This window comes from Cololabis saira, chromosome 18 (assembly GCF_033807715.1).
Source record: "Cololabis saira isolate AMF1-May2022 chromosome 18, fColSai1.1, whole genome shotgun sequence".
Taxonomy (NCBI): domain Eukaryota; kingdom Metazoa; phylum Chordata; class Actinopteri; order Beloniformes; family Belonidae; genus Cololabis; species Cololabis saira.
In genome coordinates, this window is record NC_084604.1 from 36,814,682 (window position 1) to 36,886,770 (window position 72,089).

Sequence of the window (72,089 nt, forward strand, 5' to 3'; positions counted from 1 at the left end):
TCATAACATGTTTATAACACAAAGGGGGGGGTCTTTTCAGTTATTTTCAGTTATTTACTAATTCATAAAATTTTCATAACATGTTTATAACACAATTGGGGGGGTCTTTTCAGTTATTTACTAATTTATAATATTTTCATAACATGTTTATAACACAAAGGGGGGGGTCTTTTCAGTTATTTTCAGTTATTTACTAATTTATAAAATTTTCATAACATGTTTATAACATAAAGGGGGGGGGTCTTTTCAGTTATTTTCAGTTATTTACTAATTCATAAAATTTTCATAACATGTTTATAACACAAAGGGGGGGGGGTCTTTTCAGTTATTTTCAGTCATTTACTAATTCATAAAATTTTCATAACATGTTTATAACACAATTGGGGGGGTCTTTTCAGTTATTTACTAATTTATAATATTTTCATAACATGTTTATAACACAAAGGGGGGGTCTTTTCAGTTATTTTCAGTTATTTACTAATTTATAAAATTTTCATAACATGTTTATAACACAAAGGGGGGGGTCTTTTCAGTTATTTTCAGTTATTTACTAATTTATAAAATTTTCATAACATGTTTATAACACAATTGGGGGGGTCTTTTCAGTTATTTACTTATTTATAATATTTTCATAACATGTTTATAACACAAAGGGGGGGGTCTTTTCAGTTATTTTCAGTTATTTACTAATTCATAAAATTTTCATAACATGTTTATAACACAAAGGGGGGGGTCTTTTCAGTTATTTTCAGTTATTTACTAATTTATAAAATTTTCATAACATGTTTATAACACAAAGGGGGGGTCTTTTCAGTTTTTTCAGTTATTTACTAATTCATAAAATTTTCATAACATGTTTATAACACAAAGGGGGGGGGGTCTTTTCAGTTATTTTCAGTTATTTACTAATTCATAAAATTTTCATAACATGTTTATAACACAATTGGGGGGGTCTTTTCAGTTATTTACTAATTTATAATATTTTCATAACATATTTATAACACAAAGGGGGGGGTCTTTTCAGTTATTTTCAGTTATTTACTAATTTATAAAATTTTCATAATATGTTTATAACACAAAGGGGGGGGTCTTTTCAGTTATTTTCATTTATTTACTAATTCATGAAATTTTCATAACATGTTTATAACACAAAGGGGGGGGGGTCTTTTCAGTTATTTACTAATTTATAAAATTTTCATAACATGTTTATAACACAAAGGGGGGGGTCTTTTCAGTTATTTTCAGTTATTTACTAATTCATAAAATTTTCATAACATGTTTATAACACAAAGGGGGGGGTCTTTTCAGTTATTTTCAGTTATTTACTAATTCATAAAATTTTCATAACATGTTTATAACACAAAGGGGGGGGGTCTTTTCAGTTATTTACTAATTTATAAAATTTTCATAACATGTTTATAACACAATTGGGGGGGTCTTTTCAGTTATTTACTAATTTATAATATTTTCATAACATGTTTATAACACAAAGGGGGGGGTCTTTTCAGTTATTTTCAGTTATTTACTAATTCATAAAATTTTCATAACATGTTTATAACACAAAGGGGGGGTTTTTTCAGTTATTTTCAGTTATTTACTAATTTATAAAGTTTTCATAACATGTTTATAACACAAAGGGGGGGGGTCTTTTCAGTTATTTTCAGTTATTTACTAATTCATAAAATTTTCATAACATGTTTATAACACAAAGGGGGGGGTCTTTTCAGTTATTTTCAGTTATTTACTAATTTATAAAATTTTCATAACATGTTTATAACACAAAGGGGGGGTCTTTTCAGTTATTTTCAGTTATTTACTAATTCATAAAATTTTCATAACATGTTTATAACACAAAGGGGGCGGTCTTTTCAGTTATTTTCAGTTATTTACTAATTCATAAAATTTTCATAACATGTTTATAACACAAAGGGGGGGGTCTTTTCAGTTTTTTCAGTTATTTACTAATTTATAAAGTTTTCATAACATGTTTATAACACAAAGGGGGGGTCTTTTCAGTTATTTTCAGTTATTTACTAATTTATAAAGTTTTCATAACATGTTTATAACACAAAGGGGGGGGTCTTTTCAGTTATTTTAAGTTATTTACTAATTTATAAAATTTTCATAACATGTTTATAACACAAAGGGGGGGGGGTCTTTTCAGTTATTTACTAATTCATAAAATTTTCATAACATGTTTATAACACAAAGGGGGGGGTCTTTTCAGTTTTTTCAGTTATTTACTAATTTATAAAGTTTTCATAACATGTTTATAACACAAAGGGGGGGTCTTTTCAGTTATTTTCAGTTATTTACTAATTTATAAAGTTTTCATAACATGTTTATAACACAAAGGGGGGGGGTCTTTTCAGTTATTTTAAGTTATTTACTAATTTATAAAATTTTCATAACATGTTTATAACACAAAGGGGGGGGGTCTTTTCAGTTATTTACTAATTTATAATATTTTCATAACATGTTTATAACACAAAGGGGGGGGTCTTTTCAGTTATTTTCAGTTATTTACTAATTCATAAAATTTTCATAACATGTTTATAACACAAAGGGGGGGGTCTTTTCAGTTATTTTCAGTTATTTACTAATTCATAAAATTTCCATAACATGTTTATAACACAAAGGGGGGTGGTCTTTTCAGTTATTTTCAGTTATTTACTAATTTATAAAATTTTCATAACATGTTTATAACACAAAGGGGGGGGGTCTTTTCAGTTTTCAGTTATTTACTAATTCATAAAATTTTCACAACATGTTTATAACACAAAGGGGGGGTCTTTTCAGTTATTTTCAGTTATTTACCAATTTATAAAATTTTCACAACATGTTTATAACACAAAGGGGGGGTCTTTTCAGTTATTTTCAGTTATTTACTAATTTATAAAATTTTCATAACATGTTTATAACACAAAGGGGGGGGGGTCTTTTCAGTTATTTTCAGTTATTTACTAATTTATAAAATTTTCACAACATGTTTATAACACAAAGGGGGGGGGGTCTTTTCAGTTATTTTCAGTTATTTACTTATTTATAAAATTTTCATAACATGTTTATAACACAATTGGGGGGGTCTTTTCAGTTATTTACTTATTTATAATATTTTCATAACATGTTTATAACACAAAGGTCAGTTATTTTCAGTTATTTACTAATTCATAAAATTTTCATAACATGTTTATAACACAAAGGGGGGGGTCTTTTCAGTTATTTTCAGTTATTTACTAATTTATAAAATTTTCATAACATGTTTATAACACAAAGGGGGGGGTCTTTTCAGTTATTTACTAATTTATAATATTTTCATAACATGTTTATAACACAAAGGGGTGGGTCTTTTCAGTTATTTTCAGTTATTTACTAATTTATAAAATTTTTATAACATGTTTATAACACAAAGGGGGGGGGTCTTTTCAGTTATTTTCAGTTATTTACTAATTTATAAAATTTTCATAACATGTTTATAACACAAAGGGGGGGGGGTCTTTTCAGTTATTTTAAGTTATTTACTAATTCATAAAATTTTCATAACATGTTTATAACACAAAGGGGGGGGGTCTTTTCAGTTATTTACTAATTCATAAAATTTTCATAACATGTTTATAACACAATTGGGGGGGTCTTTTCAGTTATTTACTAATTTATAATATTTTCATAACATGTTTATAACACAAAGGGGGGGGTCTTTTCAGTTATTTTCAGTTATTTACTAATTCAAAAAAATTTCACAACATGTTTATAACACAAAGGGGGGGGTCTTTTCAGTTATTTTAAGTTATTTACTAATTTATAAAATTTTCATAACATGTTTATAACACAAAGGGGGGGGGGTCTTTTCAGTTATTTACTAATTCATAAAATTTTCATAACATGTTTATAACACAAAGGGGGGGGTCTTTTCAGTTATTTTCAGTCATTTACTAATTCATAAAATTTTCATAACATGTTTATAACACAATTGGGGGGGTCTTTTCAGTTATTTACTAATTTATAATATTTTCATAACATGTTTATAACACAAAGGGGGGGGTCTTTTCAGTTATTTTCAGTTATTTACTAATTCATAAAATTTTCATAACATGTTTATAACACAAAGGGGGGGTCTTTTCAGTTATTTTCAGTTATTTACTAATTTAAAAAATTTTCATAACATGTTTATAACACAAAGGGGGGGGTCTTTTCAGTTATTTTCAGTTATTTACTAATTCATAAAATTTCCATAACATGTTTATAACACAAAGGGGGGGGGGTCTTTTCAGTTATTTTCAGTTATTTACTAATTTATAAAATTTTCATAACATGTTTATAACACAAAGGGGGGGGGGTCTTTTCAGTTTTCAGTTATTTACTAATTCATAAAATTTTCACAACATGTTTATAACACAAAGGGGGGGTCTTTTCAGTTATTTTCAGTTATTTACCAATTTATAAAATTTTCACAACATGTTTATAACACAAAGGGGGGGTCTTTTCAGTTATTTTCAGTTATTTACTAATTTATAAAATTTTCATAACATGTTTATAACACAAAGGGGGGGGTCTTTTCAGTTATTTTTAGTTATTTACTAATTTATAAAATTTTCACAACATGTTTATAACACAAAGGGGGGGGGGGGTCTTTTCAGTTATTTTCAGTTATTTACTTATTTATAAAATTTTCATAACATGTTTATAACACAAAGCGGGGGGTCTTTTCAGTTATTTTCAGTTATTTACTAATTCATAAAATTTTCATAACATGTTTATAACACAAAGGGGGGGGTCTTTTCAGTTATTTTCAGTTATTTACTAATTCATAAAATTTTCATAACATGTTTATAACACAATTGGGGGGGTCTTTTCATTTATTTTCAGTTATTTACTAATTCATAAAATTTTCATAACATGTTTATAACACAAAGGGGGGGGTCTTTTCAGTTATTTTCAGTTATTTACTAATTCATAAAATTTTCATAACATGTTTATAACACAAAGGGGGGGGTCTTTTCAGTTATTTTTAGTTATTTACTAATTTATAAAATTTTCACAACATGTTTATAACACAAAGGGGGGGGGGGTCTTTTCAGTTATTTTCAGTTATTTACTTATTTATAAAATTTTCATAACATGTTTATAACACAAAGGGGGGGGGTCTTTTCAGTTATTTTCAGTTATTTACTAATTTATAAAATTTTCATAACATGTTTATAACACAAAGGGGGGGGGTCTTTTCAGTTATTTTCAGTTATTTACTAATTTATAAAATTTTCATAACATGTTTATAACACAAAGGGGGGGGTCTTTTTAGTTTTCAGTTATTTACTAATTCATAAAATTTTCATAACATGTTTATAACACAAAGGGGGGGTCTTTTCAGTTATTTACTAATTCATAAAATTTTCATAACATGTTTATAACACAAAGGGGGGGGGTCTTTTCAGTTATTTTCAGTTATTTACTAATTTATAAAATTTTCATAACATGTTTATAACACAAAGGGGGGGGGTCTTTTCAGTTATTTTCAGTTATTTACTAATTTATAAAATTTTCATAACATGTTTATAACACAAAGGGGGGGGTCTTTTCAGTTATTTTCAGTTATTTACTAATTTATAAAATTGTCATAACATGTTTATAACACAAAGGGGGGGGTCTTTTCAGTTATTTTCAGTTATTTACTAATTCATAAAATTTTCATAACATGTTTATAACACAAAGGGGGGGGTCTTTTCAGTTATTTTCAGTTATTTACTAATTCATAAAATTTTCACAACATGTTTATAACACAATTGGGGGGTCTTTTCAGTTATTTTCAGTTATTTACTAATTTATAAAATTTTCATAACATGTTTATAACACAAAGGGGGGGGTCTTTTCAGTTATTTTCAGTTATTTACTAATTTATAATATTTTCATAACATGTTTATAACACAAAGGAGGGGTCTTTTCAGTTATTTTCAGTTATTTACTAATTTATAAAATTTTCACAACATGTTTATAACACAAAGGGGGGGTCTTTTCAGTTATTTTCAGCATTTACTAATTTATAAAATTTTCACAACATGTTTATAACACAAAGGGGGGGTCTTTTCAGTTATTTACTAATTTATAATATTTTCATAACATGTTTATAACACAAAGGGGGGGGGGGTCTTTTCAGTTATTTTTAGTTATTTACTAATTTATAAAATTTTCATAACATGTTTATAACACAGAGGGGGGGTCTTTTCAGTTATTTTCAGTTATTTACTAATTTATAAAATTTTCATAACATGTTTATAACACGAAGGGGGGGGTCTTTTCAGTTATTTTCAGTTATTTACTAATTTATAATATTTTCATAACATGTTTATAACACAAAGGGGGGGGTCTTTTCAGTTATTTACTAATTTATAATATTTTCATAACATGTTTATAACACAAAGGGGGGGGGTCTTTTCAGTTATTTACTAATTAATAATATTTTCATAACATGTTTAAAACACAAAGGGGGGGTCTTTTCAGTTATTGACTAATTTATAATATTTTTATAACATGTTTATAACACAAAGGGAGGGTCTTTTCAGTTATTGACTAATTTATAATATTTTTATAAAATGTTTATAACACAAAGGGGGTTTTTTCAGTTATTTACTAATTTATAACACATTTATTACATGTTTATAACACAAAGTGGTGGTAGGTTCAGTTATATACTAATTTATAACACATTTGATACATGTTTATAACACAAAGGGGGGATAGGTTCAGTTATTTACTAATATATAACATGTTTATAACTAGGGGTGTAACAATATATCGTGCCACGAAATTTCGCGATACAAAAACGTCACAATACGTGTCGTGGAGATGACAAACTGTATCGCGATATTGGGTTATTAATATTAATCTATTGTGTTGACTAGAAACGCGCATCCGACCGCGACCGCAGCCGCGACCGCACCTCGACCCGCGGACAGAAATCTTACTCCGCTCAGAAAAAACTAGTCCCGTTTTGTGGTCCTGTTTTGAGCTCTGAACTTTTACTTATGTAAGGCTGGTGTAGAGTTAAGCCTTACCTTATTAAATTAAACCTTTTTCGGGTCTTGAGTAGGATAAACACGGGGACAACTTCTGCTGAGCTCCAGTGTACTTTAATGTCCGCTCAACAGCGTAGGATTTTAGAACATCAACACAGCACCTAGTGTTGTATCACTCCGCCCAATCTAAAACAGACTAATCACTACAGATAAACTGACTAGTGTCATTATAGTCCCTGATTTACATCAGAATATAAAGAATATATTTATAAAATAATGAACCCTGAATTACCAAAATAAACTTCTTAACAAAAATAAATCTCCTCTTACACTTATAAGGTGAGCATGAATCAATCTTTTTTATGATGTAAAATTGTATGTATTTATTGACTTTTATTTATTTATTTAATTTTAGTTGTTAAATTAGAAAGAAAAAAATGAAATCATACATGAGAGAAACTATTCAGTTTGTGGCAAAATATTTATACTGAAGATCATAATGCAAACCTGACATTTACTTTTAGTTCAGTTTGTGGAAAATGGTTGGCCTGGCTTTCTCTTTAAAACTTAAACAGTTATAAAGCATTACAAACTGTAACAATAGAGCACACGCACAGCATTGTTTTGTATTTTGTGTCTTTCAAATAAAAGACAATTTTTTCCAGTCATATGTTCCTCATTCAAGGTTGTTAAAAAAATACTGCTATAATATCGTATCGTATCGTTATCGTGACCTCAATATCGTGTATCGTACCGTATCGTGAGATTAGTGTATCGTTACACCCCTATTTATAACACATGTATTACATGTTTATAACACAAAGGGGGCGTAGGTTCAGTTATTTACTAGTTTATAACGTGTTTATAACACATTTATTACATAACACATTTGTTACATGTTTATAACACAAAGGGGAGGGTAGGTTCAGTTATTTACTAATGTATAACATGTTTATAACACATTTATAACATGTTTACATGATATGCAGCAGCACCAACACCAACCTGCGTGAAGCTGGCCCCCCACCCCACGCAAAATTCAGTGAAAATATTTTCAACCGTTTGTGCTGCGTTAGTGCTGGTTTGTGCAGAAAGAAATGTCGTTTGTGCTGCTTTAGTTTTGAAGATAACTTACTTTTCAAAGGTCATTCAAAGGTCACGCAGCCCCCCGACTTTGTCCAAAATAGGTGAAGCGGTGCAGGGAGCGTCGTTCTCGTGAATGAAATGAGGACATTTCATTTATGAATAAGGAAGAATGTAAGAGGAGATCTATTTTTGTTTTAGCTGAACACAATTTCAAGGAGTTTCGCTACTGTGCTTTGGTTTTTGATATACAGTAGCCTATACCATAATTTTTAAAGATCCAAAAAAATTCACGCAACCCCCGAAATGGTTTCTTTTATTTTTTTGTCAAATGTGCAACATTCCATCAGACAGAAAACCGGACAAATAATTAATCATAGATAGAAAGCTTTTGTATTGTTTTAAGAACTGTGTTGTGGTCTCATGATGAATTCATAGACAACGTCATCATCGAGCTTTTGCTCTGTTTATCAACTCAATGTTCAATAAAGTTTTTTGTATACATTTCAACAATGTTTGTATCTTTTTTTTGCGGGAAAAACTTGCGTTTGTACCGTAAACCATCGGGAGGTCTTTGTTCTTTAGCTCTAAAATATTAAAATAGTTTTTAAATGGTTCTCAAAACCTGCGGTGACGTCATTGTGTCATAAACCGGTTATATCTTCAAAACTAAAGCAGCCCAAACGATTTTTTTCTCTGCACAAACCAGCACTAACGCAGCACAAACAAACTAGACCATTTTGGTTAATTTTGGACAAAGTTGTGGGGCTGCGTGACGTCATCGAGTCATAATTAACCCGTTATATCTTCAAAACTAAAGCAACACAAACGAAATTTCTTTCTGCACAAACCAGCACTAACGCAGCACAAACAAACTAGACCATTTTGGTTTATTTTGGAGAAAGTCGGGGGGCTGCGTGAACTTTGAATGACCTTTGAAAAATAACATATCTTCAAAACTAAAGCAGCACAAACAAAATTTCTTTCTGCACAAACCAGCACTAACGCAGCACAAACGATTGAGAATATTTTCACTGAATTTTGCATGGGTTGGGGGGCCAGCTTCACGCAGGTCGCCCAGGCCATCAGGCTAAGGATTTAACACCTCCAAAGCAAAAATACAATACGTTAGAAGACGGATTTAATTCCTGGGGGTCTTTAGTGTCTCAAAAGGGGGTGCACATCTCTCCAGAACGCTGTTCCTCCATCCTCCACCACCCCACACCTTTGATTGTGGGGGACATGTTGTCCTTTTTAAGATTGAGGACGTAATACTTGACTACACCTTCACCACCCAATAGTTGCATGACATGGTGACACAACTAGGCGTTAGGAACCGAACGGCACAATTAGATTGGGCCGAGGCTGCAGAACAGATGTTTATTCTGCTGACACAATTGCTGTCATTGGCAGCTGTCCTCTCCGCCCCAGATTACTCGTCTCCGTTTTATTTAGATCTTTCTGTAACAGGATCATCAGGTGATCAAGTGATCCTGTTTCAGAAAAAGGGGGAGTAAGGTTGGTAATCATGTATGACATGGAAACACGACCCTACATGCACACAGCATGTAGCAGCTACGGTGAAATTAATCAAAAAAAATTTAAAAAATGAAGAACTACAGGACAAAAATATGCCGTAGTTTCGTGTGAGCTAATGCTTTTTACTTTTTGTTACCTAGAAATGTCACTTTTCCACAAAGGAAGTGTTAATCGAGTGGACAATCCTAAGTACCCCCTGAACGCATAAAGGATTTAACAGAGTAATTTGCATGTCTGGATTGTTTAAGTGGGTGTACATACAGTGCCCAAAGGGAAGGAAATCAGTAATGTTTGTAAAGAAACAATTATTGCTCCACACCTATCTGTATAAAATCATAAGATAATGTATTGAATCATCTGGAGTTGAGTATTGTGTAGTAGGTGAGATCATGCAGGCGTTTGGGAAACGCTGGATGGGACATGCAATTATGAAGACTAAATTCGCAAAAATCTGTGCACAGACCAAAATGACATCGGTGAACACGGGCCATGGACTGACCCGTACGAACTACAGACTGGACGACTTTTTCTAGGGCCGCAGAATGCGCCCTACTTGAAGGAGACTGACGAATACCAATTTGGTCAGAAAGCTCACTTCTCCGAACTGCAAAGTTTGGTATCTGCTTACTCCAAACAGGTCAGGGACGGACGGGCGGATGGACACGGACCCCACAGACAGAGGGGGTTCCCCTGTGAGTCATCAAGAGACAGTGGTCGGAGCCGAGGTGGACAGGACGCAGAACAGACCTCCCACGTCATCCGACTCCACAGGAAAGGTGACACGTGGTGTCACTAGTCGCAGTGGGCCACACCGGACCCCCACGAAGATCAGAACCCCAGATCCGGCTGGATTTGGCGCAGCAGCAGTCATAAGACCTGAGCTTCAAGAAAGGGGCAGAATAATCCCCTGGGCGGGTCCACCGGGTGATCAGAGTAGTCTACCTCTGACCCTGAAGAAAGAAGAAAGAAGACAGAAGAAAGAAGATACATAGGGTGATCTCTGATTAGAGATCAAAAGGGGGATTGTTGAATAAAAAATAATTCAAAACCAAGTTGAATATGTAAACTGCATGTGCTGATTAACTAAATGTGTCTGTGTTGAAACTAAGGTGCATTCTTCTGACTTTTCACTGAAAGAACCAGTTTCTGTAACAGGCACGAGATAAGAGAGGCCCCCAGCAATAAACTTTGGGCTGCTCGCCCCTTTCTGTTGAACTGTAATAAAACTTGGTCTGACACACAGAGCAGGCAGATCTGGCAGGACGATTGGTGAAGCAGGCTGCAAGAGCTCTGCTCTGCTGAATCTCCCTCATGAGACCCTCTTTAATTATATCCCAGTCTTGTGTCTTTATTTAACTTATCCAGCTCAATCAACAAACCTGGGGTGATTAATTCGATCACAACATTGGTTTAAAAGCATTCTTTCCAAAGCAACGTTTTTAAATCAACCTGATCAAAAACAGCTCAAAATATCCCCCCACTCTCAATAGTAAAAGCTAAATCTAAAGCAGCATATTTTATAGATAACATCAAATGATCAGTTATCTTCAAAATGTAAAGATTTTATCATTCATTTTGAGGTTGTTTTGTTCGAAGGACAACGAACGCCTTTCATCATAAAGTTCTGTACTTAATTTTGTTTCTATCTAATTATGTGAAAGCAAGAGTTTCTGTATTTTTCATTACTTTTACCTTAACAAGTCATCCTCATCTGCAGGTGTCCAGGTTTTCCTGGTACAGCGTTCAACTTTGAGCTGCATGTCTCTACAAAACAGACTGAACTTTGTTGTTTTCGTCTGCGACTTTGCCACTAGGTGGCACTAAACCTTACACAGGAGCTCTCTTATAAATCCATTTACACAGGGCCGGCCCAAGCCTCTATGGGGCCCTAAGCAACATTTGATTTTGGGGCCCTTTATTACTGCCAATAATACTGATTATTGATCATTCACAGTCACACACCCACTATAAACTTATTTCCCTGTCATTAAAAATACACTTATAAAACTAGATGTAATAACTTTTTGTTGTAGTTAGATTGTAATCCACAGTGATTAAGACCATGGAAGCAGACAACAGACTTGCAGAAAATCTTTCAACTGCCCCTACTGGCCACACAGAGAAGCAACAGGTCAAAGGTCAAAGGTCACAGTTGCAGCAGTGCTGTTTCCATCATCCTATCGTCAGCCTTTACAGCATTTACTGTAAACACGTTATCTACTTTATTTTTGGTTTTAAATAAACTGCAACAACAATTAAGTGCAACAACAAAGTACTACAAAAGCTAGAACTATAATTAAAATCACTCAACTTAGAGCAGGAGTCGGCAACCCGCGGCTCCAGAGCTGCATGCAGCTCTTTAGCGCCGCCCTAGTGGCTCCCTGGAGATTTTTCAACAATGTTTGACCTTTTTTTTCATTTTTTCTTCTCTTCTTCTCTTTTTTTCTTCTTTTTTCTATTTTTTCTTCTTTTCTTTTTTCCTTTTTTTCTCTTTTTTTCTTCATTTTTACTTTCCTTTTTAATCTCAACATTTCGACTTTTTTCCCGAGATTGTAGACCTACTTCAACATTAATCTCGACTTTTTTCCAGAAATTTTGACTTTTTCTCGACATTTCGACTTTTTTCTCAACATTTCAACTTTTTTCACGAAATTTTGATTATTTCCTCGAAATTTCGACTTTTTTCTCAACATTTTGACTTTTTTCTCAAGATTGTACTTCAACATTAATCTTGACATTTCAACTTTTTTCTCGACATTTCGACTTTTTTCTCGACATTTCAACTTTTTTCTCGACATTTCGACTTTTTTCTCTGAGTGCATAAATAAAAAAAATCTTCTCCCAGTTATAACTAATATAGAAACATGCAGCATGTGTTCCTTCATTCCAAGGCTGATACAAGACTTTTCATTTTTTTCGGCTACAGACATATTTGTTTTTTATGATTTTGGTCCAATATGGCTCTTTAACATTTTGGGTTGCCGACCCCTGACTTAGATAAACAGTATCTCGTCAATAGAGGCAGTAGTCAATATGCCAGCAGTTGTCTACTCTAGTCTGTTAACATAATATTGTTTACTATCATCACTAAATTAGCGTAATTTAGTGATGAGTGGTATATTTACGAAGTTACAAAGTTGACAGAGAAGGTAACCCATGTGCGATAGCGATAATCGGGGGACTTGGTGGCACCTTCTTCCTGTGACAAATGTACATCCTACTGGCATTTAACATCAACCTAAAAAGTAAAAAATGATGCAGTCAAAAGAAAAATGCAGGCACTGAAATAAGCAGTATTGTATGACAGCAGATAAGTGAATCATCAGCGTGAAAGAGCACAGTTGCATCAGAAGGGTCACGACCCAGGTTGTCAATATACCTAACAATTCTTTCACAGGCTCCTTAAGAAGGTTTGAAAGAAGTCTTTTGCTGTTAAGAGCTACTTAACTGATCTGGGAAACCGGGCCAATGACTGTCAGTCCTAGAATCCAGGGAGATTATCAGTGTCTCCCATTTTCTAATAATTGCTCCCACAGTTGATTTCTTCACACCAAGCTGTTAACTATTGCAGATTCAGTCTTCCCAGCCTGGTGCAGGTCTGAGTCCTGGTCCTGGTCTAGTCCTGGTCCTGATGCAGGGCTACAATCTTGTTTTGTCACGTCCGTTGACAGCTCTTTGGTCTTGGCCATAGTGGAGTTTGGAGTGGGACTGTTCAAGGTTGTGGACAGCAGGGATGGGCGGTCTGGACTAAAAAATGTATCACCATAATTTCTGGCATTTATCCCGATAACGATAAAAAAATACCAATACAAAAACGTCAACGGCAATTTATCTTTCTTTCTTTCTTTCTTTCTTTCTTTCTTGCTCATTTCTTTTTCTTTCTTTCTTTCTTTCTTTCTTTCTTTCTTTCTTTCTTTCTTTCTTTCTTTCTTTCTTTCTTTCTTTCTTTCTTTCTTTCTTTCAGGCTCATTTCTTTTTCTTTCTTTCTTTCTTTCTTTCTTTCTTTCTTTCTTTCTTTCTTTCTTTCTTTCTTTCTTTCTGGCTCATTTCTTTTTCTTTCTTTCTTTCTTTCTTTCTTTCTTTCTTTCTTTCTTTCTTTCTTTCTTTCTTTCTTTCTTTCTTTCTGGCTCATTTCTTTCTTTTTCTTTCTTTCTTTCTGGCTCATTTCTTTCTTTCTTTCTTTCTTTCTTTCAGGCTCATTTCTTTCTTTTTCTTTCTTTCTTTCTTTCTTTCTTTCTTTCAGGCTCATTTCTTTCTTTCTTTCTTTCTTTCAGGCTCATTTCTTTCTTTTTCTTTCTTTCTTTCTTTCTCTCTTTCTTTCTTTCAGGCTCATATATTTCCTTCCTTCCTTCCTTCCTTCCTTCCTTCCTTCCTTCCTTCCTTCCTTCCTTCCTTCCTTCCTTCCTTCCTTCCTTCCTTCCTTCCTTCCTCCCTCCCTCCCTCCCTCCCTCCCTCCCTCCCTCCCTTCCTTCCTTCCTTCCTTCCTTCCTTCCTTCCTTCCTTCCTTCCTTCCTTCCTTCCTTCCTTCCTTCCTTCCTTCCTTCCTTCCTTCCTTCCTTCACGTATGTTGTGCGTGGATCTAACACAGAACCATAAATCAGTTTTACACAAAAACATCATCAACGGGAATTTATCGTTTTTACTGTGAGATACAAATTCTTACCGTGGGGAATTTTTTTGACGGTTTATCGTGAACGGTAAAATATCGCCCATCCCTAGTGGACAGGTGTCTTTTAAACTGATAACCAGTTAAAACAGGCGCCATTAATACAGGTAGAGAGTGGAGGACAGAGCAGCCTCTTAAAGGGGACCTATTCTGAAAACAAAGTTTTTTCTTGCTTTAACATATATAAAGTGGTCTCCCCTCAGCCTGCCAACTCAGAGAAGGAGGAAACAACCAGATTCTGCAGTGTCTGTACAGCCGCCCGGATGATCCGTCCAGTGTGATGTGGATCTACGAGCCAATAAGATTCTGCTCCCGTCGTTACGTAACGAAAATGCGATTTACATCGGTGGCCTCCGTGTGTGAAACCACGCCCACAACTAACTCCGCCGGCCGGAGCTTCCTCCATTTTTCCGTAGCGGTGTATCACGTCATTCAGGCAGCCAATCAGCACAGAGCCTCATTATCATAGCCCCGCCCACTCAGAATCCTGCATAGATAATGAGGTTAGAGAATGGGAAGATAAAGACATGGATCAGAGGCTGAATTTCTAATTTATTTAGCAAACACAATCAAAATCTTGTTTTTAAGACATTCAAGGCCTGTTTAAAATAGGTATTAGATGCCATAATAGGTTCCCTTTAAAGAAGAAGTTACAGGTCTGTGAAAGACAGAAATCCTGCTTGTTTGTAGGTGACCAAATACTTATTTTACCAGGAATTTACCAATTAATTCAGTAAAAATCCTACAATGTGATTTCCTAGATTCTTTCCCCATATTCTGTCTCTCATCGTTGAAGTGAACCTATGAAGAAAATTATAGGCCTCTGTCATGTTTTGAAGTGGGAGAACTCGCACAATTGGTGGCTGACTAAATACTTTGGGTCAAAAACAAAGATCTGTGAATATGCTTTCTCTCATGCATCTGTGATCAGTGGCGTCGCCTGGCCTGGGCATCCGGGGCTTCAGCCCCAGACGTTTTTTCTTTAGCCCCGGATAATTCAACTTCAGAAGAAAAAATCATAACTGTACATTACGAGTCACTAAAGAAGTTGTAGTTTTCCATTATCAGTGAATGCAACAGGGGATGACGTCGAGACACCAAGACCAATCAGAGAGATGGATTGTGTCCGTATTGAACTAATACGGGACGCGGTTTGTCCCGTATTTTCATTAACGCCCCATACACACGTCTGTCACACACACATCAACACTAAATTTAACAATAATGAACAAAATAAACCACAGGAAACATTAAGGCCAGCAAAATCTTAGTTGCGGGACAACAGGACCTGCTGCGTCTGTGCCAGATCTTTCTATGTGTGTGCCAGACAGCCGGGAGGACTCGGGCTTCACCTCCAGGTAGGGGTTTGGAATTGGGAATTAAAAGTTCCGTATTGAACCAATACGGACATATATTATGCCAGGCCCGGTTCTACGATGGTGCATAAGCAAGCATTGCATCCTCAGTTTGTGTTTGCGTGCTCAGTTGAAAAGACGAAAAGAAAACTGACAAATTCGCCCGCGTTAAGCCTGATTTATGGTTCCGCGTTAAATCGACGGCGTAGGGTACGCGGCGACGCGCACCGCACCTTCGCGTCCCCGCTTACTATACGCCGTAAGCTCTGCTTTGGTGCAACGCAGAACCATAAATCAGCCAGTGTCCGTCACGCATCTGCGTCCAGCAGTTTGCTGCACCAGCGAGACACTGCTCTCTGATTATGGCTCACAGTTTATTAAAACCCCAAATAAAAAATATATTAGAGAATATTTTATGAAATCAATAATTCAAAAATTCCATCATCAAAATTATAACAAAGGTTCAGCATATCTTGCTTTGCATGTAATAAGACTAGGTAATATATTAGTTTCACCTTTTAAGTTGAATTATTGAAATAAATTAACTTTTACATCATATTCTAGTTGAATTATTGAAATAAGTTAACTTTTACACCATATTATAGTTGAATTGGCTGTAGACAAGACGCAATAAGGCTCAAGAAAGCATTGAGCTTTTTTCCCCAGGTAGATCCCATAGGCTTCCCTATAAGGGTCTGGGCTCAGCCCCCAATGTTCTCAGTCCCAAGAAACGCCCCTGTCTGTGATCATCTATGTTGCTGAGATTTTGCCAACATTCGTCACACTGGGTGACGTAGGCTGACGTTAAAACGCAGTTCACCGACACAGACGAGCCTTTCTATGACATTAATGGATCCCAACACAGCGTAACGTCACGTTAGACCAGGGGTCAGCAACCCGCGGCTCTAGAGCCGCATGCAGCTCTTTAGCGCCGCCCTAGTGGCTCCTGGAGCTTTTTCAAAAATGTTTGACCTTTTTTTTCCTTTTTTTTTCTCTTTCTCTTTTTCTTTTTTTCTTTTCCTTTTTAATCTCGACATTTTTCTCGACATTTCGACTTTTTCTCGAAATTTTGACTTTTTTCACGAAATTTTAACTATTTCCTCGACTTTTCTACTTTTTTCTCAACATTTCGACTTTTTTTTTTCAACATTTCGACTTTTTTCTCGACATTTTGACTCTTTTTCTCAAGTGTATAATGAAAAAATAATCTTCCCCCAGTTATAACTAATATAGAAACATGCAGCATGTGTTGTCTTCATTCTAAGGCTTATACAAGACTTTTCATTTTTTGCGGCTCCAGACATATTAGTTTTTTGTGTTTTTGGTCCAATATGGCTCTTTCAACATTTTGGGTTGCCGACCCCTGCGTTAGACAGCTCATTATATCGTTGGAGACTCGCTCTAAAACTAACGCTGTTGTCTGTTGAAGTCTGGTTGAAGTAATGTAGCAAGAAAAACTGTTCTCATCCCACCGTGGGATGATAAAGAAGTGATGCCCTTATGTGGATTGTGATTGGCTAAAGCAGTGTTTCCCAGCCCAGGTGATGAACGTTAATTAGAAACAGGTGTGCTGAAGTAGGGTAGCATCTAAGGCCACGTTTACACATATTTACAATTATTTACAAAAACGGATTATTTACAAAAACGGATATTTCCCCCTCTACCTATTGAAGAGTACCATCATTTACACAAACCCACATAAATACGCTGTTAAGGTGCTATGAGCATCCAAACCTACAGGGGGCAGTGTAACGAGAAGATAAAGTCATGCTAGCCAATCAGAATCCTGGAAAAAACATCAACAAATGACACAAGTAACTTCCAAGATGGCGCGAGAGTCCTTCGTTTGAAGTGACAGAGAAGTGGAGTTACTTTTAAGCAAGTAAAATACTGTAATAAGTTAATATTGACGGTGGCCAAACAAATTGTAAAAACAGGTCACACACATGACGTTTCTGTGGCACAATGTGACGTTCTGAAAACTAAATGTCCGTTTCCCTCCGTTTACAAGCAAACGTGAAGACAGAGTTTTTGCAAATCTTCACTTTGGCCAGAGTTTTCAGAAATGATCGTTTTTGGAGACTTTGAGCTTCGTTTTTGTGTAAACAAAAGGCCGAAATGAATGAAAACACCACCGTTTTTGCTACGTGTAAACGGGGTCCAACAGTGAACCTGGGGGACCAGGGTTGGGAAACAATGGGCTAAAAGATGAAAGATGTTTCCTGCTTTTGTTTTGTTCTGTGTTCCGACTTTACTAGAAGAAGCTTGAAATAACAAAATGTGAAAATAAATATTCACCTTTTTTTATGTAAAATGCACAAAACAACCCTCCTCAACAACTGAACTATGAGATGAAATATACATATATATATATATATATATATATATATATATATATATATATATATATATATATATATATATATGAAACCGTGCCACGTGTCGTATGGGATGGATTTACCAGTTTACCAAAAAGCAAACAAGACTACGGGAGGACAGATGTCCGGAAGAGAATCAGGGCCATGCAGGAGAAAAAATATTTGAGAGAGGAAAATTTTTTTTTTTATTGTGTCAAGAAAAAAATTGAAATGTCGAGAATAATGTTGAAATACAATTTCGAGAGAAAAGTGGAAATGTTCTCTGACGTGGCCATTAGGCGTCACAGCTCTCGCAGAGCAACCACACGAGCATCCACTAATGGAGACTGTCTCATCCCACAATGCAACCCTTCTTTCTGCCAGTCTGCTCTCTCTGTAAAGGGGGCAAAACTTTGGAACTTAAAATTAGAGACCAATACAAAAGCTTTTAACAAAGGACTCAAACAGTGGTTAAAATCCATTCAGCAGTGACACATGAATAGTTCTTAACTTGTTGACTGCTTGCTTTGTTGTCTTTTTATGTTTCTAGTTGAAAACTGTTTGTATTTCTCTGATTTTCTTTCCGATTGTTTTGTTGTTTTTTTCATTTATTTATTTATTTTATTATTTTTTTTTCCATTCTTGTTATCTTAATATTTTATTGCTCTCAATTCTTTTGAAAAGCTGCCTGTGGACAAAAAAAACACTTAAACAATGAATCTGGTTTGTCCAATGTAATTGCTATGTCCATATCAAATAAAAATAAATAATAATAATGTCGAGATTAATGTTGAAATACAATTTCAAGAATAAAGTCGAAATTTCGTGAATAAAGTAAAAATTTCGACTTTATTGTCAACATTTCAACTTTTTCACGAAATTTTTAAATTTTTCTGAACATTTCGACTTTTTTCTGAAAATTGTACTTCGACATTTTTGACTTTTTTCTTGACATTTCGACTTTTGTCTCGAAATTGTACTCTCAAAATTGTACTTAATGAAAAACAAATCTTCCTCCTCTAAAATATTATTTTTATTTTTCTCCTCCCTGGCCCTAATACTCTTCTGTACAGATGCAATCCTGGAACATTTGGAAAAAACATATATTTCAAACTCATATCTTCGGACTCTTGGACTGTGCTGAGTCTGTCATGGTTTGACATTCCCCCCAGCTTTCAGTTTCTGTTTTGCCCCGCCTGTGTCCCATCTGCCCTGATTGTCTGCACCTGTGTCTCGTCATGTTTCGTTATCCCCTGTGTATATGCAACGGACAATCAGGTCTGCAGAGAGGATAGTTGGGACTAACCTCCCATCTATCGACGACCTGTACCGGTCCAGGACCAGGAGACGGTCAAATCTCTGCAGACCCCTCACACCCGGGACACAGCCTGTTCCAACTCCTCCCCTCTGGACGGCGCTACAGAGCTCTGTGCGCCAGAACCTCCAGACACAGGGACAGTTTCTTCCCGCAAGCGGTTGCTCTGATGAACTCTCACAAATAACTAGGGGTGTAACAATATATCGTGCCACGAAATTTCGCGATACAAAAATGTCACAATACGTGTCGTGGAGGTGACAGAGTGTATCGCGATATTGGGTTATTAATATTAATCTATTGTGTTGACTAGTAACGCGCATCCGACCGCGGCCGCGACCCGCGGACCAAAATCTTACTCCGCTCAGAAGAAACTAGTCCCGTTTTGAGCTCTGAACTTTTACTTATGTAAGGCTGGTGTAGAGTTAAGCCTTACCTTATTAAATTAAACCTTTTTGGGGTCGTGAGTAAGATAAACACGGAGACAACTTCTGCTAAGTTCCAGTGTACTTCAATGTCCGCTCAACAGCGTAGGATTTTAGAACATCAACACAGCACCTAGTGCCGTACTGTGGCGTATCACTCCGCCCAATCTAAAACAGACTAATCACTACAGATAAACTGTGTCATTATAGTCCCTGATTTACATCAGAATATAAAGAATATATTTATAAAATAATGAACCCTGAATTAACAAAATAACCTTCTTAACAAACATAAATCTCCTCTTACACTCATAAGGTGAGCATGAATCAATCTTTTTATGATGTAAAATTGTATGTATTTATTTACTTTTATTTATTTATTTAATTTTAGTTGTTAAATTTCTGGAAAAGAAAAAAGTCAAATCATACATGAGAGAAACTATTCAGTTTGTGGCAAAATATTTTTACTTGTATGAAACTGAAGATGCATAATGCAAACCTGACATTTACTTTTAGTTCAGTTTGTGGAAAATGGTTGGCCTGGCTTTCTCTTTAAAACTTAAACAGTTATAAAGCATTACAAACTGTAACAATAGGGCAAACGGACAGTATTGTTTTGTATTTTGTGTCTTTCAAATAAAAGACAATTTCCTCATGACTACCTCATTCAAGGTTGTTAAAAAAATACTGCTATATCGTATCGTATCGTTATCGTGACCTCACTATCGTGTATCGTACCGTATCGTGAGATTAGTGTATCGTTACACCCCTACAAATAACAGTCTCAGAGTAACCAATCACGTGCAAAAAAATAAATAAATCATCTAGCACCCTCTTTAATAATCATGTCTGCCTCACCCTGCTGCACCTCTCACTTTGTATTCACTACCTCAAACTGCTGCACCTTTAAAATGTTTATTATGTACATAGAAATACCACATCTGTTTATTGTTTATTTGTTTATTGTTTATTTCTTAATACCAAAGAGCAAAACTACCGGAGTCAAATTCCTTGTTGGACAATGTTCGAACCTGCCCAATAAAGCTGATTCTGATACTGATTCTGATATCTGGTCTTGTCATTCCCTTGTTCCCTGTCGGACCGTACTGTTTGTTCCCCATGTTTCCTGCCACGTTTTGCTCCTCAAGTTTTTGATCCTGGTTTAGTTTGTTTTTGATCCTGCTCTGCAGCACTTTAGTTTGTTTTTTGTTAATAAATCATTTTTTTTGCCGTCTCCTGCCTCCCGCCTCCTGCTCTCCTGCGTTTGGGTCCACACCTTACCCCCAGACGTGACAGAACGGTCCGACCATATATGGACCCAGCGAGAGAGTGGGTGTCCCTCTGGACTTCCCTCAGGGACAACAGGAGGTTGCTGGAGGACAATGGCAAGGCTCTCCAGGCTCTGGAGCGACGGCGTCGACGCCAGCTCCAGCTAGCCGCTGTTCCGGCGATGGTCTCGGGCGCGTCGTCGGTGGTGGTTCCGGACGCATCAGCCCCTGCTCCGGTGATGGTCCCGGACCCCCCGCAGCCAGCGCCACGGACCCGGGTCCCCACTCAGGCAGCTCCGAGGATCCTCTGCCCCCCGACTCCGGCTCCCCGCATCCTGTCAGTCCCCGTCGAGCCAAGTCAAGTCCCCGTCGAGCAGTACTCGAGTTGTAAAAAAAGAATCAGGGGGGATGGTGGATTTTATCATATGGGGACAGATAATTTGTGCTGATTACAAATAATATAATATATTACAAATAATAGCAGTGACCAAAACACCTGCAGAAATACTGCAGGAATGACATAGCAGCAGTTAAATGCAGCCTTCTGTAAGCTTTAAATATCCACTGGGCTTACATCAAATACATCAAAACACAACAATAAAAAACACTTTTCTGAACTTATCAATATGACTCTGTCCTTCACAGGATAAGGAAAATGGATCACTGCAAAAACTCAAAATCTTAACAAGAATATTTGTCTTATTTCTAGTTAAAATGTCTTGTTTTAGTAAAAAAAATCTCATTACACTTAAAACAAGACTCATCACTGGAAAAAACAACAATTTTCACTTGTTTCAAGTAGATTTTCACTTGAAATAAGTAGAAAAATCTGCCAGTGGAACAAGATTTTTTTGCTTGTAATAAGAAGATAAATCTTGTCCCACTGGCAGATTTTTCTACTTATTTCAAGTGAAAATTGACTTGAAACAGGCGAAAATTGTCAAATAAGTTATTTTTCTGGTGATGACTCTAAATGTTGAAATAGCAGTAAAACCACATTCATTGATGAAATGACATAAGGGATGGAAAGGAGGGATGACAGTTTTACAGGGGGGATGATTTTGACCGTTTTTATTTCAGGGGGGGATGCTGTCCCCCCTCATCCCCCCTCAACTCCAGTACTGCCGTCGAGCCAAGTCAAGTCCCCGTCGAGCTAAGCCTGCCAAGACCCAGGCCTAGGCCTCGGGGACGTCCCCCCGAGCGTTCTCGCCGGTCTGCCCAGTCCCCAGGACGGCCCACCGAAACGTTGGCCTGGTTGGTCCCCTGCCTCCCGCCTCCTGCTCTCTTGCGTTTGGGTCCACACCTTACCCCCAGACGTGACAGAGTCCTGCGTCACCATGAGTTACTGTACGTCGTAACAGGAAATGTGATTTCCAAACACGTTGTTTTTCAGGTCGGAGAGGAGGGAACTGAAGGTGTGAGATGCTTAAACACATTTCAAAACTCACATCTCTGTGTTACCAAATATTTATCTGATGCTGCAGCTGAACACGTTCTTAGATAAGGTTCCTTGTAAGTTGCACAAGGACGACGACGTCAGGGGGGAAATGAGGAAGAACGTCGTCAGACTTGAGAAGCAGCTTTGTTTTTTCCCACTTTAACGGAGACAGAAGCTAATATTATCCATCGGGTTCGGACACGAGGAACGCAGGCGAGGACAACGATGGGACTGAGGCCGATCCGGCTGTCGCTGGTCCTGGCGTGGATGCTTCAGTGTACAAGTAAGGAAATATGTCATATTAACACAAAAGTTGAAAAAGAAGAAGTGTTAACAGCTTTTTAACTGGCTGGTCTTGACCATCGTGTGATGACTTAATTTAATTTGATGAGAATATTGTATTCCTCAAACATGTTCTCAAAACACCGAAATCTTTTCTAGGATGATGCCTATTACTTGAAAGCTGAAGTAGTTTTAAAAACAAACTGAAAAAGAAGAGTTTAGAAAGGTGTGTGTGTAATATCTGACTAATATCTGACTTCTTGCCTTTGTTTTTATTGTTTTTTGGTTCATAAGCCTAGGTATTGAGTTTGTTGGAAAACAGGTTTTAACAATCTTTTCCAATTGTAATTAGCAGTCTACACTGTGGTAAATTATTTTAATATTGTAGTTTTTTTCCGTGTTACTATTATTAATAATTCTATACATGTGTATATAATATATGTATATATATATATATATATATATATATATATATATATATATATATATATATATATATATATACACACACACACACACATACACACAAGACTGTCTCAGAAAATTAGAATATTGTGATGAAGTTCTCGTTTTTCTGTAACGCAATTAAAAAAACAAAAATGTCATACATCCTGGATTCATTACAAATCAACTGAAAAATTGCAAGCCCTTTATTATTTTAATATTGCTGATTATGGCTTACAGTTTAAGATTAAGATTCCCAGAATATTCTAATTTTTCTTAAGTTGTAAGCCATGATCAGCAATATTAAAATAATAAAAGGCTTGCAATATTTCACTTGATTTGTAATGAATCCAGAATGTATGACATTTTTGCATTACAGAAAATAAAGAATTTTCTGAGACAGTCCTGTATGTATGTATGTATGTATGTATGTATGTATGTATGTATGTATGTATGTATGTATGTATGTATGTATGTATGTATGTATGTATGTATGTATGTATATATTACTCCCACAATGGAGTGATGGCTAATGGGGATCCTAATAAATAAACAAATAAAGTATTTGGTTTTCTCCTTTTTTCAACAGCGGTCACTGAAACGTACACAAAATTGGCCAAAGTTGGAGATGACGTCACTTTTACATGCGAGGAAGGTTGTCACAGCGCCACCTGGACGTGGACGGGGGACGGAGCCTCCGCCCGGCCGGTGCCGCTGGTTAAACATGGACGACTGATCCACCCTTTCTCCAGACTTGTATTTAATCCTGACTGCTCTCTGGTGGTCAAGAATGTCTTGATTGCAGATGCAGGTTTCTTCAGCTGCACATTTTCCAAACCAGCAGCACCAGGGTGGAAGGTGAACGGTGCTCAGCTGTATGTGTTTACAGGTGAGCAGGTTCCGCTTAAGTGGTTTCATTAGGCAAGGCAAGTTCATTCGTGTAGCACAATTCAACACAAGGTAATTCAAAGTGCTTTACATCAACATTAAAAGCAGCAAGACACAATGAAACAGTAAATAACAAATAAAATGATAAGAAAAGAGGTAAAATTAAAGCTGCAAGCAGCGATGAACGGGCTCTCGCACTCACGGCCACCGCCCCCATAAGCATATCAGAAATGACACCACCCACGACTTCCTATGTCAAACCATTCAAAAGTTATAGCAGAAAAAAGGGACAACCAATCAGAAGAAGGGGCGGGGCTAATTCAGGCCAATGAAGGTCAAGGACTCATTACAGACTCCCATGACACCACCCACGACTCTTTATGTCAAACCATTCAAATGTTATAGCAGGAAATAGGGACAACCAATCAGAAGAAGGGGCGGGGCTAATTTTCACCAATTATGGTCAAGGACTCAATACCGAGTCCGATGACACCACCCACGACTCTTTATGTCAAACCATTCAAAAGTTATGGCAGAGAAAAGTATTCTAGGGGGCGCTGTTGAGCCGTTAGGCCACACCCATTAATGCAAACCATGAAATATCAAATTTATCACCAGGACTGCCTTGCATGCAAAATTTGGTGACTTTTGGGGAACTATCAAATATGGACCAATCAGATGAAGGGGGGGCGCTTTTTGGCGTCTAGCGTCGCCACGGTAACACTTTTGAAAGAGAAAAGTAATGCGTGTAGTCGCAGGATAGAGTTGCACATTTTGATGTATAACACACCTGGGTGCACGTTACGGTTCGGGCCGTATTAACTGCCGAAGGAATGGCATAAATTTCGCCAAAATGACACGACTAATTCAAAATGGCTGACTTCCTGTTCGGTTTCGGCCATGACGCCAGGAGACTTTTCTTTAAGTTGTGACATGATACAGGTGTGTACCGATTTTCGTCAAACCGTATTGTGGGGCTTGAGGCACAAAGTTTTCTAGGGGGCGCTGTTGAGCCATTAGGCCATGCCCATTAATGTAAACCATTAAATATCAAATTTTTCGCCAGGCCTGACTTGCATGCAAAATTTGGTGACATTTTGGGCACGTTTAGGGGGGCAAAAAGGCCCTCCTTTCGTCGCAAGAAAGAATAACAACGAAGAAGAATAAAAATTCTTACAGATACAATAGGACCTTCGCACTGTAAGTGCTCGGGCCCTAATAAAAACATGCATCCATCATTAATACCGTGCTCGAAAAGGAGTAGGAAGAAGTAAACACGTATTAAATCCTACCCCCTAAACTCTATTTCATTATAATATATATATATATATATATATATATATATAAAACACATACACACACACATATATACAAATACACTTTTTGGATTTGACATATATATACATATATATATATATATATACATATATATATATATATATATATATATATATATATAAAACACATACACACACACACATATACAAATACACTTTTTGGATTTGACATATATATATATATATATATATATATATATATATATATATACACACACACACACACACACACACACACGCACCCCACAATTTCACACAACTGACGAGTATTACGTTTCTATACAGTCAAAACATACAAAGACCGGGTCAAATACGTTATTACAAAGTAATCTGTAACAATTCGTGCGGTGAATTAAACCAATTTGACAATTCTACGTCACAATGCCTGCATTCAGGGCTTATCCTTTACTAGTGTAACTTCACGAGGAAGTATTTAAGAGTACGCTTCAGTAAACATGTTTTTAGGCCTGGTTAAAAGGAGCTGACAGTTTGAGCAGACCTCACGTCTAAAGGAAGTAGAGAGGGAGCTACATTTTAATCTACGGTGTGCAATGTTCTGTTTATGCTTTTAAGGTTGCTTAAGGACTTTTGCACGTCACTGCAAATGCTAGATTCAGACATATTGTCCCACTTTTTCTTCTCCTTTTTTTCAAGATACGGTAATACCTGAGCACCCAGTTTTAACCCAGAAAAACCAAGTGGTTACAGAATCAGCTGAAAAAAAGGGAGCCATGATCGACGAGTCTCCAACGTCACCTACGGCGCCATCTACAGGTGCATTTACCACAACACACACACAAACACACCACACAAACGTATGGAAGAGTATTAAGGCCTGGCAGGAGAGAAATAAAAAATAACATTTGAGAGGAGGAAGATTTTCTTTTCATTATGCACTTCGAGAAAAAAGTTGAAATGTCGAGAAAAAAGTTGAAATGTCGAGATTAATGTTGAAATGTCGAGATTAATGTTGAAATACAATTTTAAGAATAAAGTCGAAATTTCGTGAATAATGTTGAAATACAATTGAGAAAAAAGTTGAAATGTCGAGAAAAAAGTCGAAATGTCGAGATTAATGTTGAAATACAATCTCAAGAATAAAGTTGACATTTCGTGAATAAAGTTGAAATTTCGTGAATGAAGTTGAAATTTCGTGAATAAAGTTGAAATGTCGAGAAAAATGTCGAGATTAATGTTGAAATACAATTTCAAGAATAAAGTTAAAATGTCCAGAAAAAAGTCGAAATGTCGAGATTAATGTTGAAATACAATTTCATGAATAAAGTTGAAATGTTGAGAAAAAAGTCGAAATTTCGTGAATAAAGTTGAAATGTTGAGAAAAAAGGCAAAATTTCAACTTTATTCACGAAATTTCGACTTTTTTCTCGAAATTGTATTTCAACATTAATCTTGACATTTCGAGTGCACGATAAAAAAAAATTTCCCCTCTCAAATATTTTTTCTAATACTTAAATACTCCCCTAATGCCCTAATACTCTTCCGTACAAACGCGAGTAGGAGGATGTTATAAAAACCTGAAACTATAATAAAATAATGATTAATAAAAAACAATTGACCTTGAATTCAGGTGTTTTCAAGGACTAGCGTAGGTTTCGGTGAGTTTCAGGAGGGACCTCCAGTCCTCTAGGAAAACATCTCAAAACACAAGTTTTCCTTCTCCTGGAAGGTCATTGGTGGAGGTTGGTGCTCGTTCTGGTGGGTCTGGCTGCTCTGGTGGTCGTCGTTATTTCAGTCCACATCTGGACCAAAACTGAAGGTGAAAACACGAACACATGAAACTATTAGAACCAAATATTGAATGAATGAATGAATGAATGAATGAATGAATGAATGAATGAATGAATGAATGAATGAATGAATGAATGAAGGAAGGAAGTTTATTCAGTCATGACAACACATAAAAACACAAAACACAACACCAAAAAAAAACATTGTGCACGGCATTAACATTTCATACAAAACCAATAATCATGTGTTGAACAATGACTGAAAAGGCAGAAGCAAACTGCTTATAAAAGCTTATCCTATATTATCAACTTTCTTTTTGTGGCTACCGACATCCAGAAAAGCAAAAAGAGAATAAAAAAGCAAAGAAACAACAGAAAAGCAAAGAAACATTTACAGATAGTCAATTGCACTTATAAGCTTCAAAAATAAAATACAATTTATGTTGGCATCATTCCAGAATTTAACTCCAGTAATGGAGACTTGTCTCCTTTTCATACCTTTTTTAGCTTTTTGTTCAGTAAAATTGCAGACACTTCTAAGATTATAACGAGTCTCCTGAATTGAAAAAAACCCTCTGTATTGAATCAGGGAGCTTTTTTGATTTTGCTCTGAACATGGTTTGCACGATTTTATAATAAAACAAATCACAAAATGTAATAACATGAGAATTTAGATTCTTTGATTTATATTCAACCAGTACACTGAAACATGTTTGGTCTTTTCAGGTTTCAAACTCCATCGTGACCAGAGCGTAAGTCTGGAACCTAAATCTGATGTGATTCAGTTAGAATGTTTTTAAGCCGTAAACGTCACATCAGAGGTGACTGAATGTCGCTCTCTTTCACAGGACCGCCGGGATGAGGACGCGGTTGTGAGCTATGAAAATGTCGGAGGGTTTCCTGCGGCCGTGAGGTTCCACAGAAGTGCTCCACCTGCAGCCGAAGGACGTTCATTTTAGCATAGTGTTCTGCCCTGTGTTCAGGTGCATTTATAATGTAATAGTAGATTTTGTACAACAGCGCCCCCTTTTGGCCCCCAGCACATTCCTCTGAAACAGAAAAACTCACAAAATGACTGAATGCTGGCAGCGCGTGTCGTAAAAGGAGACACGAGCCGCATCCGTCTCTGGTTGCCTTGACGATCAGCCTCTTCAACACCTCTCCATTGTAGCGATAATTCATAGTTTCCTTTGTTTTATTCAGGCTTATGTGGAATTAATTGGGAAATAATTCAATTAAAATATGACTGGACTGATATTGATTGACCTTTGAGAACCTTTTCTGTTTTCTGCTTAATGTTAGAGATGTTTTTGTGGTAAATTAAACGACCATTACATAGATTGTCTCTTTATTTTCTGTTACTATTTTTCTTTTTCATTGCTTTGGTGTATTTTAGTTGAGCAGATATGATAGCCAAGTTTTGTTGATTGCTAAATTAATACTTGTGCCAATAAATACTGATGTATCTAAAGGGAAGTTGTTGGTGTTTATTTTGCAGACGTGTGTAACCACGCCCGCCGATAGGGGGGGACAAACGGGTCTGTTGTCCCGGGCCCAGGGTAGGGGGGGGGGCCCAGAACTGAACAAAAAAAATAAAATAAAATGTATTCTCATTAAATTATGGAATCATTTTTCAAAAATGTTTCAAAATATTTGTGGAAAAAATATGTAGTATTTGAGTTACATAAAAGCTTGTTATTTGTCTTCTTCCTAATTGTCCTTGTGGTCAAGAACCCCCAACACAAAAATGGTTTGGCCGCTGATCAAAATTTGACGTTATCATTTAATTCAACCATTAAAATGGTCAAAATGTCCGGTCAGCACAAGTCCGGTGCTCAGAAAAGAAGAGAAAAGAGAAGAAGAGAAGAAGAAAATAGAGGCCTCACAGATTCTCTACACAAATATTTTAAAAAGGTGGTGACGGTGAAGCTGGAATTAATAAAGTCAGCGTAGAGCAAGGTAAGAAACAGTTACAACGTTTACCAACCTTGTAACTTAACCTAATTGGCTAGCTCTAATGTTAACGTCCATTAGCTTGTATAAAAACCTGAAGAGGGGAGGAAGAGGGGAGGAAGAGGAGAAGGAGAGATCCGGGCGCAGGGGGGCCCATCTTAGATTATTTTGTCCGGGGCCCCGGCAGGACTGTCAGCTGGCCTGTGTGTAACTTCTGCTGGTGGTGAAGGCCAGCGCTCACATTCACTCTCCTGTTGCTCTACAGCGCCACCCCTGGCCAGAAGCTGCAGTTATTAGTTTGTAATGTTGCTCAATTTTATCTAAGTGACAAGAAACTGTTTTAGTTTAGTTAGTTTATTTTGTTTTGGTCATTTACATTAAAGACAAAACAACAAAACAAATTTAAAATTTTTCGAATAACAAAATAACATTTGAACCATTTTTCAGACAATAAAAAAACTGAAACAATCTGAAAAATGATTCAAATATGTTATTTTGTTACTTGAAAAATTTAAAATATGTTTATGTAAAATATGTTTTGTTGATGAGAAAATATGTTTCTCTATTTTTCTTATTTTTGTGAAGAGGGATATAATATTCATACATTCATGCATGCACACATACACACACATATGCTTACACACACACACACACACACACACACACACACACACACACACACACACACACACATATAGCCACTCAGTCACATACATATACACACACACACACACACACATAATCATATACATACACGCACACACACACATAGACATACACACTGGCTTGTTCACCTGCATGCTTGCTCTGTAGTTTTTGGGGTTAGGTAGCGGTAGCTTAGCTCAGACTGTGATCAGATCTTGAGATTTGGGTCGATTGCTGCTCGTGTTTTGGTCGGCTCCGTGTCGGTTTTGTGTTTCGTTTGTGGTTTTTGTTTCAGATTTCCAGTGCTTGACGTGAGGCCTCCGTGTGTTCCTGCTGTGTCCCCCCCCCCCCCCCCCAAAAAAAAATAAAAAATTTTAAAAAATCACTGGGTTTGTATGTGTATATTTATGTATGTTTATGCATATGTATGCATATATATATATGTATATATATTAAATATAGCAATAATGCACATATATATGCATTTGGTTTCTACCGTCATGGTATCAATCATTAATATGTGTGCAAACAAGGTAAAAAAAAAAAAGAAGATAAATCTTGTCCCACTGGCAGATTTTTCTACTTGTTTCAAGTGAAAATTTACTTGAAACAGGTGAAAATTGTCAAATAAGTTATTTTTCTGGTGATGACTCTAAATGTTGAAATAGCAGTAAAACCACATTCATTGATGAAATGACATAAGGGATGGAAAGGAGGGATGGCAGTTTTACAGGGGGGATGATTTTGACCGTTTTCATTTCGGGGGGGGATGCCATCCCCCCTCATCCCCCCTCAACTCCAGTACTGTTTGTACTCCACTACTTGGTGGTGATATCTGGTGGAATCCATTTGGCGCCATCTAGCGGTAATGTTTCAGAGTAAAACCACCGAGGAATTAACAAAGAGGAGAAATGAATTTGGATGTGAAACCAGAACTGAGTTTGTACAATAGAAAGATGGAGCTGAAAGTGACCAGAGTCGAAGCAGGAAGATCTGAACCACATGCAGACTTGAGTTTTGCTTGTCTGTTTTCCAACTGTGGCGTGTTCCTACACAGTCCGAATGAATAATGAACTGTGTCACAATTCGTTTCTGAGTGGAAAATGTTATTATAGATGGAAGCACACTTTTTTAGATCAAGTTTCCACACTGGGATCTCAAACTATTTCTTATCACTTTAGATCTAGACTGGGACGAAACGACCACAGTGGTGGTGATGTCACATGATTACACTGCTGCGGTCCAACAGTCTCCACGTCAGAGGATCCACATTTAAACCCCTCACAGCAAACGCTTGTTGTTGAGTCTTCATGGTGGTAAAGTTTAGAGCTAGATGACATCCATCCGTTTTTCCACACATTTTTTCTTGTTTTAAGTGCAATGAGATTTTTTTATTAAAATTAGTCATTTTAGTGTTCCTCCATGGCCTCCATGGCAAACCGGGGTGGTGGTCCCTCTGTTTAAAAAGGGGGACCGGAGAGTGTGTTCCAACTACAGGGGGATCACACTTCTCAGCCTCCCCGGGAAAGTCTACTCCAGGGTACTGGAGAGGAGATTACGCCGATAGTTGAACCTCGGATTCAGGAGGAACAATGCGGTTTTCGTCCCGGTCGTGGAACACTGGACCAGCTCTACACCCTCCGCAGGGTGCTCGAGGGTTCATGGGAATTTGCCCAACCAGTCTACATGTGCTTTGTGGATCTGGAGAAGGCATTTGACCATGTCCCTCGTGTCATTCTGTGGGGGCTCGGTGAGTATGGAGTCCAGGGCCCTCTACTAAGGGCTGTCCGGTCTCTGTATGATCGGAGTAGGAGTCTGGTTCACATTGCCGGCAGTAAGTCAGACTTGTTCCCGGTGCATGTTGGACTCCGGCAGGGCTGCCCTTTGTCACCGGTCCTGTTCATAATTTTTATGGACAGGATTTCTAGGCGCAGCCAGGGGCCGGAGGGGATCCGGTTTGGGAACCTCAGGATTTCATCTCTGCTTTTTGCAGATGATGTTGTCCTGTTGGCTTCATCGGACCGGGACCTTCAGCATGTGCTGGGGCAGTTTGCGGCCGAGTGCGACGCGGCAGGGATGAGAATCAGCACCTCCAAGACCGAGGCCATGGTTCTCCACCGGGAAAGGGTGGCGTGCCTTCTCCGGGTGGGTGGAGAAGTCCTGCCTCAGGTGGAGGAGTTCAAGTATCTCGGGATCTTGTTCACGAGTGAGGGAAGGATGGAGCGGGAGATTGACAGACGGATCGGTGCAGCGTCCGCAGTTATGCGGTCGATGTACCGGACCGTCGTGGTGAAGAAGGAGCTGAGTCGAAAGGCGAAGCTCTCGATTTACCGGTCAATCTACGCCCCTACCCTCACCTATGGTCATGAACTTTGGGTAGTGACCGAAAGGACAAGATCGCGGATACAAGCGGCCGAGATGAGTTTCCTCCGCAGGGTGGCTGGACGCTCCCTTAGAGATAGGGTGAGGAGTTCGGTCACCCGGGAGGAGCTCGGAGTCGAGCCGCTACTCCTCCACATTGAGAGGAGTCAGCTGAGGTGGCTTGGGCATCTGTACCGGATGCCTCCTGGACGCCTCCCTACGGGAAGGCGGACCCGCGTCGCCGTTTCGGGCTGAGCCCGGCCGGGTCCCACGGGCAAAGACCCGGCCACCAGGCGCTCGCCATCGAGCCCCAACCCCAGGCCTGGCTCCAGGGCGGGGCCCCGGTGACGCCGATCCGGGCGACGTAGCGGTCCTTGTTTTATTCTTCTTCATAACAAGCTTGTGAAAATACACAGGAAAATAGGTCAAACATTTTTGAAAAAGCTCCAGGGAGCCACTAGAGCGCCGCTAAAGAGCCGCATGCGGCTCTAGAGCCGCGGGTTGCCGACCCCTGGTCTAGGTCTATTTATTTAATTATTTATTTATATATCTATTGTATTGCTTATTCAATCTGGAGCATTTGTTTTGTTTGTCCGTCAATGTTTTGTTTTGTTATTCTCCTGTTTGTCTTGTGTCACTGTACTGTATGGTGTTGTTGTAAGTTTCTACTTTTTACCTGCAAACAAATCTACCTTCAAGTATCAAAAAAGTTACCTTACCTTCCAACACAGCTGATTCAAATGAATGGGTCATTATCAGGCTTCTGCAGAGCTTGATGATGAGCTGATCTGAATCAGGTGTTGAAGAGGGAGACAACTAAAACATGTAGGGACAGCGGCCCTCCATGGATTATTAATATTATAATAATGAATAATATTAATAATAATAATATAATTAATTAATTTGACTGTTTATGTTTAATATGTATATTTTCAATCATGTTTTAAACAAATATATGATTATTTTTTTTAATCATGCAGATCTTTCCCTGGGTTTTTCCCAAGGAAATGTCACTTTGGAAAGCGAAAGCATTAGGGTCTAAAGAGCTGTGGCATCTACAAAAACCTGGAGGCTTTTTAGTGTCTATGTAAACCTGTTAAACGTCAATTCAGAGATGACCCCAACCTCATCTGAAGATTTAGCTTACATTAATATATTATTATATTAATATATATTATATTGGGACAGTATAGACGTGCTTCACAGCTCTGAGCCAGTGTTTCTTTGTGCCTTTGAATGAAGAAGACTAAAGAGTTGGATCGTTGCATTGAGGCACACATTTATTTGAGTTGGCACACATTTGTTTTATTAATTAGTAATCACTTTTTTCATTTTCCTAATTATTTTTTCATTGCGTCATTGGGAGCTGCCCGGACAGACCGGACACCTCCTGTCATTTTTTCATAGCGGTGTATCGCGTCATTCAGGCAGCCAATCAGCACAGAGCCTCATTATCATAGCCCCGCCCACTCAGAATCCTGCATAGATAATGAGGTTAGAGAATGAGATGATAAAGACACCGCTCAGAGGCTGAATTTCTAATTTATTTAGCAAAAACAATCAAAAGCATGTTTTTAAGACATTCAAGGCCTATTCAAAATCGGTATTAGATGCCATAATAGGTCCCATTTAACATTCTGTATGCCGTGGCGCTTTGCCTTTGCCTTTCCCTCATCCTCAATTTTCCTCAAGTAGTTCTGCAGAGTAACAACATCCTCTGTCAAAGGTACATTGTCTTCGGTGTGCAACCTCCGTTGTTCCATTGTACTATGAGCATTAGTCGAGATGTAAATGGACCAAGAGTTATCAAGTATCTCTTTAAACTTCTTGGCCTTCGTCTCAGTTAAAACATCTGACATCATCATACAATGTCCAATCCAGGCATCTGTTGCCCCTTTGAGAGAAAATCCAATCTTGACTACAGTAGAAGGCTTTCCATATTATGTAGTTCCTGCATTGTACTTTGACACACGCCTGGCTGCTTCAATTGCCAGCATTCATTTTTTTGGATCGCATACATCAAGACCTCTAACATGCTTGTCAAGCCCCTTGGCAGCCAATACAAACCGTCCCAGTTCTTGCATATTTTGTGCAATGTATCTATGTTGAGATTGTTCACTGCCCTTTTTTGCAAATAATGCATCTCCGTGTTACATTGTCTTGCAACATGATATGAATTACTTTTTGTACTCGCCTAGATGATTCCATGATTGGAAGCAGTTGTGACAAAGCTTTTTGTACTCTTGTTCTTTTCCCTTTCTCCCTTTCCAATTCCAATTCCTATTTCTACATGTCTTCTCGTGTCTCCAAAGTTCAGTCCTCTTAAACATTGCATAACAATGCCGGCATGGTAGGTAGTCCTCCACAGATGCCTTCTTAGTGGGCTGTTTCCATGTTACTATCTCCCCATTTCCTTCCTCCAAGACCTTCAGGTTATGTTGCTAGTCTCCGCTGTTGCGAAGGGCTTCCAATAATGTCTTCCTTTTTTTGGAGCCAACAGGGAAACTTAAAGCATGGGCAACATCAGTTTCATCCGAGTATTGTCTTTGTAAATGTCTTGCCATCTTCAAATTCGACTTTCTACAATATACACAGTAATGAGCTTTGTCCCAGGACCTTCTACCTTCCTTTTTTGGGTCATTTTAATAGAAACATTTCCACTCTTTTTTTCCTCCATGGAGATGAGTTTCCTCCACACGGTGGCTGGACGTCAAACCGTATTGTGGGGCTTGACAAAGTTTTCTAGGGGGCGCTGTTGAGCCATTAGGCCACGCACATTAATGCAAACCATTAAATATCAAATCTTTCACCAGGCTTGGCTTGCGTGCAAAATTTGGTGACTTTTGGGGCACGTTTAGGGGGGCAAAAAGGCCCTCATTTCGTCGGAAGAAAAACGAGAAAAAACAAGAACGAGAACAATTCCTACAGATACAATAGGGCCTTCGCACCGTCAGTGCTTGGGCCATAATAATAAAAACATTATTTTGGGTTGATTTTTATTTTTATTATTATTATTTTTGATTGATTCGGTTATGGAGGGAGATTGGACAGTAGTCCGTTATGGGAGACTAGCCTGCCGTCGACCCCCCTGGGACCAGGAAACATCCGTGGGGGACGGAGAGGGACCCGACTCAGTTCCCCTAACCTCTGACCCCTGACCCCTATGTTTGTTAATTATTTTTACCTTTTAAGGGGATAGGTGGATGAGGTGGGATGTGAATAAATAAATAAATAAATAAATACATAAATACATAAATATTTCATTTAGAAAGGGGTTAAAATTGTTAAACTTATGGGTAATGTTTGAAAGGTTCATATTAAAAAATGTTAAAAGCTGTAAAAAAATGTATATGAATAAATAAATTCATATAAAAAATAATTAATAAATATATGAATAAATAAATAAATAAATACATAAAAAATATTTCATTAAGAAATGGGTTAAAATTGTTAAAGGGAACCCTGGCTATTAACACTTGTAGTCCCTAATTAGCCACAATTGTTCTCTTATACTAAAATATGTTGTTAGAAACACATAAAATAATCTAATTGCTTTAAAAATCTACAATGTTTATCACATATTTTGACCTGCGGGAGGCGCCATGTTCTACCTGCGCAATGCATTCTGGGGGCGATGACGTACAACGGTGGCTCTGGGAAGATAAGCCCCGTTAGTTTAACTGAGACAGGTATCTAAAACATAGTTGAGCAGCATCTCCCGGCCGTGGAGGCTGACGAGGGAGCCCATAAGACGTCTCAGTTCAGGCAAACTGGATCAAAGTTCTGTGATGCACGGGAGATCTGCAAAAATGATCAATGTCGTGAGCATCTTACCAGTGCATCAGGCTCCTGCGTAGACGGCGTAGCCTACGGCGTAGACGGCGTAGCCTACGCCGTCTACGCAGGAGCCTACGGCGCAGACGGCGTAGGCTAAGCCGTAGCCTGCGTAGCCGGGGCTTAGAGCCTGCAGCGCTCCGCCACCCGCTCTCCGCCACCCGCTCTCCGCCACCCGCTCTCCGCTCTCCGCCACCCGCTCTCCGCTCTCCGCTCTGGCCGGGATGGAGACGCCGGTGAGCATAGCCCACCCCTGCCCCCCCCTAAAACCGGCTTCGGGTGCTGGGTCCACCGTTTGATGACAGACCAGAGGCTGAGGGGACTGGCCCCGGACTTTGACGAAACGGGAGGCGCAGACTTCACTTCAAATAGGCAAGAACATCGGTTATCTGCTGGTTGAAACGTGTGGTCGGTTAGTCTGTCTGAGTTTTATGGTGTTTTTAGTTCATGCTGTATGGGGCTGTACTTTTTTTTTTTTTTTTTACTTTTTTGTAGGTGCGCCGTCACCTGTTTAGCTGTGTTTTCATCTGTTTCTGGGTGTCAAAACAGTGTACGGGGGTTAGCAGGAGCCACCGTCTGACGTCACTACCCAGAATCACTACAACAATGGCGACCTACATGTTAAATTATATTTTCAAATTTTATAAAAACGAAGACATCAAAAAGGTTTTTTATATCACATTGTTATAATTGATACCAACATTTAACTTTTAAGACCTACATGTCTTAATAGCCAGGGTTCCTTTTAAACTTATGGGTAATGTTTGAAAGGTTCATATAAAAAAATGTTAAAAGCTCTAAAAAAATGTATATGAATAAATACATTCATATTACATTTTTTGTATTCATGGGTTTCAGTCACGTGACATTTTTTGTTGTCAGCGCCATCTTGAGGACCGACCGAGGACCGCACGTCATGCAGCCAATATGACGTCTCACCTAATAACTCACTTAACTCCCGAAGAACAGCAACGGTATCTACAGAAAATTGATACTTTAGGTTTTGATCCGAATATAATAGCTAATCAATTACTGACTCCACTCTAGTCTGCCAAAAACCTGCCAGATTTGTCGTTTGCGGACATATATCTACCTGGTCCACAATCCTTCTCCATACACCGGCGAAGCTCTCAAAGCTTTTAAAGTAGCGAAGCTTACTGCTACTTCACATCAGGGTGGGTTAAAGATGCCAAACTTCATCATGTGGAGGCCAAACAATGTTCGTGGTAACAGGAAAGGTAAGTGACAGTCTTGTGATGAATAGCATAAGCGTTGATGCCGCGTTCCATTTGTCCTCGGAAGTCGGAATTTCCCAGTTCCCAGTCGGAATTTTCAACTGGAACGCCCCTCGAAGTGGGATTTCCTACTGGGAAAGTGGGAGAAGCTTCACCACCCCCGAGTTACCATTCCAATATGGTTGCAGTTCCCAGTTCCGATTTCCGAGGTAAATGGAACGCGGCATACATTGCCTGCACAGGATACGTCTATGTAATGAAAAGTAAGAAGGCAGTTCACTTTTTCAGTAACGTTACTACTCTAGAAAGTAAAAGCATATCATCATGTCACCATAAAACTTTATTAAAACATAAAATATGATTTATTATATTATTAATGCAAATGTTCATCTTGCGCTCCCAATCTCCTGCGCGGTGCGTCCCGTGACGTCTCCATCACCAAGGATTAGGATATTATTTCTTTCTGCCACTTTATTGAGGTTTTTGTGGTGAAATGAGGAGGAATCATAGAGATAACTTCTCATTTCAACTAACTGGATCAGCCGTTCCTCATCATGACTGTTTCCTACAGCGCTTTCAACCGGCTTTCAACACGAGTGACAGGAAGAAAATAGAACATTTAAATATCACAATATCCCACGGCCCACTTAAAGCACTGATAAAAGGTCAATCCCGTTTTTTTAGACTTATTATTGTCGCATCCCACGGCACAACAGATAGACGGCATGCTGGAAGTCGGTCCTAAAGATGGCGCTGCGAGTACTGTGTGACGTCACATGAAACCCATGAATTAATATATGAATAAATACATAAATAAAAAATATTTCATTTAGAAAGGGGTTAAAATTGTTAAACTTATGGGTAATGTTTGAAAGGTTCATATAAAAAAATGTTAAAAGCTCTAAAAAAATGTATATGAATTAATACATTCATATAAAAAAGAATGAATAAATATATGAATAAATAAATAAATACATAAAAATATTTCATTTAGAAAGGGGTTAAAATTGTTAAACGTATGGGTAATGTTTTAAAGGTTCATATAAAAAAATGTTAAAAGCTAAAAAAAATGTATATGAATAAATAAATTCATATAAAAAATAATTAATAAATATATGAATAAATAAATACATAAAAATATTTAATTTAGAAAGGGGTTAAAATTGTTAAACTTATGGGTAATGTTTGAAAGGTTCATATTAAAAAATGTTAAAAGCTCTAAAAAAATGTATATGAATAAATAAATTAATATAAAGAATAATTAATGAATATATGAATAAATAAATACATAAAAGATCATTTAGAAAGGGGTTAAAATTGTTAAACTTAAGGGTAATGTTTGAAAAGTTAATATTAAAAAATGTTAAAAGCTAAAAAAAAATGTATATGAATAAATAAATTCATATAAAAAATAATTAATGAATATATGAATAAATAAATAAATAAATACATAAATAAATAAATACATAAAAGATCATTTAGAAAGGGGTTAAAATTGTTAAACTTATGGGTAATGTTTGAAAAGTTCATATTAAAAAATGTTGAAAGGAGTAAAAATATATATGAATAAATCAATAAATACATAAAAATATATTTCATTAACAGGGTTAAAATTGTGAAGAAGAAATTATCCAGAATATTTTAAAAGCTCATGTAAAAAGAAGGTTAAAAAGTGAAAACAGAAGGTACAGAAGGTAGAGGGGGCGGGGCCAGCAGCAGGAGCTTATAAAAGTCAGAGCGAGCAGGAGAGCTCATTTTTCTGTTGTTGCTGGTGAGGAAGCATCTGTCTCCCCAGACACTGTATAAAGCAAACTGAGCTTAGTTTTATTGTTTGCCAGGCCTGAAGAAGAGCCAGAGCGGGTTGAAATGTCGTTTATTGGCACACTACTTTATCTGTTTATTCGAAAATGAGAAAATAAAAACAAAAAGTTTTTTAATTTTCTTCCGTTTATTGGCACACTTATTTTTTTTTTCAATTCTTTGTGCCTTTGCCTGAAGAAGACTCTTAAAAGAGTTTAAACATTGCGTCGAGGCACACATTTATTTTATTGATTATTAATCACTTTTCCAAATTATTTTTTCATTATATAAAAAAAATCCTAATGGTGATGAATGAGTGAACAAGCGTCATTGGGAGCTGCCCGGACAGACCGGACACCTCCTGTCTATGGGGACAGGTTCCTTTTCCTAACCTTAATCCCATTCGTCTAAAATTCAAGCTTTAGATTTATTGTATTTAAAAACGGGATTAAAAAGACTTTAATCTTAAAATAGGTAGGCATTAATTTTTTTGTCTTTATTTAAAAAAACAAGGTTACAAGTTCTCTGTTTTGAAATAATTAAAATAATATAACTATCATATTTCATTCAGTATTCAAGGGGTTAAGACAGTAAATCATGTATGTGTAAAGTTGCTGGTCAATAAAGTTACCTTACCTTCCAACACAGCTGATTCAAATGAATGGGTCATTATCAGGCTTCTGCAGAGCTTGATGATGAGCTGATCTGAATCAGGTGTTGAAGAGGGAGACAACTAAAACATGCAGGGACAGCGGCCCTCCATGGATTATTAATATTATAATAATGAATAATATTAATAATAATAATATCATTAATTAATTTGACTGTTTATGTTTAATATGTATATTTGCAATCACGTTTTAAACAAATATATGATTTTTTTTTTTTTTTTAATCATGCAGATCTTTCCCTGGGTTTTTCCCAAGGAAAAGTCAATTTGGAAAGCGAAAGAATTAAGGTCTAAAGAGCTGTGGCATCTACAAAAACCTGGAGGCCTTTTAGTGTCTATGTAATCAGAATCAGAAAGGGGGTTTATTGCCAAGTTTGTTAACACACACAAGGAATTTGTTGTGGTGATTGGTGCAATACAGTAAAAATATAAAAGCAAACAAATATATGGAGATAAAATAAGAGATGGAATAAAATAAAATGTATAAACAGAAATGTACAATATGAGGATTAAAAAGTGCTGGATATGAGTCTTTACAAAAAGTGACGTAGGAAACCTGTTAAACGTCAATTCAGAGATGACCCCAACCTCATCTGAAGATTTAGCTTATATTAATATATTAATATATATTATATTGGGACAGTGCAGATGTGCTTCACAGCTCTGAGCCAGTGTTTCTTTGTGCCTTTGCCTGAAGAAGACTCAAGAGTTGGAACGTTGTATTGAGGCACACATTTATTTGAGTTGGCACACATTTGTTTTATTGATTAGTAATCACTTTTTTCATTTTCCTAATTGTTTTTTCATTATATAAAAAAAACTCCTAATGGTGATGAATGAGTGAACAAGCGTCATTGGGAGCTGCCCGGACAGACCGGACACCTCTTGTCTACGGGGGACAGGTTCCTTTTCCTAACCCTAACCTTAATCCTGTTTGTCTAAAATTCAAGTCTTAGATTTATTTAATTTAAAAACAGGGTTAAAAAGATTTTAATCTTAAAATAAGTGGCATTAATTTTTTTTTGTCTTTAGTCTTTTTTTTAGTAAAAAAACAAGGTTAAAAGTTCCTTATTTTGAAATAATTAAAATAAACATTACATACATTTTATTAAAAACAAGATTTAAAAAAGATTGATGCCTTGAAAAAGGTCTATGACCGAAACGTTGGCCTAATAAACACGAGTACGGTGAGAAGGTGTGCAGGAGTTTTCTTTTTAAAATTGGCTGCAGCTTTCCTCCTCCGACGCACCTTTCTGCAAATCCGATGTGCAAAAAGTTTTCTACTTCGATTAAAAACAAAATTAAAAGGTCTAAAATAATATAACTATTGTATTGAAGGGATTAAGACACTAAATCATTTTTGTGTGAAGACGGTTAAAAACAGAGGGTATAAAAGGCGGAGCCACCCGGAGGCTCATTCTGCTTCTGGCATTCCTTAGTTGTTTTTGATTTAAAAACACTTTAATTCTTTTTCATTAAAATTATTAGATTTTTTCTAGGTATTCTGTCCTCTGTGGCGCATGTACCGGCGGGTGATCAATATGAGCCCTGAAAATGTGGAGGCATGTGTGAAGGCTACCTGTATCTTTCATAATTTTATCAGGAGAAACGGCAGGACCAGGAGGGAACCAGTGCCAGCGTCAGAGGAGGATGTCTCAGTGCTGCAGGGCTTGAGAAGAGCAGGGAGCAACAATGCTGCGCGGGAGGCCATCCGTGTGAGGGAGGTCTACGCTTCCTACTTTTCAGCTGAGGGTGCAGTAGCGTGGCAGCCCAGGGAATGATCTTCCACCAAAGGTTCTTTTAAGAACCATCCACCAAATGTTCTTTTAAGAACCAACCACATTAAACTAAGCAGCATATTTTCCTATTTGTGTTGGCAATTTTTTTGGTTCCTCATTTCTGGTTCAGAAATATTGTTCGCACCATAATGTAGTTTAGCGTTATTATTAACATGAATACAAGATTATCACAGCTATGTACGGAACATTTTGTCTTCTACATGCTTATATTGTCTCGTTAATTAATTTACTCACTCTTCCATTACTCAGGTGCTGTATTGACTAAAATAAATTATATTTGCTGTTACCACATGCCTGAAAAAAGGAAGCATTCAGTGTTGAACATAGAACTATTTATTGAAACATTATAACCTGAACTTTGTGGAAAAAAATGGAAGAACAATTTTTATAAACAAAAAAAACAAACATTAACCCTGCAGCTCTTTTGCCTGTTGGCAGGTTTCTTCGTAGATCATCCGGTGGAGTTCGAATTTCACCCGGTTCTTTCTGTCCACGTTTAGGGCCTTGAAGTCGTGGAGTATGCCTTCAAAAAAAAGCTTGTCGGGGGGGGGGCTGAGGTGCTGGCTGCTGCCTGCTGGCTCACCACCTTCTCCACAGCTCCCATAAGCTGCTTTTCAAAGGTTGAAAGGCCCTCAGCTGGCCTTTTCTGGGCCCTAGACTTGCCCCTGGAGGCAGATGCTGTGGCTGATGGGCTTTCGGACTCTGGGGGTGCAGGTTCCGGAGGTACAGGCTCCAGAAAGAGGGTGAAAGTCTCTTCATCCTCTCCAGCTGGCTCTGTCACCTGGCTGGTGCTGGTGCTGGCAGCATCATCCTCTCCCTCCACCTGGCTACCAGTCATGTTGCCACTGGTAGCTCTGTCCTCCAGGAAGGGGTCGAGGAAGCTCATTATTCGGCTGTACTTCCATGGCCGGTGGACTACTGCCCCTGCTCCGCTCCTACTCCTTTCCTTCTCTCTTTTCCTCTCCTTCCTATATGTGTCCCTGAGGCTCTTCCACCTCTTCCTACGGTCGTCCACTATACACAACACACAGAAAAATAAATACCTTGTTCTAACTCTCGACTGCAAAACCAGTTTACCCTTGGGTATCAATAAAGTAACCTGAACCTACCTGTCCATCTGCATATATATAAGATGATGTGTCAAGTATAGAGTTGCCACCTTTCAGAAATAGAAGGGAGACCCGATTTCAGGAGCGCAGGCGCCAAAAAAAGGGACATCCCCAAAACTTCTAAAATGCATAGAAATGTATGTATTTTATGTGAAAAAACAAAACACTTTGATTTAAAGTTTAAAGTGCTTTAATAGCACTGTACAGACAGACAACCATACTAGCAACTGAAATAGCCTCCTATGCTATGTATGTCCACATCAGTCCAGATGTAGAATAGCTACAGGTGAAGAATATGATGTAAAAGTTAATTTATTTCACTACATGTATATTACATAGTCTCATTACAGGCAAAGCAAGATATGTTAAGCCTTTATTTGTTATAATTTTGATGATTGAATTGTTTATTGATTTCATAATATATTATTTTTTTTTATTTGGGGTTTTCATAAAATGTGAGCCATAATCACCAAAATTATAACGAATAAAGGCTTGAAATATCTCACTTGGAGTGTAGTGGGAAATAATATATTTGTGTCTGTGTCTGTATTGGTTCAATACAGAACGCAACTTTTAATTCCCAATTATGGAACAATTACGTATTTCAAGGGACGGGTGGCAACCCCAGTCAAGCACAATCACAAGGAGATTTATTTGATATGTAGACCGACATTAATCTACACTTATTTTGTTTTTTTTTCATTCAGCCCTTCACTCACCAGATATGCCAACAGTCTCTGAGACTTTTTTCCAAGCCTCGATTTTCTTTTTGACATCTCTATACATGAATGGAGTGACATCATACAGCTCTGGGAATCCATATACAGCGATCACTAATTTTTCCTCCATCTTCTGCGCTTTTTCTATTGTCTTTTTCCCGCTTTGGGAAAGGCTTCTCGCTTCGGGAATCCTGGTCTGTGATTGGACGCTGCCTCGGTGCGGGAATCCCGGTCTGTGATTGGACGACGCCTCGGCGTCGCCGCTGCTCATTTGCATAGTTCAGATTTTTCAACTTTTAAATTGACGCGCCGCAACCGCCTCCTGCCGGTCCCAAATGTAGGTGGAGGTGTCTGGATCGCTCGGGGGGCATGCTTTTGTACCACCCTGCAAAGGTGTGCAAAATCATCTGGGCGTGTGCTGTGCTGCACAACATGGCACTAAAAAATGCCATTCCACTGCCACCTGACCTCCCTCCCCCACAGCACCAGGACCCCGACACACAGCCACCACCCTGACATGAGGAACACCAGCAGGGCGCAAGGCTCCGTGAACGCGTCATGCAGCGGATAACAAGACGAGTAGGCTATGTTACATTTATTGCACATGTTTTTTTATTGAACCGGCAATGTCAGACATTACGTCACACATGGTGGTCATCACCGCACGAATTTGGTGCAGCTCATTTCTCACGTCGTTAACAGTGCTGAGCATGTCCCTCTGTGCTTGCAGCACAGTCTCAGTCAGGACGCGGCCACTGGCAGGAACGCCATGCGCTCTGCTGCTGTGCGCACTGGTGCCGGGGACAGCTAAGCCTGCAGCCGCGGTGCCAGACCACGACGTGCCCGGAACCTCCTCGTCGTCCGACGCTTCCAAGTGGAGGATGACTGAGAACCAGAGGCGGATCTAGGGGGTGGCTACTTGGGCTCAAGCCCCGAATGTTTTTCCAAAAGCCCCGGATCTGAAAAAACAAAACAAAACAAAAAAAATCGTCTGGTCTAAATGTTCAATTCGGGCGCAGGCGCGGCGCAAACACCGCGGTGCCTTCTCGCGCGCCGCTGAGCTCGGTGGTGAAGCGGTCGCTCTGGGCACAAAGCGCAGACCGAACCGGTGTTCTGTCCATTTCTGCTGCTTCGTCGAAAAATGCTACCACGGCATAAACCGATAGCGTCTATCTGTCGAGTTTTGCTACTCTATCAGAAAACGCTCCCCAATGGTTTTCTACCTTTGCAGAGCTACAATTTTACTGTGTTTCACTCCATAAACCACTTCCTTTCCCCCCCAAGTGGTCCTTGTCTCTTGCCAGGCCGTTATTGTAAATAAGAGTGTGTTATTAATGACCTGCCTGGTTAAATAAAGGAGAATGACTTAATGAATATCAAATAAAGCGATATAATTGTTTTTTTTCCCTCTTTATTGTATAATGTTCACAAAATGTAATGCAATTAATGTCATGGGTCGTGTATTTTGAATGATCAAATACTCAACATCCCATATTATCCATTTTAAATCAATATTTCAGGGGTAGCATAATTTAATAGTCCAGTAACGTCCTATCAAATAATGCTCCCGTCACTTAATGCATTCAGGTAAGATACTAATCACCTCACTGCCACTGCAGGATGAATGTCAGCATTCTTATACCTCAATTCATCCATTTTAAATCAGTATTTCAGGGGTAGCATATGTTTTTACTAAAAACTCTTTTCCATTGTACATTTAACAGTGACATGTGGAATAAGTACAGTATAAAACAACAGTTGTTTTCAGAGACACAGCTTACAAAAACATGTAGATTTTAATTCCTTTATTCATTGATTATTTAGAATGGACTGATTTTTTTAAGTTAATAATGGGAAACCGGAGCACCCGGAGAAAAACCCAAAATGTGTAACGTTTACTGAACGTGAATATAAACCTCTGTGATGCTCTTCATCTTGTTATTGTTGTTTACTTCGTGACAGCCCGTTTGTTCTTGCACTCAGTCTAGATCTTGGACTGTCTTCTTGTGCTTGTACTGGCGCAGACATGCCGGGGTGAGGAACTTCTTGAATCGTCTCCACAAAGGATGATTATATTCCATTTTGTAGTTTGGATCGGAACCGGAGTCCTCTTTTATAACAGCATCCTGCGGTTCAGGGAGTTCTTCAATTACTTCAAATAGTTTCATATCCCCTTTATATACTGACCCGTTCTTCATTCTACGTCTCTGTTTCTTTGCTTTTTGTTCAGAAACCCCATCCTGTTCAGAGACCAATGCGGTTTCGGTTTGGTACCGGTTTGGACAACACTTCTGGTTCAGGGTCTCCCACTTTTGCAGCACCGACCTCAGACTGGTCACTTTTTTCATTGAGTTCCAACATAATGTTGTTTTCGGGTCCAGGCTCTGTTGGTGACGCTTTCTCTGTTTCTAGTTGAGAAATATCTTATGGTTTGGAGACCGATTCCTTTTTATTGGCCCCCACCAGCTCAGAGACCCCCTCTGGTTCTGAAACTCCCACTTTTGTAGCCGACTCTTCTGTTGGTGCACCATCTTCTGGTTGAGGGAGCTGTTCAGTGACCTGATTGGCCTTTCTCTTCTTTCTGCGTTGACGCTTCCTTGCTTTTTTCTCAGAAACCCCATCTTGTTTGTAAACCAATTGTGTTTCAGTGGTCTGTTTGAGCTCCAAGACCTGTTCTGGTCCTGACACTCCCACCTCTTGTCCAGAGACCCCCTGTGGTTCTGAAGTTTCTGTTTTTTCAACCAATTTTTCTGCAAATACATGGTTCCTGTCTGGAATAAAATCCTCTGATGTAGGGACTTCACTGTGGACTTCTTCTGAGACATTTTCAAAAGCAGAAACCTCAGTTTGACATGAGACACTTATTATTTCTGAGAGGTTTTGTGTTGCAGAAGACACAGGTTCATCTGTACTTATCTCAGACGTTTCCAGTGCAGACTTCAGTTCTGTGAGCTCTGTAAACTTTAACTGTACACTTTGTTTTAGCATTTTCTGTGCATCCAGTTTAGAGATCAGATCAAGATTAGAGCTGGTCTCTTCCAGTTGCTTTTTTAAGATCTCTATTTCGTCCAGGACTGACTTATGGGCCTCTGCGTGTTTGAACTTAATTTCCCCGTCCTCTTCTTCAAGCGTTTTGGAGGACTGAAGTAGATCGTCAATAATGCCTTCGCACTGATTGAGTTCTTCTTTGTAGACCAGCGTGAGCTGGCGTTCAGCCTCCAAACGAGTTTCAGCTTCTTTAGTTTTTTTCAAATAAACAAGTGAATCCTTCTCTGCTGATTCTTTTAAGTGTTTTTCCCGATCGAGAAAGAAATCTTTTTTCGCCAGCGTCTCCTTAAACGTATCCAGCTCATCTAGTGGTCCATAGACGGGTAAATCTTCACCGGCGTTCCCCTGCTCCTGAGCAGAGGGTTGGTAGTCTGTCCTCTTTCCATTTTCATTTCCAGAGTCCACCTTTGCACGGGTAGCAGGGGCTCTGGGCTTTTCCAGCTTGATCTCCCTTCTTTGAGGAGTAATAACGGGAGTAGACGCCACCACATCGCTCCACAGACGTTTTCCTGCGGTACCGCTCATTGTTCTGGTTGTTTCTTTTTCAGTAAGAGCTTTTAAAAATATTGTTCAAATGTAGTTGGGTATGACTTTTGGAGTCCTAAAACCGTGGTGTGTGTTCTAGGAATTCTGAAAGGCTTGTGAGAGAATGATCAAATGCGCATTCTTTTATCTAGTAGGTTTAGTGATGTCATGTCATCAGGTTCCGTGATGTCAATTCTATGTGAAGGGCGGAGTCAAAAAGGGGACAGGCTTTGTAATTAACATCCCATATTATCCATTTTAAATCCATATTTCAGGGGTAGCATAATTTAATAGTCCAGTTACGTCCTATCAAATAATGCTCCCGTCACTTAATGCATTCAGGTAAGATACTAATCACCTCACTGCCACTGCAGGATGAATCTCAGCATTCTTATACCTCAATTCATCCATTTTAAATCAATATTTCAAGGGTTGCATAATTTGATAGTCCAGTATCAAATAATGCTCCCGTCACTTAATGCATTCAGGGCATGGGAAGCATCTAAAATGATCTCTGCTGGCCTGATACTGCGCCGCAAAATATCTAAATATCTTAAAATATTTGCCTGCGCCCAAATTGAAATTTTTTTAATTTCACCGTGCTGCGCTGTGACGAAATCTCGGCGGTGTCCAATAAGAGAGAAGGTGGTGGAGGGTGAAAAAAAACTTGCCGGTTGTAGATCAGAGACGATCAAGATGGAAGAAAAAATAATTTTGTCTGTGAGTCTGTGAGGAGCTGTGGGATACAAGACTGCAGGCCTATCGTGACCTCAATAAAAAGGGACAAAATTGGAGAGAAATCCCCCAATATTTGGACATACCAGGTGTATTTAAAAGTGGTACACTTTTGGTAGTGGTAGAGAGCTTTTGCAAACCGAGCTGTAGCTACTCTACGTCCAAACGAGTGGGAAAACGGCGCTAGACCGGAAAACCTTTTTTTTTTTAACTTTTTCGGACGAAAGAAACCAGTTCAAGCAGCTGCTGACTATTGTAACATTTATATAGTAAAAAGGTCTGAATTTGTTGTCCAGTACTTTTTGTTCACATTTTCAACACCTGAGCACTGCGTGTGTTTAACAGCTGACCTGTAGGTGTGTGTAGCAAAACACAGAACATGAATTACCGTCAGATCCTGATCTGATCCCGATCCAGTGTTAATGAAGTTACCCGTGCTGTGCCTTGTGCGTAAATGCGCACAGCCTCTTAACATTTCCAGTGATATGCTATGTTTTCAGTTGCAAACAATCTCGTCTCTGCAACAATTCCACCTTGTTTGACTTAAGCAGGTTGGAATTGTCTGTTAAATATAGTCCGTTAGTAGTTTCGGGGCGGCTGTGGCTCAGGAGTTAAGCGGGTCGTCCACTAACCGCAGTGTTTCACAAACAAAAGCGAATTCAGCAGTAAGGCCAACACAAAACAATCATTCCTATTGGACTTCACACAATGAAAATAGCAATTCACTAGCCAAATTATAAGGTCACAGTGGGCTGTATTTCGGCCTTCAGAGTCAGGACCATGGACAGCTCCGCTCAAACTGTTTAATTGAGAATGAAAACGAGAACACAAAGTGAATGACAAATAAGGTCATTATATAAACGAAGAAACAAATTATTTAGTAACCTCATGACACTCTTATTTTTTCTCTTTCCTGTCTCTTAATCGCCGCCGGGTTGTTTGGACGGACGCGGCACTCTGGCAGGCCCCTCCTGACATGACTTCGGGCTCAGGCTCACCCCTCGTAACCGACGCATTGGCCTCAAGCGCAGCAGCTATCCGACCCATGGCCCCCATCATTTCATTGTGACTGGCTTGCATTTGTGCTCTTAAGCCCGAGATGTTTTGGTTCAGGCCTGCCAGAGCACCGACTAGCTGACGTGAGCTACTGGCTCAAGTACACGTCGCAAGCCTCTCAATTCAAATTTTACCTCCTTTAGGGTTGAGGCATGTTGTTCCTGTGCAGAAGTTTGGTTTTTTTGTTCAGCACAGAGGAGTTTGTCGATGTCCTCATAATGGACAGGCAATGAGGGGGGTGGACTGTCGACCAGATTTTGTCTGGGCACCGAGGTGGATGGTGTTAGGTGGGATGGGGGGGTGTCCTCCTGAGTTTGGGTGACCACTGTGTTGGTACAGGAAGGGCCAGATATCGGCTGATCTGAAAAGGGGTGGCAAAACTAAATATGTTATATTTTTAAACAAAATAATCCCAGTTGAATATATGACATATGTTGCATACAGAAAAGGGCATTTTTGGGAACATAGTGGCCTATAGCCTATACACACCTTGAAATTCTTGAAGGTTGCCTGTGTCAATTCCCTCCAGGCCAATAACTTGTTCAGGCTGGAGTGTTTGCTGCACTGTTTCTTCGATGTCGGTTAACTGTTTCTCCTGTGGTGGACCTCTGCCAGTTGCAGATGCTTGTGAGTTGTTGAATGATATTTTTTCTTTAGTCCTCCTTTTCAGATCATGCCACCTTCTTTTGCAGTCTAAAGGTGTGCTACACTGTTAGAGAAAAGTACTTACTGTCATTCCTTCCACTGCTCATGGTCTCTGGTAGTGTTTAAGTATCAGGATGGCTTCGCAGTCGTACCGGAAGTGGGTCTTTTCCTCTGATCCAACGTGCTCTTTTTGCAGAAGCTTCGCAAACACTCCTTGCATGTCTGTTCGGGCCACACGCAGGACTTTCTGGCAGGTACGGACGCTTGGCAGCCCTCTTTGGAAGCGGTCGTACCTAAAATGATAAACAAGAAAACAGCAGAGAAATGAGTACCACAGTACCACCAACAGGGAAGAAATAATTAAAGAAAAATTAATAGTGAGCCGATTAGAACAGACCTGGTGCTACAAATCGCCTTGCTGTTTGATTAGGCCACTGGCTTTCGGAGGTTCCTCAGGAGGTCGATGTATGAGCCGCATCGTCGTTTGAAGTCCGGGTCTTCAAGGTTTTGATAAGTGCTCAAATAATTTACAAATCGGAGCATGTTCTTGATATAGTTGAGTATTGTCTCAGTTTTGCAGCCTTCAGGGACTTCATGAAGTCCATGGTCTCTGTACTTTTGTCCAAGAAGTCAGTGTTGACTTCATGTCCGGTGGGCTGGATGAATCTGATCATCCTGCAAACATTATCCACCTGGTGAAAGATGAAGACAAGAATTGTTTATTATACAGTTAGAAGGGAAAGCTGACTGTGCACACACACACACACACACACACACACATAGTTGTTTATCTGGCCCGGTAAAGACAGTGGACATAGAGGTTCCTGCTGGGGACCACCCTTTCTAAATGAGATACAGACATGGTTCCAAGGCCAAAAAATCTTTTTCAATTTTAGATTTTCATGTATAACTTGAAATATCAAGATTTCTCATTTTTAATTTTTCACTTATTGCATATGACATTTACCAACACGATGGGGACGGAAGGGGGGGTGCTGCTGGGACTGTAGCCCCCCCTTGTGGTGGCTACAGGCTGTAGCATCTTACACTTACACAATTTTAAATAAAAAACAAATATAAATTGTATAGAATGGGTTTAAACACTTTTAGGGATGTGTGAAAATATACATTTAAAATATTTAAATTGTTGAGGAGAAGATTCCTTCTCCAGGAAGCCGGCTCCACACATTCTGGCATGCAACAAGCAGCAATGAATGTCTATATTTATCTTTAATATATTTTTTCTCAAGTAGCCCAATGTTAATGTTTCAAACGAAAACGAAAGTCATCAATAGTATTACAGAGAACAAGGATGAAAACAACACTGCAGCTGCTGAAACCAAACCCACACCTGTTGCTATAGATGAGGTTAAAGCTATCATTAGCAGCTCAGCACAGCCAGTCACTCCAGGAGAGAGCACCAGTGGGGGCTCCAGAAATCAACAGTCCTTTAGCTCCAACTCTGTCTGTGCTGGGACAACCAGGGTATAAAGTAGAATTTCAACCAAAATAGTGGGAAAATGTCTAACTTTGCTAGATGGCATTTCTCTGAGACATTCATTAAGAGGAAATAATTTGTCTGTTATTTACTGTGGAAAAGCAACATGATGTGGAATTATAGGGTACAAAAAGAATCTTTGCTTCCCTTGTTCAAGCTTGTATAACCATAGTAGCCACTAATAGTAGCTGCAGCAGCAACAATGTTTCTAGTTTAAAGATTTCTTGTCTTTCTTTATTTCTGATATGCAAAGTTATTTGGCTGTGGTGATCTCTGCTTACTGTTGGTTTGCGGGACTTCTGCTTGTCTTTTTTTAAATCTATGTACACTGCCTTGGTTCATCGTGTCAGTGGTTTTGGAGTATAAACATTTATTTGTTGTTTTTACATCTTCAGCGATGCACTATACAGTAAAAGAAAAGAAAAAAGATACAATGACATCACTCATTTTACAGATGGCAGCCCCCCTACTTAACATTGCCTGTCTGTCTCATCATTTCCAACAATATAATCCTTTTAAAACTATTAGAAATACTGGCCAAAATGCCAACAATTATTTCAACTGACCCGTTATACTGTGTTTTTATCATTTTTTATTAGCATGAGTAATGAAATATAACAGTTCTCTGTATAAAATAGCTTATATTAATTGAGTCATTTATAGGCTATGTTTGGTCATGTATTTTGATTATCAAATGATATTGAAAATCTCCTCTGCCTCTGTGAATCCAACGTAGCTGTCTGTGGGTGATGGATATTTGCTTCTGATGGCTGTAACAATGCAGCTTGGAATCACACTCCTGTGACCAGGTCCAAGGCGTTCCCCTCCTAGTGCCCACTCCAGCACAATGCGATATGCTACGAGTCTGCACTGCCTGTAGGACAGAGGGTCAAGTTGATTAGAAGAAAGTAAATACAGAGAAGGGACAAAGGTTTGCGCTGTTGAAGTTTGGCTTTCTATGTGTAAAGCTGGTGCATAATGCCAGAGGAGTGTCAAATGGCTTGTGTAGAATGGGCCACACACTGCAAAAAAATCAGAGGCGATTTGTAAAGACAATCTTCTTTACAACCTGAATGTTTACCTTTTTCTCACTGAGCACTATATGTAGTAAATCCACGTTTTGCATAAGTGCCTCTGATTATTGTGCAGTGTATGTGTCGTTCTAGGAAAATCCATGAGAATATACCAAATAAAAGTAAATTATTATAGTTATTTACTTATGAAGCAAACAAATTCAAGGCAAATAAACACTTTTATGCATGTGTGTAGGCTACTTACTCCATCGAAACACAAATGTTTAAAGACAAGTCTGTCACATTTTATTTTTAACAGCAGGCAACAGAGTGTGAAACCCATTACTGATGTACAGAAACTTTCATCATTCATCTAAAAATGATCAGTAACTGCTAAAATTGAGAATATTTCTCGGGTATATTTAACCACTGCTATAGAGGCAACACATTACATTATTATTACATATCAAGAGGTTCAAAACTACTCTGTCTGCTGCTGCTTCACAGAACTGCAGCAGTGCATTAACACGTATTTTTGCCTGCATGGAACTCTTTAATATAAAACAAATATTAGTTAACCCTCCTGTTGTCCTCTTGGGTCAAACTGACCCAATCTGTTATGATTGGTCCATCCCTCCTTCCTTCTGTTCCTCCATCCCTCCTTCCTTCTGTTCCTCCATCCCTCCTTTCCCTTCCTTCAAAGTTCAGTGTCAGCGGACTTAGCATCACATGGCTGTTCTTCTGCCTGAAATGATAAATCATCATTATTAAGCAACTAATCAACAAAACCAAAATCATTAGACCAAATAATAAGCAACAGTTAAAGGACAAAAAGTTGAACTTGGTTCTAATCAATGTGACGTTTGTGTAGCCTGTTATAATACTGCAGTGATTGTCAGATTAACAATCATCTATATTATATGAATGCCTGCCTTCCATGCATTGTACGAATGTTGAGAATGAAATGCATACTATTTTCGAGAAAGTCCGGAATGGTTTTCTTCTTCCGCGGCCTCTTTGTTGCAATCCTCTCATCTTCCTCGGCTAGGCTCGTCAAGTTATAAATGGCACATTCTCTGCGCTTTGCTACGATTCACGAACCAAAACATCATTAACAATCTGTGAAAACTCATTCATCTATTCTAGATCCTATTTATTTATTACAGCTAGCTACACACAAGCTTAAAGAAGAACTTCTGCTGATTTCAATATGATGTATTGCTCACGCAACCCTTGACTTGTCAGTACCAGGTGGTGCTGTATTTTTCGACTCAGCCCTTTGAGATCTGAGCTATTCTTATGGGGGCAGACTTTGTTTACATTAAACCTTTTGAACATAGGCCTAGTCCAAATATTATCCCAAAAGTGATCATTGTTTGCTAGTTGTCTGCTGATGTTGCATAACCTTTTTGCAATTTGGCAGAAGTTAACCTTTATCTCCTTAACAGAACCAGCCACAACCAAACTTACCGGAGGTCATCTTTATTTTGATTAAGGGGAAGACGAGCCAGTCCTCCTCTGGCTCCACCTGTTCCCTTATAGCCTTTTCCGTCTTTGTTGCATTGTATCTGGAAGGCCACCGAACAATTTATTTCCCCTCGTCTACCCAGTTCTCTGGGACCACGCCTTCCTCCTCTTGGTCACCCTCCTTCCAGACAGCCCTCACATACATGACTGGAAAGGGCAGAACACATTTGCAGTTAGATTATCATTCAAATTCACACAAAGAGTAGTACATGAACAGTGGTTCTCAAAATTATTTGAATTAACCCATTGACGCCTGATGCAGGCCATGGAAAAACAAAAAGATTGGCGAAGGGAGAGGACGGGGTCACCTCCTTGACTTTCTTCTGTGGGGTCACTGGAACAACTATCAGTTGGTGGATCGCTGATGCTGGCTGTCTCCTCGCTGGTCCCAGCCACTGCAGCAGGTTCTCCACCAGAAACATCACTGCTTCCAGCAGCGGCTGCACTTGTCGACGGCTGCTCATCGCTCATTTCCAGATCTTCTGGTTCAGGCGCATTAAGAACATAAAAATCTTTTTTCTTTAGTTCTTTCACCAAAGCCACCCTGCAGGGCCAGTGGGGGATCGTCTTGCAGAGCTCCTTGTAGTCCCAGACTCTCCTGGTACGGGTCCACGTTTTGGTAGATTCCTTGGCTCTCTGCAGGTCAGCTTGTCTCTCTTGCTGATGCGGCAGTAAAGAATCCGCCGGTGAGATTTCTGTCTGTGAGAGAAAGAAAGAGATGGCAGACAGACATTTATTTATTTAAAGGTTTAGTTATCGGGGACGATGCACATTAATAATACATTTAAACAATGTAAAATATGCCAGAATTACCAAAAAAAGGCTATTTTGCATCTGCTGTCCCTGGACTGGTGTAAAATAGTCAACCTAAAATAAAGATTATTAAGATATAATCAATAATATAATCAATAAAACATTTCCAAATAAGAAGGCTACATCAGAATAAATATTAAAAGGTAAGAGACTAAGCTAAAATACACACACACACACACACACACACACATACATACAGATAAACTGCAACTTGAATGCCCTCCTCGTCAGCGGTGACCTTGGCAGTGCCACAGACAGCACTGTCATTTGCCTATAAAGTAAGTATATTACACACATTTTGACATATGTGAAAAAAATAAAAGAGAAGAGCTGTATAAACTACTATAATGATAAACACAACAAAGGTTTCCTACACTTCTGGAGTTTCCCCTGACAAGTTCCACAAATGTTGACACATCCTCATCCTTGGCCAGGAACAGTCTTCATATAAGACGGCTCCGCAGTCCTGTCAATGATACGTTAACTTGTTTATCAATTATAAAAATCACAGAGTAGTAAATTTGTGATAAAATGTCTCTTATAACCACTCAAATAAACTCCTAAGGGCTACAATTTGTATTAAATGTGTTTTCTTTCCCATTTACTTAAATCTATCAACACTAAAATAGACAGCTGTGTAATACTTTAATGACCCTAAAAAAACCACAGATTTCATTTAATTCATTTTCATTTAATTACAGGTTAAAACAAAAACAAAAAAATAATCAGAATACATAAAATGTATATACCGAAAAAACAAAAAAAACCTATAAGCAAAACAAAGCAAATTAAAGAGACAAATCTATATGTAGATAAATATTTCCTGTTTGAAAGGGTGTAGGATGAAGTTTCAAAAAACTTTTTTAGTCCTACCCCTTCTAATGTTCTGTTTTTACCATTTCTTCATTTCACAGAACTTCTAAAAGAAAAGCATAAAAGAAAAAGTGGTTCAGCTGAGCAAGGCACTTTGGTCACTGGCTGTCAGTTCATGTTTCCATTTTGTATCCATAACGAGTATTGATTTTAAAGATTTGTTTAAACTTACTTAGTGATTTGCATGATATAATTTCATCTTTGCAGTTGTTCCACAGATTAATTCCCTTCACTGATACACAATGGGTTTGGATGTTTGTTCGTACATGCTGTTTTTTAAAATTGCATATTCCCCTGAGATTGTGTTTATTTTCATTTATTTGAAACAACTTCTGGATGTCTTGTGGCAACTGATGATGATTTGCTTTGTGCATGATTTGTAAAGTTTTGAAGTCGACCAGATCCTTAAATTTGAGTGTTCTCAGTTTGATGAAGAGTGGGTTTGTTGATTCTCTAAAGGCCGCTTTATTTATACACTTATATATCTTTATAAGTACCTATACCTACCCCTTTGACTTGTAAAACCTGTAGTGTTTTCTGTTTCCATCAGAGGAGACAGCCAGCATGTCTGGAGAAAATGCTGGACAGACAGAATGTTGGACCCGGCACATTTCCTCTTCTTTGAAGACACAGTGCGAAAACTCAAAGAAGTTGCGCTGAAATGTATCGGCGCAGATAATGCCTGCCTGAAAATGAAAAATGTTTTGGTTAGGAAAGTTTTTCAAAGCAATGCTCACAATTAAATATTAGGTATATAGTAATATTTTTTTGTTTATTTTATGTTTCAATGTATTCTAGTCATATTAACCCTTCCAGCTTGTGCTCCAACATTTTCAGAAAGGCCAGTTTTGACATGGCCGGTGCCGTCACCTTCATGTGCTCCAATGACCTAAACACATCAAATTTGTGCAGCTGGTGGTAGCTGGCCAGTAACGATATTCAAATTGCCACACTTTGCTTGATCATTTTGTATTTATAGAAAGATTTGCACAATACATTAGCTATTTGACATGGCATTTGGGAGTTGCCTGAAAATGACTAGGTGATAAAAAGCTTTGCATTGCACACAGTGGTTAAGTTCTGCACAAAAGGGTAGGCTTTCAGAACAACATACCATTGAATGTGATCACAGAAATATGCTTCCCAGGAGTGTCTGTGAGGTCATCAGAGCATCCACAGATTGTTGCTGGTGCAGGAACAGGCAGTTGAAGCAATTATTACATAAACAATGGCAGGTAAAAACTCCCCTAGTGGGAGAAAAGCCTTAAGCCAAACAGTGGCAAGAAAAACTCCCCTTTAGGAGGAAGAAACCTGGACCAGGACCATAAGGGGGGAAGAAACCTGGACCTGGATCATAAGGGGGGACCCTCCTGCCGAGGGCCAGACTGGGGGGGGGGGGTCGGGAAAAAATACTAAGGCACAATTTCCTTTGACCAAGATATGCTGATAACACCATTTATACTTTTGTCAATTGCTTTGGTGCATTTAACAATCATGCTTGAGTTTTGAATTTGAGGTTTGAGAATGAGGTCAGAATGCAGTTAACATTTTAAAAAACACATGTACTGTAAGCCACTGAGAAAATATGTAAGGTACAAACAAACATTTTCACACAATATTTGGGAAATAACTCTACAATAGGGCATTGTAATATATTCTTAATCTTAACATACTTTGTTCACGAAACTGAGGCTGGCCATTCTCATCCACCACCACAGCAGTTGTAGGGGGAATGGGCTCCAGAAATCCATGGAACACAGCCTCTCTGTCATGTAAGATGTTCTTCTTGTGGGCGTCTATGTCACACGAAGCACACAGGAGCTCCATCTCCAGTGGGACACAGTCCAGGCACCTAATGACAGCCTCCACACCCTTGCATTTGTGGCACTTTTGTTTTGGTGTTCTCTCAGCTGAGAGTTTGGCATTCAAAAGTAGTGGTCTTGCCATTTTCATCTTCATTTGTGAGAAGCTGCCTTTGGTCCCATGCAGATGCCATTTGTGTTGCCTCTGGAACTGGAACCATTATTAGGGTGGCCGATAACTCTTGGAGACGTGTTTCTAAAAAATGAAACAGCTGTTAAGCCACACTAAAACTAATGATTGTGTCATGACCGGCTTCATGGCAAAATAGGGGACAAGAGACGGAAGTGAAACAAATAATATTTATTAAGCTTACCGAAAAACAAACAACTGAGGTACCATAACAAACAGAAAAAGCCATAATGACAAAGTATTTTTCTGTAAGTAGTAAAATTAACAAAATCTAATACTTTATTATAAAATAGTAAATGAATAAATACATGGAGGAAATGCGAAAAACTGTAGAGAAAGTCAACTGTAGCAATCAACATACTCACCAAGACTTGTCGTCTCTTCAGCTTGTATTTGAAGGTCTCTGTAGCACGTCTCGCTGCTACGGGGTCACCAGACAGGACAGCGGACACCGGGTTTCAGGGAGAATTCGTATTTTACTTATAATCAGACGTCTCAGCCAGGCACATTTCTCCCACAGCACTTTCAGCTCTGTTCCTGCAGCAGAGCTCCGCTCTGCCTCCTTCCTCTCCCGTCTCCAGGGCCCGCACACTTAACTGAAATACACAGAGAGTGATTAGACACACCTGTGCATCATCAGCCTAGCCAAACCCCCCCCCCCCCCCCCCTCGGAGCGGGAGAGGAAGTCAGGGACCGCCATCTGAGCCCCCGGCCTGTGAACCACTCTTAAATGAAAGGGCTGTAAAGCCAGTTACCAATGTGTGATCCGCCCATTGGTATCTTTCATGCGATGGAGCCACTGGAGGGGAGCATGATCCAACCAGAGGGTGAATGGGCGTCCCAACAGGTAGTAGCGCAGGGACCCGACCGCCGATGTTAATACTGGATTGAGAGTACAGTCGTGTGGTTTAGGTGGTGGGAAACCGATGTATCTGATCCAAATTGTAATATCTAATTGTTAAATGACCGAAAATTTATTTTTTCCCCATTTGACAGTGCCTCCATTTGATGACTCTACTCATGTATGCATAGTCAAATATCAACATCCAGAGCTCTTTATAACGATTGCCCCCATGTATGTAGCACCTTCTGTAGCGAAATGACAAGCATTCAAAAATTCACTGAGGTCAAGGTTCAAGACAGAGTTTCTGTGCTTGGAACCAGTCTGTTGTATTTTTCCACAGCAGAAGTCAGGATCGCTTTCTCCTCCCTAATCTTGCGGCGGATTCTGGCACGACCTTTGTTGCTGTCTGTGTCTTTGTAAAGACGCTGCGAGCGCCTCTTGATACTGGCCACCAGCACTTCAATCTTGCTGGCCAAGGCAGCAGCATCGCTTGTCTTGTTGGTTGTTGCTTTGGAGAGGAAATATGTGTGTTGCACTTAGTGACTTATAATAACAATGCAATTTGATCTCATTTTCATGCAGTTCTCAAATACCATTATGATAAGGTAACAGATTTAAAAATTAATTTTGGACGCCACGTTCTGCTCTTGAAGAAAAGTCAACAAAAAAAATCCCTTCTTTTCAGACAATACATTTAGTAAATGTTTCAAAATGAGATATATTGTAATTCCTATGCAAAGTATCATAATCCTGAATGATTTGTGAAAACTAGATAATGAGATTGTTATCAATAATTCTGAGACTGAAAAAAAAATGTATTAATCATGACTTCAAAAACTCTGTGTTGGCAAAACTACAGCGATCATTTTCTCACCTCCTGCCCACTCCTTCACATCACTGACCCAGTCTTCCACCTGACTCTCAGTCACTGCCAACTCTGCCGTCATGGACTCCAACTTCCGCAACTGGTTTTCCAGAGCTTTTGTGGTCTAAAAATGACAATATGAGACAATAAAAATAATAAAATTAACATTCAAGTTCACAGCCTCAATGCCTGCTAACAAAGAAAATGTAACACTTAAAAAACTGATATTATTACTTTCAGATATCTGCGGGACAGTGAGGTGGCCAAGTTGTTGACCTTTTGCTTATTCCAGCGCATGGCCATGAGCGTCAGCATGTCTGTACGTCCTGCAACAGAAAACATATGATGATTTCATTATTCCACTCATTTCTTACACCAAAGTTTATACTATTTTTTCATCTCACCTGCTTTTGACATATGTTTGGTGGTGATGAGGCATTCCAGACCCCCCTGCGGGGACACGACGCCGCCCTGCGGACGGCTCCTGAACTCATGTCCCCCTCAGCACATTGACATGCAATTCCAGTTGCTAAGGACCCCTGCCGGTACGACACCTTGCCGGCAGCGCATTGTCTCATTCAGTGTCCCTGGACATTGTCATTCAGGTCCCTGCGTCTTGCATCCCTACTGGGACAGGCACCGCTGAGGACCCCTACCGGTGCGACGCCTTGCCGGCAGCGCATTGTCTCATTCAATGTCCCTAGGCATTGTCATTCCAGTCCCTGCGTCTTGTTTCCCTGCTGGGACAGGCACCAGGGGAGTATTGGACTTCCAGCCCCCACAGAGACAAAACCATATATGGACTTCCTGATCCCTCAGGGGTGGTCCCAATGCTAAGGATCACACCTTTTGACTGTCTCTCACTGACTTGTGATTCCTGCCGTTTGTTCTTGTATAAATAGCTTGTTGCCAAAATCACTCGATGTCAGCTCACCGACCGAGACACTGCGTCTGTGTCGGTCTGCTGAACGCCGGCTGAATAAAATCTCTAACCACAAAGCGGACTTCTGAACTGGTTTGATAAATTCCTCAACAGTGGTCACTGCTATACGAGAGAGGAAGGCGTTGACCTGTTCCACCTCCTCCCCTAGTGTTAATCCAGCCCCCTCCTGATACGCCCCACTCCATTTCACCTGTTTAAAATACATTCAAAAACAAGGCATGTTATAACAAGTCAATTTTGAAGTGGAAGTCGGGAGGTTTTCACATAAAGTGATTCTGTGACATGATGGTAACAATTGCTTACTTCACATTTGAAATCATGGGCTTTGGCATGAAACACTGAGAGAAGGGGCTTCATGTTCAGAAGATGCTGGAGCTCCGGGCAGCTTTTTGTGACTCTTTGGAGGTAGGGCCAATATTTGCAGGTCACATCCATGCAAAAAAACTTAGCACGGCCCAGCTTCTGTTGTAAGTACAGGGGATATGCAAAGATTTCTCCCCTGTACATATTGAGGGCAGAGAGAAGCACTCCATGACGACAGACTGCAAGCTCCAATCCCTCCTCATCTAGTTTACTGGCCGATCTTTGGGAGGTCTCCCTGGCTGCTGACCATTCCCCTCCACAAATACCTCTTCCGGAGATCTGCAATATAGAAACTGATGGATGAAAATGTTCCAAAGACTTACCTAACAAAACTTTCCAATAGGAGATTATTGTATTCCTGTGTTAATTATAGTCTGCAATATTACATGTTTGGTTTTGCTCTGTATGTAATTGACGAAACTGGTGACGTCTTCGTCCTTGGCTATAAAGATCCCGTCAAAGTTGGCCTTTTCCTCAGATCTAAATAAAACAAAGGGACAGTTTATGATACCTCGCATTCTAAGGCTAATTGGTGCACATTAAGAGACTAAGGTTTTGTTAGTCATACAAACACTGGCCGGGTTTCCCAGATCAGTTAAGTAGCTCTTAACAGCGAAAGACTTCTTTCAAACCTTCTTAAGGAGCCTGTGAAAGAAAATCGCGTTTCCCAGAGTTGCTCTTAGCTTAAGTATCTCTTTCATTAAGAAGGAAATGAAAGATGCTGCTGACCCAGTCTTTACAACCATATTAGTGAACAAAGACTCACAGATCCAGCCGCGTCAGGCAAATCAATATCACACCAAGCAATGAGATATTAAAACAATGCACCCCACACATATTTTGATTTATTTTATACTTTAGATTTATATTTTTTAGCATTCATTGGTGACGGCAAAGGGGAAAAAAAAGAAAAATAAGGAATAACAAGTGTGTTCCTGTATATATTTTATGCATTACGCAAAAATAAAAGGATCATCATTTACCATAATTTGTCTGCACACATCCCACATCTGCGTGCACATATGAGATAATGTACCACACTCAAAAATGCTTCAGGGCACATCAAAAACACATCCACCCTCCAAACCTGCCACATTTAACACATCAGGCAACTGACAGGTGTAATTGAGTTCAGCTGCCTCATTACGGGAGACTTCATCCACTGCTCCATAAAAAGGCGTTGCAAAATCACATGTGTGAGATACCATGGCTGCTATACAGCATATTCTCGCCACAAATCAACCGCTTCGCTGTGCGCTGTCGAGCCACATTGTCATGGGAAGCTCCAGCCCCTACCCCCTACAGGGCTTTGAACTGGACTCAAGACCTTTTGTTGTGACTCCAGCTTCCTACCCCCGTGCAGATCCCGACACCTCGGAAGTTGGTTCAAACAGATTTGAATCACGAGAGCACCCTATGGGGTGATTTGGAGGTCTGTGACAGTCATGGCAAATGTCTGATAATGACATTTGGCCCGAGTCACATCCGACTGTAAATTACTTTTTGTCTCTCGCCTGATTTGTGTATTCTTGCTTTAACTTCTTGTATAAAAAGCTTGTTTCAATTTCACTCGGTGTCAGCCCACCGAACGAGACACTGTCTGTGTCGGTCTGCTGAACGCCGGCTAGAATAAAATCTCTCATCCCACAGCGGACTCCTGAACTGGACTTTGTAATATTCTTCAACAGCGCGAAGCAGAACGGTTTATATTAATGCATTCGTGCGTCAGCACTTCAATCCCCTGGACGTGCTGTCGGACCGGGCTGTCCAGATGAGGTACCGGCCTCCACGGGCTGAAATACAACGCCCCATCACGATGGTGTCTCCACATATCCGGAGGGCAACACGTTGCAATTTCGCCCTGAGCCGTCCCACATTTTGACTGGCAGCCATTAGTGTTCAAATAGTCTCTTAATAGTTGGCTTTAAGTTGTAACTCAATGTCTTTTTCCTGCTGATGTGTTTTTAAGTCTGTTAAAATAACATGAGAAATATTTCCGTGGCTAAAGCAGGGGTGGGCAACTTTGAAGATGGAGAGGGCCACTATATTTCAACTCTCACTCCAGAGGGGCCACATTGCATGTACTGTCATATAAAAATAGCCGATCTACAAGCTAAAACACGTCCTTTTGAGCTTGTAGATTGGCTATTTTTTTCTTTTTTTTTTGCCCGTTTGTCCCTCAAATTAACAGTTTGGATCTGGTCACCCTTCCCTGCAATGAACACACTTTTGATTCTTAAAGCTACATGCAGTGTGACACCACCCGTTGCAGACAGTGCATTGGTACCAGGCACGCCACTTCTTGTACAGGTTCTTGTCAGCATCCTCCCAATCACATCCACAGACGTTGCACAGGTTATCTTTGAGTGGAAAAAAGCAATTAGTTCCCATTGGTCAAATCAACTGAACACTGAATGTGATGAGTTAATATATAGCAAAATGGTAAAAATGGGTACCTCCAACAGCCTCCTTGGTGTCAGCGTGCTGTTGACTCCAGTCCTCTGTACCTACAAAAATTAAAAGTTTTAGTTAAAGTTGTTGTCGTTTACATATATTCACTTGGCATTGTGTGAGATCCTCAGGAAGAAGACATTAGTAGCTACAGTGTAGTCAGTACTGCCATTTGGGGCTGAGGCATGGACCCTCACAAGAGAATGAATGGAAATTGGAATTTACAATGGAAATTGTAAATTGTTAACCCATTAACATGTGGTCCAAAGGCAAGAGCTCCACTGACTGAGCTCCTATCCATAGTCACTAATACAGTAGGTGAAGGTGCATTTGGGTGTAAACCAACCATAGAGCCTATATGCTTTAGTTTACAATATCACTTTCCCCTGGTCGTTTTCAAAACATTTCTGCAGAAAAGGTTGTATCCAGACAACTCTCTAACCAGCAGTTTTGGCTTTGGTGGATTTGACGACTGAGTGGAATGGAGGGTCCTCCTGTAGTTTCCGATCCAATTCTGGAAAAAAAAGACCAAATTAAAGTAACTAAAAAGCTTACAAGGATATGAGAGCACAGATAAAACAGATGCAGACACTAGAGGTCTGTCCACTGCTAGCAGGATGGAATAGTAGCCATCAGGGGTCCAGAGCACAGACATAAAAACCTAGATACCTCATTTGCTGCTGCAGTTCATTGGAGCAATCTGTATCGCAGGGAAGGCGGAAGGCACACTGACACTCAAAGTTTACATTGCCAAAGCAAGTGTCTCTGATTGGCCATACGTGGCTGGACAAACCAGGAGGCAATTCTGAATCTGCAGGAGTTATGCACGTCTGAGACTATACGTTTCCTTTCGGCCGTTCCCTTCGGAGTTCACCACAGCAAATTGTCTACCTCCAACTGACCCTGTCCTCTGCCTCTTCTCCTACACCAACTAACTTAAGGTTAGGCATGTTAATCTCAGAGAACCTCAACATTTAGTCTCTGCTACATATATGATTCAAAAAGACAAATAATGCCAAGATGCAACAAGTGTGTATGCCTGATAACATTAGCAATACAAATTCCCTATTCCCTCGTGCAGGTTTTTGCAACGTTACATTATTGCAAGCACTGGTGCAACATTTGGCATTTGTTAACTTAATAGCCATAAAAGAAACCTCTATGACATTATTACTTAACAGCAATTTTGTTGAAGCCTCTCTGATCAGGGGTGAGCCAACATGGTTCATTCCCTTTTCGTAGAACGCCTTGAGGATCTCTTTGGCCCCTTCGGATATCACCGTTCGTTTTCCTTGGTTCAAAAGGAAAAGGGAAGTTAATCATGAATGTGTATAGCTCCATATGACTTATAACTTAAGTAATCAATGGAAATTTGATATTAAGCCCATTACTACATTTTGTTATAACAAAAGACATGGTAAAAATACACTTTTATTAGAGAGTGGAACTCGCATTTCTCTAATGTGAGTTTTTTTACACTACTAGTGAGTCATTTAAATGTATACTTAACCCAGGGATTCCGCCAGACAAGTTCAGTCTAAGCGCATCCAACAAGGCTGAGTTGGTCAGCACCGAAACACCGCAAGTTAAAAAAACAAACAAAAACACGTTACGCTTTAATTCTCCACTGTTGCTACACACCCATTTGTGTAGTGCTAGAGATATTTGGCTTAAAAAGTGAGGTAATGATGTTTTGTCCAGTACTGTGAAGCCCCAGTACAGTACACACAGCAGGCACCCCCATTCAATAGCATCTAGACTTTGCTTGTTTTATGTTTTAAGCCGACTTACCTATGCATGGCTCTGCAGTGAGTGTCTCTCTCTCTGCCATCTTCAAACTGAATGGTAAAGTAAATTGGCATGTTATTTCAGTCCACTGAATAGCTAACAGTAAATGTGCTAGTGCAATGGTTCTCAACCAATGGCCCGGGGACCACCAGTGTTATTTTGATCAATGTTTGCCTGTTCTCTTTCCTAATGGTACCACATCAATACAGCATGGAATTGCCCAATGACAACAACATATTCAATCATCAAACCACAGGTCTGTGGCTCAAATGGGTCTGAGAGGCTAAATGTCATCAAATGGGCCCGTGACTCAAATGCAGAATAAATTAAAGCTGCAAGCAGCGATGAACGGGCCCTCGCACTCACGGCCACCGCCCCCCATAAGCATATCAGAAATGACACCATCCACGACTTCCTATGTCAAACCATTCAAAAGTTATAGCAGAAAAAAGGGACAACCAATCAGAAGAAGGGGCGGGGCTAATTGAGGCCAATGAAGGTCAAGGACTCCATACAGAATCTGATGACACCACCCACGACTCTCTATGTCAAACCATTCAAAAGTTATAGCAGAAAATCGGGACAACCAATCAGAAGAAAGGGCGGGGCTAATTAAGGTCAAAGAAGCTCAAGGACTCATTACAGAATCCCATGACACCACCCACGACTCTCTATGTCAAAACATTCAAATGTTATAGCAGGAAATAGGGACAACCAATCAGAAGAAGGGGCGGGGCTCATTTTCGCCAATTATGGTCAAGGACTCAATACCTAGTCCCATGACACCACCCACGACTCTTTATGTCAAACCTTTCAAAAGTCATGGCAGAGAAAAGTATTCTAGTGGGCGCTGTTGAGCCGTTAGGCAACGCCCATTAATGCAAACCATGAAATATCAAATGTATCGACAGGCCTGGCTTTTCTTTAAGTTGCGACATGATACAGGTGTGTACCGATTTTCGTTCATGTACGTCAAACCGTATTGTGGGGCTTGAGGCGCAAAGTTTTTTCTGTCTGAACCAATCAGATGAAGGGTGGGCGCGCTTTTTGCCGTCTAGCGTCGCCACGGTAACACTTTTGAAAGAGAAAAGTAATGCGTGGTGTCGGAGGATGGAGACGCACGTTTTGATGTATAAAACACCTGGGTGCACGTTACGGTTCGGGCCGCATTAATGACCGAAGAAATGGCATAAATTGCGCCAAAATTACACGATTAATTCAAAATGTTCAAAATGGCCGACTTCCTGTTGGGTTTCGGCCATGGCGCCAAGAGACTTTTCTTTAAGTTGTTACATGATACAGGTGTGTACCGATTTTGGTGCATGTACGTCAAACCGTATTGTGGGGCTTGAGGCACAAAATTTTCTAGGGGGCGCTGTTGAGCCATTAGGTCCCGCCCATTAATGCAAACCATTAAATATCAAATTTTTCACCGATAAAGGAAGATAAAGGAAGCTCTGAAAACCTCTGAAAAAAAAAAATTGTTAACCAAAATTGAATCATTATCCAGGTTAATCTATCCAGCATACTCTCTTGTAATCCCACCAAAGATTATAAAAGAAATGAATAGAATACATTTTAATTTCATATGGAAAAATAAACATCACTATTAGGGATGCACTGATCCGATATTTGTATTTTTGTTTCGGGATCGATATTAAAAACAACTCTAGATCGGGTATCGGTAACAATGGGCCAATCCATAGGAGCAGATCTATTCAATTCTAATTCTATGTGTGCTCTGTGAGTGTTGTCACACGCTAGTCACGTAATGTCAGCACGCCGTGCGGAAGTCTACACTTTTCAAAATGGAGCGAGCTAAAGGATCTGCGATATAGAATTTTGTCACATTACCTCAGCCAGCACATGCGACTGCAACTTGCAATACTTGCAAAGTCAGTGTTTCGAGGAGGTAGTAAAACGTTTTTACTTTTAAGTTTAACAGCACACTGGATGGATGAAAGCTTCGTGCCACACAGTGCAATTCTAAACACAACTTTTATCTTATTTATAAAGATAAAAGAAGCTCTGAAAACCTTAACAAACCATATAGAACTTAGGAAATTCGCTATAAGGAAAAACAAGCTCTATAAATCAAGGTTATCCCTCTTTAAATCATTTTGAACCAATAAAGCCTTTGGAGGTACTTGATATTAAGAACCTTAAAACTTCTTCTGCTGGCCATGATGATATTACAGCCTATCTGATCAAAAAAGTTGATCAATTATTGATCAATTATTGTTCCTTTAATGTGTATTTTTTCTTTGTCACTTGAATCTGGTATTATCCCACAAAATTTTTTTTGCTAATAATGAGAAGATAAATCTTGTCCCACTGGCAGATTTTTTTTTTACTTATTTCAAGTTAAAATTTACTTGAAACAGGTGAAAATTGTCAAATAAGTTATTTTTCTGGTGTTATTTTTCTGGTGATGACTCTAAATCAGGGGTATTCAACTAAAACTTTAGGTCCAGTCAGAGAAAATGTACTTAAGCGGAGGTCCAGAACATCATAATACATCATAATAAAAAAAAAATAATATCTATTGCAGTAGTTCAAACATTAAGAATATTGTGTACACATAAATTCATATAAAAAAATTCTAATTGAGTTTTTTGTCAAGATGAATTGGCACTAGCCTTAAAAAGGGTAATGTGGTACAACCATGATTCATATTAAAATAAATTAATTTCCTTAACATCTTGACATCTGTACAAATTTTCAGTATTTTACAAAAATGGTTGTTTTTTTAATGGTCGCGCCAGATGCCATGCCAGATTGAGCAGAAGATTGATGTAAATACATTAGTGATCTCAAAAAAAGTTTTCAAAACCAGAGTCCTGGTCGGACGGTCGCACCACATGACATTTTGACGCTTAAAACAACAACAAAATCCCAAGTAACTAGTATATTTTGTAAAATTCAAGTGAGTCCATATGTGGGACAGGTAGTTCATATATATGATATTTTTATATCCATTTAAACCTTTTTTGAATCGAAAAAAAAAAGTTTTTTTCAGAAAATATAGGCGTCACGTCATTGACCCAGTCACGCTGTTTACACAGATCTGATTGGCTGAGCAGCATCACGTGGGATGGCTTAACTCGTATGCAAATTGGTCTGTAAGGTCTGCAAAACAAATGCCATAAAGTAACGCTGCGCTGGTTAAAATAGAAGTGCCTGGGTCCGCGGAGGACGGCGTCCGGACTGTTGAAATAGCAGTAAAACCACATTCATTGATGAAATGACATAAGGGATGGAAAGAGGGGATGACAGTTTTACTGGGGGGATGATTTGAACCGTTTTTATTTCAGGGGGGATGCCATCCCCCCTCACCCCCCCTCAACTCGAGTAGTCCTACTGATTATATATCCCATTTGTTGCAAGAATAACTTTCAAAATCAGTAAATAATAATTATAATGAATTGTCTTGTAAATCAGTCATTTTAAAATCTAAATCCTTATTTTAATTTCAAGTTAACTTACTTTATCTTTGGAACGAGCTCAGCTTCATGTCGAGCGCGTCTCCTCTCTGCTAAACACATACACACACGCACAGACGCACACACCTTCCTGTTTGTTTGGTTGATACGGGCTGTTGGGGCGGGTGTTAATCGGAACAAACCAATCATCTTGCCCTACTCACAAGCTGCTGGCCTAAGTGGCCTCTGATTGGCCTGGCCCGACTCTCTAACTTAGAAAAAAAGTCAGAGCCGACTGCAGGGAAAACTCAGCCCCGCCTCCCTCTCCAGTGTGAGAGCTGCACTTCTCACAGGGATGAAAACTCAGCTTTCAATTCAAACCAGAAAAAATCAGTAAAACTCGCCTGTTTGATCTAAACTGCTCAAATCGACATTGTTTTTATATCACAATAAATAACATATTTGCAAAGTTGGAAGTTGATTGGACATTGCATGACAAAATTATAATTTATTTGGAGATTAGTTCATATTTTGAAAAAAGTGAGTGAGTTCATCCAAGATTGTCATATCCACTTGTTCAGAATGGAAGCCTGATTAAATGTACGGATTTTGGGTCAATTTGGACCAAATATTTGAAAGTTAAAACAACTTTTATGTTCATGGCGAGACACCGAAAAATGACTACCTCTAACAGCGACACCCTTTGAGAAAAACGTACAGTTTTCTCTGTCAGTCATCGTCAATGTCTTACCTATTAAAGTGACCAGCTTTGAGATCAATACACTCATCTCGCTTGGAGCACAGATGCATACTACAAGACATGACAATTCCTGGTGCCAACAGGTGGCGCTACAACCGATCCTGAATATTCCACCATAGATGTCTTCAGGCTCAGCCTACAATCATGCACATACGTTTTCGACCACATCAAATCATGTATTGCTGAATTACAGCCAATTGATGTTTCATGGCGAGCCTTAAAAATGACCCCAAACTTCGCCGGATGACTACGGTCAAGCCCTCTGCTAAAAACGTAAAAGCTTCGCAATTTAGCGTCGGCCATGTGTCTAGATTGTACAAACCAAGTTGTGAGCCAATCTGATAAAATCTCTAGGAGGAGTTCGTTAAAGTACGAGGCCTGGAAATGACCATAATTCATAAAAAATGACATTTTCTGTTCAAAATGCCGGACTTCCTGTGTAACTTAGAGCATGGGTCCAAGAGACTTTTTTGTAGGGCTTTGTCAGATATAATAGACACATAAAAGACATTGCTGTAAGTCAAACCATATTATGGGGCTCTTCAAAAACATATAATAGGTGGCGCTATAGAGCCTAATCCTTTTTGACCCATGCCTGTCGCCCATAAAATACGTAATTTTACGCGACTCTGGAAGCGTGTGCAAAATTTGGTGAGTTTTGGAGCATTTTAAGGCCTCCAAAAAGGCAATTTATTTACGGCGAGAATAATAATAATAATAATTAAAGCTGCAAGCAGCGATGAACGGGCCCTCGCACTCACGGCCACCGTCCCCCATAAGCATATCAGAAATGACACCACCCACGACTTCCTATGTCAAACCATTCAAAAGTTATAGCAGAAAAAAGGGACAACCAATCAGAAGAAGGGGCGGGGCTAATTCAGCCCAATAAAGGTCAAAGACTCAATACCGAGTCCCATGACACCACCCACGACTCTCTATGTCAAAACATTCAAATGTTATAGCAGGAAATAGGGACAACCAATCAGAAGAAGGGGCGGGGCTAATTTTCACTAATTATGGTCAAGGACTCAATACCGAGTCTCATGACACCACCCACGACTCTCTATGTCAAAACATTCAAATGTTATAGCAGGAAATAGGGACAACCAATCAGAAGAAGGGGCGGGGCTAATTTTCACCAATTATGGTCAAGGACTCAATACCGAGTCCGATGACACCACTCACGACGCTTTATGTCAAACCATTCAAAAGTTATGGCAGAGAAAAGTATTCTAGGGGGCGCTGTTGAGCCGTTAGGCCACGCCCATTAATGCAAACCATGAAATATCAAATGTATCGACAGGCCTGGCTTTTCTTTAAGTTGCGACATGATACAGGTGTGTACCGATTTTTGTTCATGTACGTCAAACCGTATTATGGGGCTTGAGGCGCAAAGTTTTTTCTGTCTGAACCAATCAGATGAAGGGTGGGCGCGCTTTTTGCCGTCTAGCATCGCCACGGTAACACTTTTGAAAGAGAAAAGTAATGCGTGGTGTCGGAGGATGGAGACGCACGTTTTGATGTATAACACACCTGGGTGCACGTTACGTTCGGGCCGTATTAATGACCGAAGAAATGGCATAAATTGCGCCAAAATTACACGATTAATTCAAAATGTTCAAAATGGCCGACTTCCTGTTCGGTTTCGGCCATGGCGCCAAGAGACTTTTCTTTAAGTTGTGACATGATACAGGTGTGTACCGATTTTGGTGCATGTACGTCAAACCGTATTGTGGGGCTTGAGGCACAAAATTTTCTAGGGGGCGCTGTTGAGCCATTAGGTCCCGCCCATTAATGCAAACCATTAAATATCAAATTTTTCACCAGGCCTGGCTCAGTGTTTCGAGAGGAGGTAGTAAAACGTTAATACCTGAAGCAACAGCAGGACTGGTGTCATCACCATCACCACCTTTGAACAGCCAATATGCTTACAGTGTTTTTTCATACACGTATAGTTCATACAGGAAGATAGTGTAGCCTTTGTCTCACTTGATTTGGCCTTGTATTCATATACATACTAATTGAATGATTATAGGCTATCCCATTTGTTGCCCAAATAAATAATTTCAAAATCAGTAAATAATTAAAATCAGTACTCGAGTTGTAAAAAAAAAGAAATCAGGGGGGATGGTGGATTTTATCATATGGGGACAGATAATTGTGCTGATTACAAATAATATAATATATTACAAATAATAGCAGTGACCAAAACACCTGCAGAAATACTGCAGGAATGACATAGCAGCAGTTAAATGCAGCCTTCTGTAAGCTTTAAATATCCACTGGGCTTACATCAAATACATCAAAACACAACAATAAAAACACTTTTCTGAACTTATCAATATGACTCTGTCCTTCACAGGATAAGTTAAATGGATCACTGCAAAAACTCTAAATCTTAACAAGAATATTTGTCTTATTTCTAGTTAAAATGTCTCCTTTTAGTAAAAAAATCTCATTACACTTAAAACAAGACTCATCACTGGAAAAAACAACAATTTTCACCTGTTTCAAGTAGATTTTCACTTGTAATAAGTAGAAAAATCTGCATGTGGAACAAGATTGTTTTGCTTGTAATGAGAAGATAAATCTTGTCCCATTGGCAGATTTTTCTACTTATTTCAAGTGAACATTTACTTGAAACAGGTGAAAATTGTCAAATAAGTTATTTTTCTGGTGTTATTTTTCTGGTGATGACTCTAAATGTTGAAATAGCAGTAAAACCACATTCATTGATGAAATGACATAAGGGATGGAAAGGGGGGATGGCAGTTTTACAGGGGGATGATTTGGACCGTTTTTATTTCAGGGGGGAAATCCCCCTCATCCCCCCTCAACCCGAGTACTGATTATAATAAAGTGTCTTATAAATCAATAATTTTAAAATCTCAATCCTTATTTTTATTTAACGGCCAGGGTTTATAGGCTGCATATTTACACTGTGTAGCCTGAAAGTGAACTGCAACTTACGTGCGGACGCATCTTTGCTGTGGAGGGGGCTGAATAAATCAACCAATTTTTGACATTTGGCCGTGTCTTCCTCCAGCGCCTTTTTTTTCTCTCTCCCTCTCGGCACCGCCTTGTCGAGGCAAAACCTCATTTTAACTCTCCCTCGCTGTGGAAACAGCCCCTGCTTGTAATAATGGCTGAAGCTCGAGCGGCAGAGCTGGTGGTGGGCGTGGTTTCAGTAGCGGAGGAGACCGAGGGGTGGTGTGCATTTTGGTGACGTAAAGAAAATGCACCAATCTTAACGGCTCACAGAAACCACGTGACACTGGGGGACTCTGTAAGGGTGGGGGCGAGCAGACCCTGCAGATTTTCATAGGGATTTCATCTTTTCTGTGTTGGCAGGCTGAGGGGAGACCACTTTAAATATGTTAAAACAAGAAAACACATGTTTTTCATAATAGGTCCCCCTTTAAAGATTTTCTAACAGTTTAGTTTGTTATGAACGTCAGAGATGTAGTTATAACACTGCATACTTGTGAATAATTATAAACATTGAAAAACGTACTTTTATATGAAAATAACCAGAAACAGATAGCTATAACATGGTATTTATATACTGCTTTAATGAACATTATTTTTATAGCCTATAAGCTATAAATATTATTTTTCTATTTTAATAAAATCAAATGTTTTTCT

The 72,089-nt window shown here is 39.1% G+C and overlaps 1 protein-coding gene across 2 annotated transcripts; it reads left to right on the forward strand.

The window, feature by feature from the left end:
- Positions 1–22,637: 22,637 nt before the first annotated feature.
- LOC133418436 (uncharacterized) lies at positions 22,638–28,552 on the forward strand. Of its 2 annotated transcripts, XM_061707118.1 has the most exons (6): positions 22,638–22,739; positions 23,772–24,071; positions 26,062–26,181; positions 27,095–27,184; positions 27,882–27,907; positions 28,004–28,552. In XM_061707118.1, the coding sequence occupies exons 1-6, from the start codon at positions 22,682–22,684 to the stop codon at positions 28,112–28,114; spliced, it is 705 nt and encodes a 234-aa protein (XP_061563102.1). In that variant the 5' UTR covers positions 22,638–22,681; the 3' UTR covers positions 28,115–28,552. The 2 variants fall into 2 exon arrangements, with proteins under 2 accessions (XP_061563102.1, XP_061563103.1); XM_061707119.1 differs by lacking the exon at positions 26,062–26,181.
- The last annotated feature ends 43,537 nt before the right edge of the window (positions 28,553–72,089 follow it).

What these genes read in the sequence shown, in the direction of transcription:
- LOC133418436 (XM_061707118.1), top strand. Translation starts at nt 22,682, where the DNA reads ATGGGACTGAGGCCGATCCGGCTGTCGCTGGTCCTGGCGTGGATGCTT. An exon ending in CATCTGGACCAAAACTGAAG is followed by an intron (nt 27,185 to 27,881) that starts GTGAAAACACGA and finishes TGGTCTTTTCAG; the next exon opens with GTTTCAAACTCCATCGTGAC. An exon ending in AACTCCATCGTGACCAGAGC is followed by an intron (nt 27,908 to 28,003) that starts GTAAGTCTGGAA and finishes TCTCTTTCACAG; the next exon opens with GACCGCCGGGATGAGGACGC.